Source organism: Haemaphysalis longicornis, unplaced genomic scaffold (genome assembly GCF_048455015.1).
Source record: "Haemaphysalis longicornis isolate Haplotype H1 unplaced genomic scaffold, Haemaphysalis longicornis Haplotype H1 scaffold_1, whole genome shotgun sequence".
NCBI lineage: Eukaryota > Metazoa > Arthropoda > Arachnida > Ixodida > Ixodidae > Haemaphysalis > Haemaphysalis longicornis.
The window spans coordinates 15741047-15812852 of record NW_027526203.1 but is presented as its reverse complement, the minus strand read 5'-3'; the positions used below and the strand labels follow the sequence as shown (position 1 = coordinate 15812852).

The 71806-nt window shown below is 47.3% G+C and overlaps 1 protein-coding gene across 2 annotated transcripts; it reads left to right on the top strand.

Annotated features, from left to right (window-relative positions):
- Positions 1-24045: 24045 nt before the first annotated feature.
- LOC144175263 (cysteine/serine-rich nuclear protein 2-like) lies at positions 24046-69174 on the top strand. Of its 2 annotated transcripts, XM_077704365.1 has the most exons (6): positions 24046-24266; positions 33067-33140; positions 33454-33695; positions 40282-40442; positions 52522-52803; positions 67034-69174. In XM_077704365.1, exons 3-6 carry the CDS (start codon positions 33464-33466, stop codon positions 67673-67675), a joined length of 1317 nt encoding a protein of 438 aa, XP_077560491.1. In that variant the 5' UTR covers positions 24046-24266; positions 33067-33140; positions 33454-33463; the 3' UTR covers positions 67676-69174. The 2 variants fall into 2 exon arrangements, with proteins under 2 accessions (XP_077560491.1, XP_077560486.1); XM_077704360.1 differs by lacking the exon at positions 33067-33140.
- Positions 69175-71806: the final 2632 nt, after the last annotated feature.

Here is a 71806-nt window from a genome sequence, read left to right as displayed (position 1 = left end):
TGCGCCTTGTGGGGTGCCTATAGAGGGAAGAGTTATGGTGTCCGAGGTGATGTCACCAATCTGGATTATTGCCGTTCGAGCCGCTAAAAAGTTTTTGATATAATTGTACGTGCGATGTCCCGGAGCTAGTGATTCCAAGTTGCTAAGTATAGCTAGATGGGATACTCTATCAAATGCTTTAGTGAGGTCTAGTGCGAGTATGGCCGCTGCATCGACCTTTGAAGGGGGGATGATTATGCCATGGAGCAATTGGAGATGCACATCTTGCGTAGAGAGTCCTGCCCTAAAGCCAATCATGGTGTTGGGAAGTGCACCTGTTTGATCTATGTGTTTTATTAATCGTGCGTGAATAATGTGTTCCAGCACTTTGCCCATACACGAAGTTAGAGAAATTGGCCGTAGGTGTTCTAGGCTGAGGAACTTTCCCGGTTTTGGAATAAGGGATATTTTAGCATGTTTCCACGCGGGGGGTAGGCTTCCTGAGGACCAGTAATGATTATAGTACCGGGTTAGCGTGGTAATTGAGTTGTCATCGAGGACCCGCCGCGGTGGCTCAGTGGCTAAGGCGTTGCGCTGCTGAGCACGAGGTCGCGGGTTCGATTCCCGGCCGCGGCGGTCGCTTTTCTGATGGAGGCGAAAAGCAAAAACGCCCGTGTGTACGAGATTTCGGCGCACGTTAAAGATCCCCAGGTGGTCAAAATTAATCCGGAGCAGTTATCTTTGTGATGTTCTTTTCCCCGGGGCTTCTCCTCCAAGCCGCAGCAGCGCTGAGGGTCTGACCCCGGGTATCCTCAACCGACAAACTCAGCCTCCGATACAAAACTGTACATTTATTTACAGCCCGACGGGCGACTAAAAAACAGTACTCGCGCGGAGCCCGAAGACAACGGACCGAGCTCTCCTGCGCCCGGGCCGCGTCTCCCCGTCTCCCTCCATTCCTCTTGCCGCTCAGGGCCGGGGAAGAAGGAAAAGTCAGTTGTCTTCGTCGGTGGCCATCCCATGTGGTGGCGGTTAGCGCATCCGGTGTGAGCAGGCGCGACTTCTGTCGGAATGCGCGACGTTCGAAAGCGCCGCGCAACACGTGCTTCCCATTTCCGCGCTGCTCGCCCCAGGGCCCGCGCCAGTTCGTGCGTCGAAGCGCCCGACAGGAGCCCTCCACTACGGCGCGCCTCATCGCCTGCGTTGCGTCGGCGCGTTAAACCCTACAATCAATTGAGTTGTCATCGAGGTTTCGTAGCATCTTATTGGTCACGCCATCCATACCTGGCGCAGACCCTGGACGGAGACGAGTCAGGGCTGCTCTGACTTCAGCTTCAGCTATATCGAGATCCAACGCGCTATTGTCTGGTCCTCGATAAGGAGGTAAGGGCTCAGATGAGCCCTGCGCTATGTAGATGGTTTGGATTTCTTCTGTTAGTTCTTGATTGGTGCCTGGGTAGTTTTGAATTATTTGTGTTAGGCGATGGTGATGTGCCGTTTTTGACTGCTTAGGATCGAGCATGTATCGGAGTATGGCCCATGTGCGACGCATGCCAAGATTACCCCGCATTTGGTCACAGAATTCACCCCACTGTGCTTTCGCCAGCTCTGCAGCGTGAGACTCAATCTTTTTGTGGAGCTCTGCTATTTTGAGACGAAGACGCCGATTTTGTTTCTGGCGTCGCCATCTGCGTTGCAAGCTTGTGTATGCCTCCCACAAATGGTGTAGGTGTGCGTCCACAGTTTCCGCTGGGATATCCGGGTCTAGTGGTTGGTCGTGGTGTCGCTTGGTTTCGACTATTTGGTTTACCCAGCTGTCCAGTGTTGCGGTATTGATTTCACCGGGAGTATTTTGCTCGCATGTGCATCTAAACGCATCCCAGTTGGTGATGTATTGTTGCCTTAAACGTGGTTTCAGGTTGGAAGAGAGGGAGATGTTTAGTTGGACTATGTAATGGTCGCTGCCCAAAGTGTGGGATGTGCAACTCCATTTGGCGTTTTTGATTTTGTGTGTGAATGATAAGTCCGGGGAAGTGTCTTTCTGCGCACTGTTTCCAATTCTCGAAGGGATAGACGGATCGGACTCAATCGTGAGCCGTTGGGTCTGCGCCAGCTCCCATAGGAGGCGACCTTTTCGCGTAATAGACCTTTCCGGAAAGTTGCGCGCGCCCCCAAACGGCGGCCGCTAAGCAGCCTGGGAACTGTGAGCGCCGCAGCAGCCGCCGCCGCTGCCGCCCGGGCCGCTCTTCATGTAGCTCTACCGTGCCAAACCGTGCCGTGCGCGACAGCGCCTGTGGAGGGAGCATTTGTTGACGGTGCAGCTTCGGCGTTTAACATTGTGTGATGCACGCAGAACATCTGCTGTCCTGGACAGCTGACCCGCCGCGGTGGCTCAGTGGCTAAGGCTTTGCGCTGCTGAGCACGAGGTCGCGGGTTCGATTCCCGGCCGCAGCGGCCGCTTTTCTGATGGAGGCGAGAAGCAAAAACACCCATGTGTACGAGATTTCGGCGCACGTTAAAGATCCCCAGGTGGTCAAAATTAATCCGGAGCCCTCCACTACGGCGCGCCTCGCCTGCGTTGCGTCGGCGCGTTAAACCCCACAATCAATCAATCAAGTCCTGGACAGCTGTTTTCTTCACTGGCTTCTTTTTCAAACTTCAGCATTCTTACCACCGCCCGCATTTCTTCAACAAACTGCTGCATTTTGGGGAGTTGCAGTGTGTATCCCGTCCATTCATATGTCTGCATTTGTTTCAAGTACTGGTGCCCAAGAGGTGGCGAGTCTTGTTGTGCAATCCTAAGCTCTTTTGATGTTTTCGGCTGGGTGTAAATATGAAAATAGAAATGTTTATTTCAGTCGAAAAAAAGACACGTACACTTTTAATTACTCCGTTAGAAAAACTAACCAATACCGACTAAAAGGTAAAACTGTTCAGAGGGCGCTAATACAAAACACGCATAGTTGACATTTTGCTTAATTATCAATTGAGAAGTGTGAAGTTGCTCAGGTAGCAACACATTTTCCGTATCCGGTTTGGCTTGTCAGCCATCGCATTTGGGAAAACATACCACGGTATTCTCAAGTTCTTCCCTTCTCTAATAACTCGCTCAACGTGTCTCCTTAGGTTGGCGATTTGCCGTGTGCGTGTTTCCTCCGCTACTGTCAGTTGAAGCCGACCATTTAACATGGGGGGTCTGTTCAATCTAACGCCAAGTTCACGGAGCTCATCTTCGATCAAGAATCCTGGGTCAGCTATGACGAGCTGTCTCCTTTGTTTTCTCCCAGGAAGTACACCACACCTTAAAAGTGGGAAATAATAATTCCACGATGAGCGACCGAAAAGAAATAGTCGAAATGCTGAACTCACTACAGCAGAAACCCCGTTACTCCAATGCCGCAGGAAACGGGCTGCAGGCAGTCGCTGTCGTTGGAGAAACCGCATCGTTGCCTGCTGGAATGAAAATATTGCTTTATGCCCTGTTACGCCGTTTGTGCTAAAATTCATTACAAAACGGGCGTTGATTACTCGAGCTGACAGGGGTATCTCGACAGTGCTGCATATCACTAGTTCGTCTTGGATGCCTGGAAGCGGATGCCTGGAATTTACGTTATAATGCTGGGCGTACCTGTCTTTACCGGAGGACACCTCTCGGAGAAGACCCGGTGCGGAAAAATGGTCGCATACGGTCCATGTAACATTTGCGTCTGCTCGCGTTGAAATGGGCTCCACATATCCTGTGATGTTCGGACGGCTCCCACAAAGCGAATCGGCCATCACGACCCTGGCGATTTATCTGGCGAACTTATTCTTTTTTAAGTTTCTTGTCCTTCGGAAACTTGTGCAATGAAACATGCCGGTCTCGTAGCGTATTGTTGTCCCATCCGATCATACAGCACGTTTTTCCGCCTCCTGGAGCTTCCTTGGCGCCATATCGTCAGTATCGCGTGAACTACAAACGCTAAGGCGGGTCGTAAACGAGTGTACCTTTACACACGCGGAAATGCATCACGAATAACGTGTGCACACGATATGAGCTTCTTCGTTTTCCCACTCAGCTCCCCGCGGGCTGCCGGAGGCAAGAGCTGGTTATTTGTATTTTTCTCTGGGAGCTCAAGTGCACATTTGTTTTTTATTTCCTCGTGTTGAGGAATTTCTATTTTCCCGCGGGCAGCAAGAAGCACGAAGACGCTTTTAAACTGCCAGCAGCTAGCAGACGACGTTGCTAGCAGACGACAAAAGGTTCTCATGCGGTGCAGGCGGCTTCAGAAGGATGCGGAGTTTATTTCTTGTTTTGGGTTCTATGGTTTAAAGATGATTTAATTGATGCGCAACATAACTTTGCAAGCCCATCCTTTCGCGCTACTTAAACTTGGTCCTTTGACGGACGCCGCGAACGCGGCGCGCGGCGCGACCACCCCGTCGGCGCTCGCCCCGCGCGCGCACGCAGTTCCCATGACGCCTTGCGCGCGCCCGCCAGGGGAAGGAGCGGCGCTGCAGTTTCTGGAAAGGTCTATTATGGCTAGAGGGTGGGGACCCGCTGTCTGCTTTGCTAGATTGAAGAGCTGAGAGAAATTGTGTGTATGAGCACGAGGGCTGCTGTATACGTTTAGTATGTACATTCGGGAAGCAGTGCGTTTAGGCGGATATAGCACGACAATATCGGGGGGTATTTCTATGCTGTCGAAATGCATACATTCTGCAGGCATGTTTCTATGCACAAGGGTGGCTGTGAATGGGTTATCGGGACGTTGAAATGTTTGATATCCTAAGAGTTTGACATTAAGGCCTGGTTCTTGAAGAGCAATTACTAAAGGGGTATCCAATGTGTTCGATAGGAGCATTTGTAGGTTTGGTCGTTTTCTGGTGTATCCCCTGCAGTTCCACTGCCAGATTGTAATCATTTCATTGAGCTTGACCATTGAGGAAGGCTAATGATGGGGGTGCGCCACGTCGCCTTCCCTTCACCTACGCACAGGCGGCGGCAATGCACAACGCAGTACCTACTCAGAACGAACCCCCGACTAAGAAATGCATTCGCATTTACGACGACGACGACGACGAAGGCATAACTACGAGGCGCGCGCTCACGTGCGCTCGCGCTGGAAGAATGCAGGCGCACGCCGCTCGATGGACGCACGACAACCCCCGACTAATAAATGCATTCGCATTTAAAACGCGCTTACGGCCATGTACCGTGCGCTCAGCTCGACGTGTAAACGACCGCTAGCGCCTTCTCGCGGATGCATGAAAGGCGGCGACCGGCGGTAATCACACTTCCCTATTCTAGCCACTGTAGCATGGAAAAAAACAGTAGGTTTGCCGTGCTTGCGCGTTACGTCACTTCTGGTTGTTTGCTTTTAGCCAATCAGAGCTTGCCAAAAGTGACACTTTTGAAAGGGACGCAAAAGGGAGAAAACTTGAGAATACCGCGCAAGCGCGGCAAACCCACTGCCAACGCTTACTGCTTAACCGGAAGGGACAGTTACAGAATACCGCCCCAGAGCACCTCGCTTTCCGTACACCAAGGTAATTTAAATGCGAACATATTTGACAGACTTCTGTATGGTTGGGTTAAGCCTGAGGAAGAGGACCGCTTTTAAAATAAAAAGCCCTTGGTTGGTGTTTGCTTCTTCCTCATCATGGTAATTTTCGTCCGGGTAAGGTCCCTGAAATTACTAAGGTAGCACCATCTTTAGATCTCGCCGCCTTTCGCCCTCGCCCGCGCTCCTTTCCTACTTCGTTTTTTGCCATTTTCTTTTTCGCCGGCGAACGCCGCGCGCCATTGGCCAAGGAAAAAGTCACGTGGTTTTTTTTTTTGCTCCGCCGCCGGGTCGCCTCGCCGGCTGGGACATTGCGCAATGCCGCCGCTGCGACGCCATTGCTGGCTTCCGAGCCACCGAGCTTCAGTACCGGCTTTATCGTAGGCGCCAGCTAATAGCAAAGGAAGAATTAGCTCCTCGTTTCGAAAAAACGTCGCACCGGTGTCGTTTCATGTTGCTTCTCGGTGCCGATGTGTTGTGCCTTAGGCAGCGCGAATATCGTCAGGCAGGGCACAATACTTGGCTGGCGTCTCGTAGGTGTTGTAAAATCTCCCCCCCCCCCCCCCCCCCCCCACGAATTCCGTGCAGTGCGCTTCGCAGCTATTGCGCTCGCGAGACCGGCGACCGTACGCCTCGCGGTCTTCGGGCCGCGATATGTGTGCTGTTCTCGTGAAGCTCGACAACAGCGAAATTGCCGTACTCGCTCGCCAACGCGCCCCGACAGCGTACGCGTCGACCGGGTGCTGACGGAGTTGTGCTGGAAGAAAAGCAGGCAAGAGATGAGGGCGCACGAGGTGTAGTTAAACATGAGAATTTACAAAGTGCAAGGTGGAGAAAATAGTATGCAAGGGCCGGAAACGGTGAGAGAGTTCGGGCCGCGCGCCAGCGAGTGAGTGCGGTAATTTACGTTGCCGAGCTTCACGAGTCCGGCACGAATATGACGACGCCCGTCTGAGAGTTCATAGAGGTATAGAATTCACATACGTGCAAATTGAAGGTGAAATGCGCGCATGTGGCCTCGCAGGGAGTTAGCATAGTCTCGGGGTAGTGGGGGAGATTTCACAACGCCTACGAGGCGCCTGCCCAAGACTTCGTTATTCCGTCCGGGAAACGCGACGCATAAAGGAGAAAAGTTTGGTTGCATAGATTTGAACAGGCATACTTCAGGCCGACGCTGCCATCACTCTTTAGCGAGGTAAGTTTCTGAATGTTTGTTCTTTCTCTGTTCAATTCTGCGCGAGCTTGAGCGGTCACTTACGAAGAAATGCGTATTCCCTTCGCGACCGTCGTCCACGCTTTGTTCTGAGTAGGCATTGCGCGCAGCGCCGAGTTCGTCCCGTCGTAAGCTTTGCTTTGGATAAGAGGCCGTGTATTTGTCATGTGCGCGCTTAACTTCCAGCATCAATATCAGCGGCGTAGCATGTTCAGCCAGTTGTCGTAAGGTTTATTTCCGTGACGCGAGAATTGTTCACCTGAATTCATGCTTGTTTTGGCCGAAGGCAGCTTGCGTCTGACCATGTATCGTGTGCGTTCCGAGTGCGTGTACGCTCTTTTTGGCGTGAAGTCATGTTTTGTGTGTTAGCGACCCGGGTGGTATTATAATCCCGTTATGACATTGGAGTGATTTGCTGCGTAATATGGGCTTGTTCGGTGCGGCGCAAATTGAGGCTGTTGCGAGAAAAAAAAATTGCGGCTAGGTACAACAATTTACGGCCAGCTAATATAGTGACCGCGCCGTTGACGTACGTTTGATTCGCAATTTATGTTATCGCTTTATTAAATTCGCGCACGTTTGAATGAGCACTTCAAATGCATATTCGCACCGTAACGGCTGTACGCCCTTTCTTCAGTGTATGCACAGAGGAACGTTAATTACAACTTGCGTTTGCATTACACGTGATGCCGTACTTTTGCACTGTGCGCGCTTACTTCATCTTAGTAGTCAATGGCGCAGCGTATCCAGTCATTGCGATTTGAACCAAAACACACTGGGCGACTATATTATTTTCAGCAGACGTATTTTTGTCAGGCAAAGCGCTTGCTAAACGGGTTTAGTGTAGCGAGTTGAGCGGACGCGGCACTGAGCAGATGCGCGACCATGATAACGGTCACAATTTGACCATGCTAACGGTCACTAACTCCCTTCTGCAATGCATTATTGCCTATATTTGCGGAGTGTTTGTGGCGCATCTCAAACTCGGTGGCGGCATTTTTTTCCCTTCTCAATAGGATTATTTCACGGATCAATTTGAGCAACGGTTATTTGAGAGGCTTGGCGTTAAAAAAACTAAACCCAAATGCCACTCCCAACATTTTTTTCTCATGGGAAGCCACGTCAGCAGCACAAGCCACCTGTACGACGTCATTACGGACGTTTGTTCCAATAAAATATCTATTTGGTGGCACCAATTCATTTTTGTGATTTATTGTTTTCTCTTGATAATCATCGCGACATTGGTCCTCTTCTGAATTTCTTTCGGGTGTATCTCTGTGTTAGTGCAATGTACAAATATGCCAGAATATATCCTAGCACAAAACAATTCTGTCCAGGCGCCTCCATTAATAACGGCTGTAAACGACCGCGCCCGGTGAAAAAACGTATTGCATGATTAATTAACTGCAGTAACTAGTTACATAATTTGTACCTAGAGGGACTCGATCTCTGGTTCGTACGAGAAATAAGAGGCCACAAATCTGTAATTTCAGTTTACCCGATCGATTGATCGCAGTCTTCTCTGGCGCGTATTCCCAGAATTACAAGTCTGCGTTTTTCACTCGGTTCGCACATGAACGTACGGCCGCGAGTGCAGTTTAGTGTATCCGGCTGCGAAGTCGGGGAAGCAGGGGCTTTTCACGTCGCTGTACGTGCACACATGCACAACAGCATGTGTATCTTTTTAATCTACTCACAGGAGCCTATAACGACATGAAGGTGAAGGAAACATTTCTACAAAAACGGCAAAAACTGCGCGGAATTAAGGTGGATGTAGGTCGTTAGTAAAAGCGGGCGCAGAGTGGACGCCGCTGAGGATTCACAATTATCGCAAGAAAGGCGAGTGCAAGGACGCCAGCGCAGCGCTCGAACTACGGCATTTGCGAATGAAATGCTCTGTATACTGCCGCGAACCGTGCGCAAGACCTCTGTGCAGTGATTGCACGACCACAGTCACGCGAATGCAAGAACGGAACTACCGTAACAGAGCAGTTTGAAATGTCCACGCTCGATCCTTTCGCATTCACGAGCTATCCTGAGGTGTTACAGAATGCCGCACACGTAAACAAAAACCGCGCTGTGCGTATGCGCCAGCGGCATCCGCCCCGCAAATATCCCCTTGTAGACAAAAATATAAAACCAAACACTATCACTCAGTGCGTATTGGTAAAACGGGGCTGTAGAAATCCTATAAATGCTACCAAAGAGCGATTTCGGCGCGAAAACAATAGCTAACTGCAGCGAGCGCCCTGAAGCGTAGCGAGGGCGTCTGCTCTCAAGTGGCCAACAAATATGGCGGCATCGGCACGGAGTTAAAGGAGCCATGAAGAGAAAATGCAAGTTGGTTTTATTCGAAAGATTTCGTGTTGTATAGTGCCCCCAGCGCTTGTCCGGATACAAACGGTGCTTTATTCACTGAGAAATTAAACAATTTAGGTTAAAATTTTGATTTTCCCGCTCAATCGTGCGTTTTCGTGGTCCCAAGTGACATCACGGGAACCGACCGCTCTGCAGCCTAGAGCACCTTCATTCACGCATCCGCCGTACAGGGTAGAGACACGTAACGCTGGCGCCGCCATGTTCGGTTGCTCGCTCGCCGCCGAAGCAAGTCATTGTGTCAAAACCGCGCTAAAATTATCGCCGCAACGCGGTTTACTGAAGAAGTTTGAATCATATTGTCTGTTTCGCGTTGCTAGGTCTCGTGGGAAACGAAAAGAATAACGCGTTGAGCCCGTTGGCCCAATCGCGGCGGCACGGGACCGTTCAAAGGTTGTCTCCACCCTGTACAGCGGTGTTGGTTTGTTCCCGCGTTTCTTTACGTTCCGTAACCTAGATGGCGCCACCATACCGTGGCAAGCGTTTGGTTTGTTTTTGCCCGCATTTAAACCTGGCTTGTTTTTGTTCTGGGAGAAAATATTCGTTCCCTGAAACAGTGCTCGCTCGACAAATGGGGTCACGTAAGACACCGTTGCTTGCGTCAATCGGCCAGTGTCGTCTGAGACAACCCCAAGCCCCGTAGTGCTGTGCAGCTAAACCAAAGCATGCTGTGCGCAGTACGAACAGCAGAACGCATCAGTACTTCTATGTTTACATGTGCTTTCGTAACTTCCACTGTTTGTCCCATCATTCTTATTGCTTTGTAAAGAATGTGCCCTAAATTTAAGCGCAAATCGCTCGTTCGTATAGTTTGTAAGCTCTACCTAATTTGCGTCTGCTTCTGCCAGCCTCCGCCAATCGCAGAGCTTAGCCCATGTGACATCACAGGTTCTGTTGCGGGAAATGAGCTGGTGGGTCGCATGACCATTCCCGTTTTTCCTAATTATGTAGCTTATTTGAGCGAAGTTTACGTTAAAAGTGGTGTCAGTATGATTCTAACGACACAATCTTTTGAATGAACCAAACTTGTGTTTTCTCTTCATGGCTCCTTTAAAGGGACCGCCATGGGGACCGCTAGTGTCACTATATACGGTTAGTGTCACTATATATATATATAGTGTCACTATATACCTTATTTAGTGACTAGGGACCGCGGCACCGCGGGTGAGGGGAAAGAAAAAAGAGGAGGGCAGCGGAGAAGGAGAGAGCAGTTGGCGGGGGAAGTTCATGGCGCCACACAAGTCAAGCGAGCGGATGACTCCGCCGCCGCCAGTAAGCTTTGCGGCATAAAACCTGTCATGGCTTTCACATTAATTATTTCTTCAGGAACTTATTGGCAAAAACCACAATTTTTTTACGATAGTGTAGCGAGCACGGAAGAGAAAAAGAAAAAGAGAGAGAAGACGCACTCCAGGTCAACACAGCTTGTGGTAGGCCTATTACGTCAAACAGGAAGAATATTTGAAATACTGGTCACAGCAGCGAGTTAAAAGAATAAATAAAAATAAAATAACAGATACTACTAAATGCACAACACTAAAAGAAATAGCAGAGGTGGAAATACTACAAACGTAATTTTAAGAGTGGTTGAGTCTCCTGCCACGCGCGTGGCACGAGCTGCGCCCCCCTGGTAACGGCTGCTGCCACGCAGAAGTGACGTCAAGCTAAAGTAATCACGTGACTTCCTGTGACGTAACAAACTAAACGTCATATTTACGTCATTTGATCATGCCGCTTTTTTTGTGTTAACGACGACGGAAGCCGGGTGTTCACGTCTTGTGTCCCGATGTTCTCCGCCCGTGGTCCGAATGGCAGGCCTGATGCATCGTTACGTCCTTATCTCCCTGTACAGCGGCTGCCTCGGGGCGCTTTTTTCTTGTTGGGAGGTGTGCTTGTAATTATTTAGATTGGGTATTTTTTGTGAACTTGCTGTTGCACGTCTTGGTAAGCCTAACGCATTGTTTTCTGCACGCTGCTTCGCCCCGCTTTTTACATGCTCCTAGAACTGTAGTGTTGTCGATTAATATTTTGTAAGCTTCACGTTGTCTTGCAGTTCGCGTGCTATCGGCTTTAAGCGCCTGCATTCGTTGTCTACTTGTGCCTCGCTTCTTCCATGCCAAGCCTTGTGTTGTAATTCTAGAGTGGTGGCTCAATTATAAAACGTGGGGATCAGTATTTCCCATCGCGTCGCGCCGTGTCTAACGAGGTAGCTGTCTTTGATGCTAACGCGAGCGACGTAGTGTCAACGTGTGCACGAATCGAGTGTCGTCAGGTAGCGCACGGCATCATCGAACGCAATCCGACCTCGCATGTAGCTTCTGCAATTTTTCCCCGGGGCAGTAGTACTATCGCCGAGAAATGTATATATTCCGCAGAAACGATCTGTGCACGCGGCGCTGCAGAATCCGTGCAAGGAGCGCAGCTTCACTTCCGTGGGTGGAGCCCAACTGCCCGTCCAAAGATATATCTACTCAAGATACCACTGAAACCATTCGCTGACTGGCTGGCTTCTTGTGCAAGGAGGCTCAAGCTCCAACTGTGCAAGCATGGGAGAAGTGCAGCCGATAAGATCGCCGTGTGAGCCAAGTTTGGAACTTCTGCTAATAGTCCTTTAAAAGTCTGGTGTGCATAAGGTTATCAAGTGACAGTTCAGTTATTGTTCATCTATGCTCATATTTGTTGCTTAGAGTACCATTGTGCTTTCAACTTAGGAAGTCTTAATGAAATGATAGGCAAGGCTTAAAATTGCTGCTTGGCTTTTATTTCCCTTTCCTTCGCTCCAGAACCTTTCGCCTCCTCCAACGTGGTTAGGCAACAAAACTGCCTCCTGCATCTGCTTTGAGTCCTTCGCTCCAGTACCTTTCGCCTCCTCTAACGTGGTTAGGCAACAAAACTGCCTCCTGCATCTGCTTTGAGTATGTATTTTGATAGGCTCGTTCCCTCTTTACTCTTGTGTTTGGCTTGGTTGGAATTGAACATAACCAGCCACAATACTTCCATTCACTCTAAGCAGGATGGGCTAATGATGATGAGAGCTTATCTCAGAGGCTTGCAGTCTATGCACAAATTCCAAGTGGCTGTGACATCTATATGCCCATCCCAAGCACTCTGCAGAGTTCAACTTGACACTAATTCTTGTATTCGCAACTGATGAAGCGTGCTTAAGCATCTACTGTCCAAGCCTTTGAGGTAGTGAACAGGAAGAGTTTCCAATTGTGAGGGGACGTTTCACATTCTATTGCTTTTTAACTCCGCACTGTGTAAACTGTTTTGGAAAATTGCTCAAGTGAATTTACTTAGTGGTAAGGGGCATTATAAAATGTCCCACATTTCGTTCACAATGATGCAAGTCTCGTCAGAAGCCAGCTGCTAGAAAACACATTCACGGGTTGTGTGTTGTGTGTCCATTAGCTGTTTCTTTTTCTTCCACAAAACGGGCACTTAAACAATCCTTTAAGCCAACAGGCTTAAAAGATAGTTTATCAAGTACAACTTCGGGGTAATGGTTGGTGTCGAGCGTGACATTGCCCACTACTGAGAGTACTTCTTAATACCTTGTGCAAGAACTGGAGCCAAGGCCACGTGCGTGGATGTGAATGCCTGTCGGTGTTTGTGAAAGTTGCAGTACAGCTGGAAGGTGTATGGATCATGGGTGGCTTTAACAATAAAATGACTGCTGAACGCACTTTGGCTCTGGTATCAATGAGCAGCATGTGAGCATTGATAAGTGCTTCACTGTTGACATTTTTGTTATACAAAAGCAGGCCATGTTAAGGCCCCCTGGCAAATATTCATGAAAAACACTGGCCCAAAAAGCTGCCAACACATAGAAACCATGTTGATCACGGCACCTTTCCTAGTACTTCAGTACCGTTTATCAGCGCTGCATTTTTCCCCCCAACTAGTAAACTATCCCAGCGTTGCACCTTAAGCCAGAAATCAAACACTTGCTTGTCAATGACAAGTGATCTGCCAAACTTCCGTGTCTATGCAAAAAGTGAGTAGCTGTACTTTCTGTGCACTGTTTGTGGTGTGAAGCTCCATTTCTAAACAAAATGCCAGGGTTCTTCTGGAAGATGCACAGCATTAAAACCTCAACAAAAAAGGAATAAGCAAGCGATACTCTCTTGCACTATATTAAAGTCCTGCGGGAAAGCCAAACCCGCAAGTGATCTTTTTCTACAAAGCGCTGCAGACGAGCCAAGAAAAAGATTCCTTTTTGCGGACACCAAAGCTACGCTGGAAAGCCAAAATGTGTGGTGTCTGTTACTGCAGATTAGCTGCAAGACAAGCATGTTCACGCAAAGATTTATAAACCAGGCTGGTGGGGTAACAAAATCATTGAATGAGATTACAACAAAATGTGTTATGAAAAATGATATAATACTGTTTGCTATAAATAGCAATTAAAGGTATAAAATGGTTTTGACACTAGTTAAGTGACCTGTTGGAAATCATTGGCAAAACCTAAAGAGCAACATTTCATACAGCTGCAAAAGTGAAATAGCAAAGCGTGGTTGGGGCCTGAATTCAGCAGGCATGCTCCAGCTGAGAATGTATAATTGCAGAGCAAAATAATTATAAAGGCCTAGGGTAAAGGTGAGCTTAGTTGAGTTACCACCAAGGTATTTGGTAGAGAGAATAGTTACAAAAATAAAGAAGCAACATGGGAAGCTTTATTTTCCCTGATTTAAGTTTATCAGCACTGAGCTTCATGTTCTGCATGTCCCATTGAAGAATGTTACACCTGCATGCACTCGGCACATCACATTTTAGGGTATAACACAATTTACTACGAACAAAGGTAAATAAGAGAATATTGCATGAGCAGTTCATTTATACGTGAAATAGAAACAGCAGGGTTTTTAAAACGAAGCCCGTAAGTGTGCAGAATGAAAGGGACCAATGATGAGTTTATGTTGTTACTAATAACAAATTTCAACGACCTTGTCTGAAACAAACCCCTTCTATGGAGGGACTGTGTGTAATCATAAGATGTTTTTTTATAAAAGGTTGTAAATGCCCTGTAAATGTATGTCTAAAGGTATTTTAACGCCCTAGTCGTGGCCTGTGAATCATCGGTGCTTTTTTATGGTGTTTAGATGATCAAGGGCTGTTGTACGGGATCCACCTTCTCTTCTCACTTTGGTCACCATCTTTCTTAGTCATTGCATTCATGTGCTTGGTCAGGGAGCTAGCAAGCGAGGACGACAGTCGGCACCAACTATCAGCCGAGTTCCTTCAGGCTGGGGCAATTGCTGGAGAGGCTAAACAATGTTTTTAAAATCCCTAACTGAGAGCTTTCACTTCTTGTTTTGTTAAAGAACATTTAGGCAACCCTTCAAGAACTGTCCGAAATAACAAAAATGACTATTGTGTGCCCGTTAAAATAGTTAATCTACGCACAGTGAACGATGGCATAAAATCTATCAATGCGAACCTACCCTTTGAACCTGCTTAATATTTAGCAGAGACATTCCGTTCATTAGCTGTTTTGTGGCACTGTGTGGGTGGGCTACTGGTTTCCACCTATGGAGCGTGTGGGCCGCGCTAGTTTCCAGTCGTCCTGTCAAATGTTTTTGGAGACTAGCACTACCCTGCAGTGTACGAGCCATGGATTCCTTGGGTTGGCCGTGTGAAATTCTAATGAATCGTTACAGGCCACCAAAGAAAATGAGCATTTGTTTATCGACCACTGTTTTGTGGCCACAAAAAATTTCGTTCATTAAAAAGACTAACAAATGACATCAATTTTATTGCAAACTTCAAACAAATAACTGGTATAACAGAAAATGTGTAAAGCAGCTGGAGCTCCATAGCCACTTTCCAGCTATTTCTCCATGCCATCAGAGAATCTTGTTTGTGCGACTAAGATACCGACCTATTCCACTGCAAAGAAACATAACTGGGCGATTGTAGTGGGGCCTCTAGTTCTGTTTGATCATATCACTTGAGTGTTTACGTACAGTTAACATATTGATGACTGTGTTTATAGTGCATGCACATATAACATCAATGTAGTTTGAAATTGGGATCTTTTTCACCATTTCTTTTTGTTAAATTCGCCCCATGACAGCCTTGACGTTTGCCTACCAATTACATTTGCAGCATGCTCGCTGCTTATACCTGTTTACACAAACAATCCGCAGATGCTTTCACGTTCCAGGCACATCTTAAGATTCTCTTTGACGTTGCTTATTGAGCCTCTGCAGAATATGCTGGAGTGCATGTAGGTGTATTAGACATGATGGCCGGCCAAGCGTACACCCTTCCTATTACCGTCTGTACAGCCTCTTCTCTGATCCTATCGTCTGGGTGTCCTGTATTAACTTCCTTTGCATGAGGCACTCAGCCAAGTCTGGCCAACATAGCGTACACCACGGTACAGTGAGACGTGAAAGTTATACCAGTGCAGTGGCTATGAGATGAAGCGTCTAGCTAGTCTACCTTTTGAAGGTCGCAGGTCCTAAACTGTCGTAGAATCATGTATTCTACTACGAAATCTTTGGTTTCTACTAGGAAATCTTTTTAAGCGCTGAATATCACGCAATTATGATGCTTGTGGCGCATGCTCACAAGACTTTTCTGCTCATAAAACGTATCGTGGGTGTAAAACAAATTTTAAGCTGCAATTTCGCCCACTAGAAAATAAGAACTTCCCGATTTTCGGAAGTTTTCCTTGCTAATATTTCAGAAGAGGAGATCTACTGTAGTGGTACGTACGTGGTACATGTGTGGGGACACCAAATATTACCTTTCCTATTCTTGACGCAATTGTCTGTAATTGTAATGCGCACATGTGCCTAGTAAAAAACAGTTGCCGCCACTACCCTTCGTTCTCGGCATTGTACATTCTGATTATCTTTTGGCGCTGCTAAGTTGTCTTCATTTCGAGAACACACACCGCGATTTCAGGTCGCCCATTTAAGCATTCTGAACTCGCCGTGGTGCAAACTGTTGATAGCAGATGCCGCCGCGCCGACATGCGTCGGAAGGTTCACAGAATTACGCTCGGACGATGTCTTTTCTTGTGTGGAACGTAGCTTGTTCGAACGGGGCCAGTCGGCTGTGCGATGTCGTCTCACGTACGCTGAAACTGTACGCAGGTACCATCGGCGTACACCAAGCATAACCAAGCGGTCACAGGTCAACATTACTCGAGAGCGGCTATTTTGCTGCGGTCTGGAAAGGCTGGCTGTGTCCCCACGCAATACATAATCACAAGCAACTTTCTCACGTTTTCAGATAGTGCTTACAACAATATGAACTGCGGTTTAACTACGTTGTCGGCCCGAGAAAATCGGAGCTTCGTCCCGCTTCCGGATAGGCGACTCCATGTACGCGATTGGCGGTGAGCGCGACCACGGGCGGCGCTGCGGAGCGCGCCTCCGTGACGTCGGCTTAGGGACTCTCGCATTTGTCGTCTGCTTCAATCGGGCTCGCTCTCTATGCTGTTTCTTTGCGCGCGGTTGAGATTTTGTGCTTGTCCGCAGCAGATCTCGCGAATGCGCAACTTTTTTTTCGTAACAAAAGACTTAAAATAGCGTAAACTAGCTCAAGGCGTGATTTTAAGTATAGTTTTTGATACCGCTCCGGAAAAAAACATTGCCGGCGTCGCCCATGCATTGCTGCGAAGCTGGTCCTGTGGGGAGCGCGAAGAGTCGGAGCTGGCGTCAGCCTCTGTGTTCAGCAGTCTTTCTAACAAAGGTAACAGCCGCAGGCTGGGAACCGACAACAGCGAAAATGGAAGACCAAAACAAATTCCAGGCCTTCGGGGCTGTCGGCTTTGCCAGAAGGCATTACGATTCCAGCTAATCGCATGTAAGGTAAAACAGATTTGGCAACCTTGCCTAACACTCGAAACTATTGTAGCAAGTCACTTTACGTTGTCACGGCATGAAAGTGTGCCGACATGCACTATGGGGCACAAATAATGTAGTTTGATTTCCAAATAACCTGCTGTGTGCACAGGCGCGTGCTGGTTTTCTACCTGGCTTCTAACCAGTATGCAGGCTTATTGTAAGGCAAACCTACAGGCAAACCTGTAAGGCAAACCTACAGTAAGACTATGTTTTTTTTTATATTTGGGGGATATTTCGGTACATTTGCCACAACCATATCATCCCAATATTCAGACAGGCATTATAGTAAAACTGCACTGAAGAGGGGGAGTTCCAGGAGGAGGAGAAAACAGTGAAATCGAGCTGGTTAGTGGGCAGGCTCCTCAGTCCAAGAGGAGAGAGTAAGATTCATTCTTCAATTCACCGAACGTCATCCCGAGTAGGCCAGGACTTGTTCTTTGCGACTGAAGGGGTTTGAAAACAATATAGAGCTGTCTAGACATATTCATTGGTTTCGAATTGTGTTATACTGAAAATTGGCATGTATACTATTTATTGCGTTAGTTAGCAAGTATATCAAGTTTTCAACACCGTAATCATGTCAGAACTTTTCGGGTTGAGATTAAATTCGTTACGATATCGATGGTTGGATAGAAATTAGGTGCACAAAAGCCGCCTTCGAGTACTGTGGACAACGTAATTATCTGCAACGTAGCACAGATCTTATTGCATTGAATATTCACACAAACTTTGTGAGCCTCGCAAACATCCCCAAACCTCCTAGGACGTTTAGGACGGTGCAGAAAATGAATGCGTTGGGCACAGAAAAAAAAAATGTTCATCTAACAACAACGAAAAAAGAGAAAACACCAGTTTTATTTCCTGCTGTGGGACCCGCTGCTTGATGCGTAGCATTAGACTCTTGAGTCTTCATAAGAGCATCTCAGAAATAGTTAAGGGAAGCCTACGCATTTTGATTACTTATCGAGGAGCTCTGAGCGCTGAAACTCGCAAATACGCTAGATAGGACGAGGGCGAGTTACGTCTGAGCGATGCTCTCTGAAAGTCGTTCTCTCTCTCCTCGTGTGTTGCAAAATTTTGCGGGACAAAGCTTGAAATTATTCAGAACCGTCAGAATCTTATTGAAAACACGTTTTTTAAAGCACCAAAACATCAAAGCGGGCGAATTCTAGCAAAGGCACTGCTGCCAGTCAGAACCGGACGACCGCGGCGCGGGTGTAGCAGCGCGGCGAATGTAGCAGACGACAGCGGAGCGGGTCCCTAAGCTGACGTCAGATCCAGGGGGCGCCACTGAAACATCTCACCGCCAATACGGCAGCTGGCAGCAGCAGCCAGAGTTACTCAATATAGACAGTTGCGAAACTCCGCTTCAGAATCCGGGCGGCGCTAGCCCCCCCACTCCGTGGAAGCTGAGGGGCAAGTCGACGCGCGCGGCACTTAGGAGATGAAAACGGAACTTCGCTAAACTATTATTATTCAAAATTCTTCTGTAAAATAAAGATTGCTTTTTAAATTAAAACACAATAATTACGTAAAATTTACTTGTGTTTTTGCGGCTTTTCTTTTTATGACTTACGGCAGCAGCCGCAAGCACTTGAGTACTGCTTCAACGTTCTGCCGACAGACGACAGGCTAGTCAACTTGCCCCTAAAGCCCCTTTATTTGGGAAAGTAGCGACTTTCTTGGATCTTTGCCGCCGTTTCCCTTACCCGCCACTGCCCTCCTCGCACACCCTCTCAGGAGGGGAGACGACGGGGCTTCCGTGGGCCGTAATTGGCTGCGGGGAGCGGAAACGTCAACAAACGTCACCGTGACATCTCCGCCGCCCGTCAAGCGGGTGTCGAACTTGTTTGCATTTTTATTTTTTTTCCGCGGGACGCCATTTGCCGCTCTGTGGCCACGGCGACTTTCAGAGCGCTTGCGCTTCTTCGCGCTTGTTCATAATCGCAATGCCGTTCTGCTGCGCCAACCAATATAATAGTAAAAGTGAAAAAGGAATCTCGCTGTTTACCATTCTGAGTGTCAAAAGAGGTGTCCAGCGCAAGAAGCAGTGGCCGCACAACATCGGAAGGAAAGACTTTGCGCATACCAGAATGACTTCTTTGTGCGACGTAAGCTACGATTTTCGGTATTTCCGCGCGTGCACGAGGAGTTGACAGAATCTGGTGAACTCACTCTTTCACTTTCACAGCTATTCTTAATTTTTGCTAAACAAGGCTTCCCTTTTTTTATGGAGAAGCGGGTCGGGGCACCGCAAAGTGAGGTCCAGTAAAATGCGCGCCTCTGCATCGATTGAAACTCTAAAGCGGATTTACGATACTTTTATTAAAAATGTATACATTTATTGTGCCCTCTCTATTGGTCTGTAACGATGTGCTATTTCGGTAGAATTTTTCCCACGTGTCTTTAAAAATTGCTGTACAGCTGTATTTTGTTTTAGACATGGAAGTTGTTTTTGATAGTAAACAAAAAGCCGCTTACTTTAATATGTTAGTCATGTTCAGAAAAACGTATTTTTTTTTCAATATTTGAATTTCGGTATTTAAATTTGTATTTTGTATATTTACACGGGTTGTCCATTCGTGAGGTACTGGTTAGAGCTCATATATGAACTTCCACATCACAACAGGAGGACATTGAGGCTATGATTCAGTTCTTTTCTTCTTTTTCGCCGATCGGAAGGTTTTAATACCAATACCAGAGAAGTGTTGGTGATACCACAGTTTCCAATAATCGTATTATTGTTTTGCACCTCCATTTTATTGAAGATCAATTCGAACCATTCATACTGAAGAAGTATGGGAAAAAGAGGCTAAAACCAAACGCCGTTCCAACTTTGCTTTCCCACCGGCCGGCTCCAAAGAAACGAAAACCTCCCGCCAAAAGATGCGAAATTCACACACACTTGCAGCAAGGCCCTGAAAGACATTTTGCGTGTGTTGTTAAAGGTTCGAGTTCAAATGCTTGTCACGAATGAAGATGCAAAAGTAGCTACGATGAAAAGTAGCAAATGCGGCAGTAAAAGTGTTGGCATGCGTGCGGCTGTTGCGAGGTTCGGTGACAGTGCGGTGAAGTTATTTTGTGCATAATTTGTTAGAGAGATATGTTCATTCTTGTTCGTGTTCTTTTCTGATTGTCTTCTTGAACTGCATGTATATATCCTAAAATGTAATGTACGCGTCTTTCCTTCGCGTGAGCATATGTCTTCGAAAAATGTATTTATATGCGTAGTATTTTGGGGATGCAGCACGGTGTCCTAATTATATTACAGACGAAGTACAAATAAAAAGTTTTCGTAGAGTGCTCTAATCAGCGTGTATTTATTTGTTTTTATAAATAATAACGTCACGGGCGAATTGACATTACAGAGGGGAGTGGGTACAGAAACAAAAAAGTACCAAAACGCTGCTGAAGGTAGTGATTCCTAATTATGTATTGTTCGCTAAGAAACTTCATAGTAAATAAAAGCACTTTAAGCATGGTTCAGTATATAAAATGTTAGCTAGAGCGAAAAAAAAACAAACGCAACAAACGGAGTGGCAATGTACCTGGCAATAAAATAACAGGATTCTGTGTTTGTCGTCGCTTTTCTCGTCGCCACTTCTTCGTGAAGAGGTTAAAACCTGTACATCACAATCGTCTGGCCTTTGCATAGCCATCGTGACGTCTGCAAGCGACAGTTTTAATAACAACACGTAAAAACGCCGGAGCAACACGCGATCCCATTGACCCTACCGCAGCGTCTCGAGAGCGCAGGGCGACAAAGCGTGCCGTGTGCAGCGCGCCGGCCGGTGCGAGAGTGAAATCCGAGGAGGAAAGCGGCCGAAGGGAGGAGAGTGTCGCTACTTTCAAAAATAGAGGGGCTTTACTTGCCCCGTGCTTGCCTCGGCGCAGGGGGGCAACCATGGAGGAAAGAATACTCAGGAGAGGCCCCTAGCATCCCAATGCATTGCGAAAAGTGTGGAGAAAGTTACGTCATTTTTCTTGAGCCCATGGACAATGTTGCTTACTTGTTTACAACTGCGGCGGTCAAATTTGGGCAAATAGAACGGACAAATTTTTAAAGCGCTTGGTATGTCGCTGCCTCGCTACGCTTGCAAACCAGCGCAGTCGCTACGGCAAACGTTTTTAGATTAGGCCAGTTTGAAAACTCCGCCGTCGGAGGCGGCCTTAACTCGTATCCCCGCCGCAGCGGCTCTTACGTCGCGTCGAGATCGGCGGAGCGAGCCGCTGCCGCCGCCGGCGACCTGCCGGGAAAATCCCCTTCGCTCAGCGTTGGCGAGAACCACAGTTCGTTCTTTGCTCACTTTGTGTTTCTTTGTTGTGAAGTGAAGTGAAATTTATCGCTGCTGAGACGTAGCGCGCTAAGACCGCAGTGCTGTACGACCCCAAACAATGCTCCCGTCGTCTGCGTTCGCCATCCCGCGAGCCTGTTGCTATGACGACGACAAACGCTACTTTGCCAGGCTTACGAGCTGAAAAATCGTCCTTCTATCTCAAAAACGAAGGCCGTTTTTCGATTGAAACTTTGGGTGAGGGTTAGAATGGGCAAATTGAAGGCGAAATCAACAGCTTAGAACATGATATCGCACCGAGGAATTAGCGACGAAGCTGTTTTGGCTTCGAAGCGGGAGGGCAGGGCGACGCCATGTTAGTCAAATCAAACCGGAGACAGCAAAGGATGATGGGATAGAGTGCTGGGCTCCGTGGGCTCAAGTAATGGCGGCACTCGGCTTCACAAATGTGACGTCAGGGTATGGTGTCTGGAAGGGGAAGTGTGACGGACAGAAGCGAGAGGCTGCACAGATCAGCGATTACAGCTCCTAGGTGGAGCCACAATGGAGGAGGGGAGCTAGCGCTTGCGCCGATACGCTGCCACCGAAAGTGCGAAGTGCCGGCGGCTGGCATTGCGTTTCTTCCGAAATCGCCCTTGATAGGCGGAAATTTGATTTGTGTCCGTAAATATGCTACGCAAAAGGGTGCAAGCAGTTCCTCAATTGAAGAAAGGACGATGTAATTTGGAACTGGCGCTGACACATGTTGCGTGCAGACGGCTTCGTTGCTACGCTGGTTCTTTCGCGTCTTTCGGCACCTAAGCAGACGAGCTCCTTTCATTGTCCAGAGCTAGAACGGCTGTCTGTTCGATGCAGTCATTCAATAACAATGCTGCGCCTAGATATTGTCCAGGTGAATTGGTAACTTCCGCCAGTATTTTATTGCCATATCGCGGCAAAGGCAGTTTTCGTGCGCATGCGGGCGAGCTTGGAACATGAACGCATACTGAATGATGAAAATAGCGCAAAAAGAAGACGGGCCCCATAACTTAGACAAGAGCTATCTTGTCTGCGTCGTGCCAATGCCTCGGAGGCATTGGCGGAGGCCTTGGTCGTGCTGTCGGTCTTCCTTCCCCGCCATTTTTCATCGTGAACGGACACCAACTTCCCCAACTCAGTACTGCACTTTCAAACGTGAATAAGACAATAGAAATGTACACAAAGAAACGTAAACATAGTAGCTTCTGGTGGAGGAATACAAGTGATGTTGAATAACACTTTTAAAGGGCAGTCTTTGCGCCTTCAAAGCGAAATAACCTGGGATAGCATCAACCTTTCCCGGCCTATGATTGAACTTTGCTTTTCGTGTTTCAGCTCTTGATCGCGGTTCATTTGTTACTGATGTACAATTATTTAAAACGAATTGTCATGACATCCAAGAAAACTTGCAATGTTTACAATAGCAAATGTCGGGGAAATAATTGCAAGTTCGCTGGGAATCAGTATACACCTGCAAAATAAGTACACACAAGCACAATTTGAAGGGCATGTTACAGTTTATTTCTTGCATACACTTCAATAAAGCATGTAGAGTGCATAAATTTGAAAGCGCAACATCTCCGAAGCTTTAAATGATTTTTCCTCCCGGGCGCGGCGGCCGCTTTTCTGACGGAGGCGCGCAAAGCAAAAAAGCCCGTGCGTTCGAGATTTCGGCGCACGTTAAGGATCCCTAGGAGGTCAAAATTAATCCGGAGCCCTCTACTACGGCGCGCGTCATCGCCAGTGTAGCGTCGGCGTTTAAACCCCGCAATCAATCAATCAAATGCTTTTGCCGGCCGGCGGCTCAACTCTTTCCTTATTCAGGGCCTTACAGTGAGCCTGACAACAGGCTTGGTCGAATTTTAGGCAGCTTAAAGAAAGATGAAATCATGCATGCTGAACGCATGAAGTTTTATCCTATGAGAAAAACATTGTAAACGCCTCCTATAGCACCAATACAAGCTTGCCGTCCGTGGCTTCGGCGGAATGATGTGCTTGAAGGTTTCGCTACATTCCTGCCAATGTCGATCGACAAGGAAAACGCACAACGTACATTCAAAACGATAAATACGGTACGCGTACAAAACAGGCAACATCCACAGCACAACACCACAGGACAACACGCTCGGCTGAAAGGTGAACACAACGCCGGCGACGCATGCGACGACCCTTCCAAGGCCGCTCCCCTCCCTCGTGCAGCGCCCCTAGTGGACTGCAAGGTTTTCATCGCGTTTCGTGCAGCAGCCAAGCATGGCGCGCATATAGCGCCCGTCACACTTCCCCTTCCAGACACCATAGTCAGGGCCTCTCCTAACCTTTTCTTTCCTCCATGGGGGCAACCGAAGACCGGCTTTCGATACATGGAGCCTATGGGGAGTTTCGCAACTGTCTATATCCAGTAACTCTGGCAGCAGCAGCATCGCCGGCTGCTCCCGCAAGAACAAAAATTATTTGTTTAGAAAAGTTTTAGCAGTTCAATGGTGCGTTATTTTGTACTGCAAATAAAAAAAATGTGTATTTCGGACTACACTACACAAAATAATGACAATTAATAAAATTATGACGTCATTGTGACGTCACGCGTGGCAGCAGCCGTTGCCAGGGGGGCGTGGCTGGTGCCACGCGCGTGGCAGAAGACGCTGCCTTTAAGAGCAGGAAAAGGTTCTAAGGTAGCGCCGTTGTGCGGGCTCCGGAAAAATAATAGCGAGAAAGGGCAATGGGCCCGTTTCGGCCTGGTTGTGGCGGCAGGCATTGTCACAGTGTAGGATACCATGGTTTGGGGTAGTCGGAGTAGCGGTTTAACGTTCGGTGTTGGGTTCATTCGGTCGCCATTCATTCCATTGGATGCCTAGATCGAAGAAGTGTTCGTCGCGACGATTTCCGTTCTCTCCTGACCCACAGTAGTGCTCTGATATTCTGCAGCCAACGGATTAAGTTATAGTAGGGGTCCACGGAAGGCCTGCGATGCAATTTTAGGAAGGTGAGTGCTATGACGCTGGTCGCGTTTATTGATGTCTGATCTGGCCTACTGCTGAACTGCTTTGACTGGAAGGCGCCTGTTTGTTGTATTCCCTCCGCGTTACTTTTCTTTGTCGTGTAAATCAAGTTTACGAAGAAGCCTGTGGCCTGCGCCGGTGCGCCGAGATATTCTACTCGACGTGCGCGTTAGCTCATTCGAACGCACATCTGTGGGAACACTGTGTGAAGCTAACAAGAGTTGTGGGCCTTCGACTAGCTACGTACGACCACGGAGCTGAGAGCGCTCGTGGCGGCTATTTTCCTCGCCCGAGTTCGGAATCCCAGTTCGGCCGATATTATCGTCCGCCAAATCGTGCTACATAACACACAAATAAGGCTCCGCGGCGCTGATAGTAAAGAAGGCAGTTTAACAGCCGCGAAATATTCGAACTCTAATAGAGTACCCAGCCCTAGACAGCTGTGCGAAGCTTGTCGTTTTTGTCATGGCTGGGGCAGTGACGCAAAGAAAAAAAAAAGTTCAGCTGGTGCAGCCACATCAGTGTTCCCCCGTTTCAGAGGTAGAGACGCTGTGGTAGATGCGATTTGACTTGCGCCGCGCTGATCAATGCGCGTTTTGTTTCGTTTTCAACTCGCTCCACCCACGAAGGTAATTGAAATGAGTAACCGTGAATGTCGTCGGCAGGAATATGGGTGTCAAATTTTTGAACGTGACTATCCTGCCAACGGATCCCGTGAAAGGACGCGGAATGCGTGCGCGCAGCACGTGTGTTGTAAACTACCGGCGTGCTTTCAGCGTGTAATGGTGGATTTGATCGATGAGGGGCCGGCGCACGAGCCGTAGGCCAGGTTACCATACGCGGCACCTTGATGGCTGATGAGATACGGTTCTGATGAGATACGGTTCTTCTGACTACGGTTATCGTTCTCGCTAAAGCTGTATCCGTGGTAATCCTGGCGTCGCTTTCCGTCAACGACGCGGTCTTGTGGTTTCACCGTATTTCAATAAGCATTGTAGGTAGTGCTTGACCTGCGCACCTATCCCTATGATCACTTGATCATGATCTCCCTTGAGAAAACGCCTTGCGTCACTGGTAGTCTAGCCAGGTTTTTCTCGGGCAAACAACTGAGGCTGGATGTTTGAGGACATGCGCGATTCTATTTTAAGGGAACGATAGCGTCTGGTGCGTAATGCATGGTGCTGATCTGTGGCCACGGCCCCTTTTTGTATGGAAACGTCTGCCCTTCATTTCTCAATCAACACCCCGCGGGGATAGAGTGTATTAACTACATATTGGAAGCTAGGGGTCAAGGGATACTCCTGTGGGCTTCGCACTCGTGCTAGTGTTTGAAATGGGCAAACGTGGTGCCTGACATGCCTTTCAACAACACTCCTATTTGCCCTTGGAATGCTGTTGGAAAGCTTTACTCGGCACACATTTGTACCATACGGTCAGTCTAAACGGTGATGCTTGACTAGCAGCTAGGCTTTTACTGCAAAGCAGTTTGTGGTGCCCTTTCTGACAATGTTTTTGTTCGTCGTCATCGTCGTCATTGCAAAACTCTGAAAACAGCAGGCATCGTCTTTCGCACGCTTGCAGGCATGTGTCTGGGACAGGCCAAAGATGGTTGGTTGATGGGGAGGTTCGGCAACAATCTGGCGTGGTTTAGAAATACCAGGAAACGTCTGCCGATGTACACCAGAAATATTGCCCATAGTAGCCGCACAGCCTTCCCATTTGAAAACTGCGATAATACGAATGCCAATGCTGGGTGACTGTGGTGCCAATTAGGGGCACAAAGCACACTGGCGACGAGGGCCTCGTAGTGCAGTCTCATTCACAGTTTCATACTAATGTATGCCAGAGGGAAACCGATTGTGTTTGCCTCAGGAGTCGCCATAGCAGCTGATGGCATCCCGTTCTTACTTGGCTTGGCTTGCAACATGTCATCTTGTGTGGCACCTGGGAAGTGAAAAAGCCCAGGGGCCCTATTCTCGACTGCACAAATTGCCGGCATTTCACCCATGTTTTTTTGCGTAAGCACGACGTAAGCAATTAGTGACGTGCTGCACCTATAGCTATGACGACATGCAGTGTAATTTGATGAGTCACTCATAAAGATCGCTACCAAAGTATCAAATATTGTTCAAGAAAGATATAAAAACACTTGGCATGTACTATAAAAATTAAGACGGAAGCTGAGGCTGACAAGAAAAACACATTTCTGGAGGTTAAATATCGCGTCAACACCACAAGGCGATCGAGTAACGTTGATCCAAAATCGAGCGAAAGGCGGATGTCGAGCTAAAGAACATCACACAATTTTTTTACCGTATCTATTTATTTATTTCAATCGCTTTTAGTAACATAGCTGGGCTCTCTGTTTCAATGCAAGCTTTGTTGCATTATCACCTTCCCTGCCACCACCGCCGCCACGCCATTGTCTGCTGCTATGTTACAAGTTCATGGCGTGATCACAGAAAAAGACGGCCGCAACCATCGCTTCTATGACACATAAGAGCAGCGAAGCGCTACGCCTGATAACCGCGGAGCGCACCGATGTCGCCGATTCACTCATTCGTCAAGCTCGACTGCAATCAGCGCTGTAATGAACCAAATAGTCACTTTTCTTTGTTATTTTCTCTTGAGTTCGATCATGTGACCCAACAGCTTACTAGGACAAGTATGGACAAATGCCAAGCATTGGGTTCTCTTTGTCATGGAGAGGCTTGTACTGCCCTCTTATGTTGCGGTTACGCCAAACAAATAATCTTTATTTTATTGCCAAACATAAAAGCAAAATACTGCATGTTATTTGCATGTTCCATGATTTGGAAGCAGTTGAAACTAATTTATTTCGGTAGGAAACATTCTTTAAACAGTGCGCATGCGAAACTGTGCCTGCTGCAAATTGCCGCACATTTCGCGGCGCCGTAAGCCGGGGCAATTTTTTGCCCTATTTTGCTTGTATTTTGCGACAAAAACAGCCGCCATTTTCAAGCTGTTACGTAGCATTACGTCACTTTTATGCAAGCTGAAGTTGCCAATGCATGACATAATCGTTCCCGCCAACTGTTTAAATTACGTCACGCCTTCTCAGCCAATCACAGAGGGGGTGTGTATTACTAGCAGTATTGTTGTTGAATAGCAAAGACAGGCTGACGTTGTCATGTCCGCTGCATTTAGTCTGGCTTTTCATTGCCGGCCAAGAATTATGCGCCTTTAGTAAGGAGAAATAAGGCAAACTTTAGAACTGGTGTACGTAAACGACATGAAACGTCAAAATGACGACAGCACACACAACCGCTTTGTCAACCGGAAGCATGTGACCAAAATTGAAAGCCAATCAGAAAAGACTTCCGGAAAATTGCCTGAATTGCCGGCAATTTGTGCAGTCGAGAATAGGGCCCCAGAAGAGTAAAGCTGTGTGGAGTAGAAATGCAACACTTCTCAGGGGACAATGACACCCCTTTTGTTGAAGCGCAGCTCGCCTAGGCACTAGTAGCAGTTTTCTCTCTGGTATGCAGTTTATGAGGATAATTGGAGCACTTTAAAATTTTTTCCTGATTGAACCACTGCTCTGTTCGCACTCAAACTTCACAGGAAGGTCGTATTTTGTGGTATGTTTTGTTTGACACTGGCAACAACGATGGTACTTACCTGTTTATTCTGAAAATAAATAAAAGCAATGTTCGCTTATGGGAAAATGGCAACCAATTTGGATGTGCGAGCCAGTGCAAGCTGATGTTAGAACGACGGCACCACCTAGGGTATGCAGAGTGAAGCGAACAATGGAGATCCACAGTAGGATGGAGCTAAATGTTGTAGCAGACGATCAGAAAGCCTCTTTCGCCCTTAGTTAATGATGATCATGAATAGTTGCTCAACAGCTGATACCAATCATAATAAAATATTCCCACGGTTGATCGTTACCAATGAACGTTGGATTTGTTTCCTCACCTGCTTTCACATATTCTGCTCGTCTGCTACCTCATTTGGCTGCTTCCTACTGTGGTAGGAGCCAAATGAGGTAGCAGACGATCAGAAAACCCCTTTTCACATTTTCTGATCGTCTGCTACCCCATTTGGCTCCTCCCTCCTGTGGAAGGAATGTGAATCCTCCTCAGCCATTTTGCTCTGCATACCCCAGGTAACGCCGTCGTTCCAAAATCAGCTTGCAGTGGCTCGCACGGTCGAACCGGCCGCCATTTTCCCATAGGCGAAAATGGTTTTTATTTATCTTCAGAATTAACAAGTAAGTACCCTCGTTGTTCCCGGTGTCAAACAAAACAGACCACAAAATTCGACCTTCATGTGAAGTTTGAGCGCGAACCAAGCAGCGGTTCAATCGGAAAAAAAAATTAGTGTTCCAGTTATCGTCGTAACACCCTGTATGCTGCAGGGCAGGCTGCTTCCCTCACTATTCAGTCAGCCATGATGGTTTCAGTTTCGTTTTCGGAAAGCATTGGTGCGCAATTAGCAAAGTCAATAACATATGACAGTGAGCACCTGAGCTTCTGCAAGCAATATACCCGCCAGAAAGTAGCTGAAATCCCATCATTTGAAGCAACAAAAGGAATATGCACTGCAGGTGGTTAAGCGACTTGCCTGGCTTTCCGATCTTTTGTTCTCCGCGCGCGGATATTTCTAACGCTAAAGCATGCCCGCACCCATTTCGAACATAATCACCTGTGAAATTAACTTACTGCGAGCGCTTAGTTGACCGATGCACCCTTGTGCTTTTCCATCCACCTCAAGCGGCCGTTGATAATTCGTAAAGCGCGCATCGCTCTGCCCTTTGTTTTAGCCAGGAGGAGTGCTGGCACTGACGACTTATACTTGACACGGCTGCTGTGAACAGTGTTTATTTCACGCTAGGTTCGTGCTGCGTGAGAGAAGATAATATAAGGTGGCTTTGATCGCCAGATGATGGGAAATGAAGGCGCCCTCCTGAACGGCGCCAGCCGGGAGCCTGGGACGCTGAGCTTGATATTGGAATCGACAGCTGTTGCTTCTAAAGACGCTTCGCCCACGGGCGGCTGGATGGGGCCTGGGAATGCGGAGTTTGCGGGCACACTGGCCACATGAGCCATGTAAAAGTGTTTCTCATTCTGTCGGTGAAAAATCAAGAACGTTCAAGGCAGCCGCCTCGGCCAAAGAAACGTTGCTGTAGTCGGCCATGGCTCAGAGATGTAAAAGCTACCGTTGCCAGCGTTTATGCTCTAGACCGCACCTGTGCTGCCTGTGCTTCGCTTCTAGCTTGTGACGCAATGGTTACGTCACAAAAAAATGAAAGGGAAGCGGGTGAGAGAAATGTCAGCTTTGTTTGCTTATTTCTCAGCAAATAACGCATCGTTGCTCGTCGAAAAGACGAGGGAGCTACAAAAGGTATACAACCTTTCAGTTAAAGCGAAATTTCATTCAGCCTTTAGTGAAAATTTTAAGCTTATCAGCAGTGAAAATTTCATTGTAGAGAAAAAAGTACTGTCACTTATTTAGTGAAGGTTCCCTTTTTTTCCCCCAGAGTCTGAAACTTGTTTCGTGCTGAAACTGGATTGCCTCTGCGGGTTGTATTGATGCCTTAGTTTGCTGACGACATGCAGTGCACTGGCAAATGAAATGAGCTGGTGGGGAAAATGTGGTAGGGTGCGAGTTGTCAGTCCTCAAAGAATCGCCTACATCCTCATGTTAAGTAGGCACTGACTGGTGTACTCGTCTCCCTGGGGGTAGATGCACTGCTGTCATGGCTAGGGGCAATCGCTTTTGAACATTCGGTAACTGTGGGCTCTTTGCTTGTATGCTGTTAAAGGGGTCATGAAGACAATATGCAAGTTTTGTTCGTTGAAATGGGGTTTTTATGTGTGTGAAAGATAAGTGGGCACTACAAGAGGTAGCAGTTTTTTTTTCCAGATGGCACTAGTAGCAAGCCTACTGGTGTCTTTGAATGGCCACACCACTTTGTCCCGCGGTGCAGCCATCGTCTTTGTAGACTGCACGGGACCACCCGCCACAGCAGCATCCGGTCATTGTGTCCACTGGTATTCTGCCACAGCTTGAGGCTGAGAATGTGTGTACGCACTAAATTACCACTGCCTAAAGTAGGTCTGGTATTTTTTCTCTTCAAAGTAATATTTTGCGTTTTTTGTAGTTCCCTAGGCAGTTGCAGACCTGAGGAATTTCTTTGACACCCCCTATTGTGAGCATTACAGACATTGCACAATGCATTACCAATGCATCGAGTAAGGCTCAGTGGAAAAGCGACCAAGCCACGGATGTGTCAGCAGAAAGTGGGCATATGTGATGCAAGTTAACAGTGTCCCAGGATGGAACCTCACTTGCTGGAGTAAGCTTGGGCTGGAGCTGTGTCTTGGAATGTTGCGTGATTCAAAATGCTGGGCACACACAGCATGCAGCATTTCAAGACCACGGTGACCTCACCCAGCCATGCAATACACAAGCCAAGACAGCTGGCTTCAGGCTACCTAAGCACCTTGTTTAAGAGATCCAGAGAAATGATTAGGGCCCAACGCCTCTTCTAGGTGCATACTGCAGGGGCATAAAAGTGAGCACCTTCGAAGATAACAGCTCAGAATAGGAACCTCTTAATTCGTCGCACCAACTGTAATGAATGTTCCCTTAACCTATTCCTTTGACAGGTAAAGGCATCGGAGTATGCGATTATTGGACTTGATTGGGTGCTTCAAGATATTGCCAAAGCATATTCAGACATCCGTCAACTTCCTTGTTTTACTACTTTGGCTGTCTTAGATAATGAACTTTGGAGCGTAACATGGAGCATGAATTCCCAAACAGTATAATGCAGGAAAATGCCACGAATACAGGAAGTTACACAAGTTGCATCCCTTGCTTATTCACAAAGTAAACCCACATATTTAAACTGATTTGGTTTTCCTTTCTCTTTTTAAGTAGTGTAAACCATGAAAGCTTTAGATGTATGTGTGCGTGTGTACACATAAACAGGATGTAATTTCCCTTTGGGGGCATGAATTCAGTCTGTCTGTGTTGTGTCCTCCCCCCTCATTTTTGGCGTGACGCCGACTGTGATTGCTCTCTCCCAAGTTTTTAAAGCAGAATATAAGAAGTCTCTGTCTGCACTATTTTCACTCCCGTTAAGATGGACCCCAAATGCTTCACAAGGCATTTGCGGTCCATTGTGAAGCATTTCCGGTTGGGTGTCCTACTTCTTGGTAGTGTCATCGTTTTCCTTCTGAGGTCTGGCCTTATTCTGTGCCTCACGAACCTGGAGTCGCTACCCTTGCTCTGGCTCAGCACCTCGACATCCTCTTCATCGTAATTTGTTTTTTGAATGAAGTTGATTTCATTTTTCGTTTCATTGTGGGGGATCTTCTAAAATGTCCACATCCTATTCCTTCATCTGCGAAAGAATGGATCAAGGTTAATCCTCTGGTCATTTCTCTCCCCAAATCCAACCAGCACATAATTTTCCCTCTGCATGTTCACCTGCTTGCTTGCTTGCTCCTGTCATATCAAGTACCCTGCCATTCCCTTATGCATTGCTTATTCGACATCTGCGTAGAAACCGTCAACGTCCTCACCGTCGCAACTAGACATTAACTTCCTTTAACCTTTAACTTCTACCTCCTATTTAGCTTGACCACAGCGGCTGCGACTCTTTCGATAATAGCATATAATCCTTTCACATTTGCTGCTCCTTGTAGATCAAGAATCTATCCCCAAGCTTCCTATGACTTCAGTAGTAAAGAATATACCCGCTATTCAAATCTTTTCATCCCCCTCAGTGGTTCTAACCTTGCTTGATCCTATGATATCCCTCTATCAGCACAACTGAGCTGCCGTCTTTAGAGTGAGTTCGAGTGTTGGTACCTTCTATGTTTCTTTGTGAACCTTCTGACTTCACCTGGCGTTGGCTGTTGTGCAGGATGTCGGGCTACAAGGCTCGCCGCTTGTAGCACTGGAAGTCAAGCAAAACACTGCAAAACCAGATAACTAGTTTGCTGTGTTTAGTATGGCTCGTGTGTTTGAAAGTAGTATGCGCCAATTGTGTGATTGCAACTAAACATAGCATTCGGTGTTCAGACTCTTTTAGCTTCCAAGTGTACAGGCATTTTATTGCCTCTAAACTTACTGGTGATTTCGTAGTCACTTTTTTCTTTTTCTTTTATTTCTCCCTCACTTTTGTGAGCAGCTTTGTTTTTCTCCCTTGGTCAGTACTGGCACCACTATGCCCGCCCAGCCGCAATTACAAGGCCTGTGATAAACTTATCGTTTTTTATTTATATGTTTGCAAGTTCATTGCCATTGGGTTGCTCGAACTAGGGTTATCTTTATCTATACAGATAAGATCACAACATGCGATGCAATAGCATGTGCCCCTTTTTTTATGGAAGTTTCTATGTGCAAGTGGGCAGGTATCATCTATGTGTGAATCTGGCTTGTTAATGTCACTTTATTTGTGGTTAGAGCTGCACAGGAGTAAGAGCAACACTAAAAAGCACCTACGGAATTCATAAAAAAAAAAAAAGGACACCACAAGGAGTGGTCTTCTCTAAGTTCACTTCGTATGGAAGTAGATTGGCAAACTCCCCCCATCTACGTGTTGGTTACACGTGCATGTGGTTGTTGGCTCCGGGCAGTGACAATCTGGTCGAGGCAACTTCCCAGACTGTTCCCTGCGGCTCGTGTCATTGTCGCATGCACATGTAAAAGACTGGGCGGCCGGGGATTCCCCTTTTTTTGGGGGGGGGGGGGGGGGGGTCTTTGAAAGTGACACGTGTTTCCTTCGCGATGTTCTTGACTCAGTTCCAGTGTGACACCCTGGTGTTCTTAATAACCTTCACGCCTCATGCTCAAACCTCACGAGCGACCACTAACACGTAAGCCCAATTTTGAGCAGCATTCGTGCGTAATGTCTTGTGGCTCTGGGAAAAATGTCTTGTGCCTGGGAATGATGGCAGTTTAGCGCTCAGGCATGATTAATGGGGACGGTTCTTGTGCCTGGGCCAGTCTGTGGAGCAACAGATTTTGCTGTGGTGACAGGGCTTCGGTATGCATGCCATTTTTCAAGTGCTCGAGGGCCTCTGGTGGAAGCTGTCCCTTCTGGTTTTCTAAGGTGGCCAGTGTTTCTAGTTTAAGATGTGACGAGTGTGTGTGTGTGTGTGTGTGACGAAGCAGGATTGCCTTGCCCAGGGGCGGCCCTATGTCGGAGGGCATCCTGGGTCTGGAGTTTGGCAAGCCACGGGCTCCCTCACCTCTGGCCACGAATGGGGACCAGCGGCAGGGGGCCTCCCGGCCGGATGACCCAGATGCCCCACCGCCCAACAAGCGCAGCCGGCACCGCAAGACGGTCGGCTTCGACAGCGTCACCGTCTACTACTTCCAGCGCATGCAGGGCTTCACCTGTGTGCCCAGCCAGGGGGGCTCCACCCTCGGTGAGCCCGCCACGGAAGACGGCAAAGGTCCACCTTTGCCGTTCCAGCTCTCACAGTGGTGCATTTCTGTCAGGCCTTTGTCCTCCTCCCTGGGTTGCTGCGAATGAAATTGGGGGGGGGGCGTAGTGTGTGCAAATAGGTGGGTGCCTTGTTTCTAAGGTCGTTGCACTAGCCTGTTAGCAGTAGGGGCTGATGAAGCGTGAGAATTGTGGCAGGGTGGCTCGGCAGCTGGCTGAATCTAAGAGCTCGGCTGACTAGCTTTGGCAGTAATTTCTGAGCTTCTCATTCCAGTACAAAGCAATTTAGCTGTGGCCATGGGATGTTCTGCCGAGTGCTGCTTCTATTTGAGCCGTCGGTGGCAGAATGTTGTGGGTCAAGTGACGCAGTAGTGGGTAGTTGGGGCAAATACAGCTTCAGCTGGTAGCCTGTTCAGCTTCCAAAGCATTTCATCTTAATTTATGCACTAAACAAATGCACTGTGGTGTAGTCACACTGGCACATTAGAAGGAAACAGTTCTCAAGCCTACTGCAACTGCGCCTGGTGCAGCCACTTACAGCTTCATCATTACGTTTTGGGCAGTTAAATTTGTCCGTGGTGCCATTAAGTAAAGTGGAGGGCACAGAAAGAGCCGACATGGTCTGACACTCAGCAGAGAGCCAAGCTGCAGAGCATCTTCCTGTGCCCTCAAACCTAGTATGATCCAAAAGCTCCCTTCCTCAAGACTTGCCATGCATTGATCCACTGGCGGGTGCAACTCCCAGGTTCTTTCCAGCGCCTCCAGCAGCTGTACTTTCAAGTGAAAAAGCCTAGCACCTTTGTACAGAAACTTCAGCGCTGGTGTGAGAGTCCCAGTGTGTCTAGCTAATATTGCATGAATGATTGCAGAGATAACGCCCCTTTGCAGTCATTCACGCAAGTGACTGAGGCATTGACCATTTTTCTGCTCTTGCTTCCCGCAACAAGAAATGTGTATGCGTAATGGGAGACTGGGTAGAACACCTGTACAGTTTGTCACAGGGCTACCATTTCACCGCCTCCTGCTGTGCTCTCTTGCACACTTCCGGGTTGGGGGGCGTCTGGTCCCTGTGTTTCCATGCCCTTTGTACGGGTACAGCGGCACGAACAAAGTGGGCAGCACCACCAGCCGGGCTGGAGCAGTGTGTCTGATGGTGGGCTCGCAAGAGGAGCCCTTTGCTTACCCCCGTTCTTCCTTGACTGCTCCGTTATGCTGGTAGTAGTAGCCACATGCAGGCATGGCTTGAAAGGTGCTCTCCACAGAGCGGAGAGGCTGCTTCACTGTAGATCATCGCAAACTGGGCTCTGCATGCCCATCCTCCTCGGCTTCTGGAACTGTGTGGGAACTGTGGTTTCATCACCCTTCTTCTTTTGCTTATCTCTGCAGTTTTAGCATAGTAGTACAAGGGAAAACATGGTGTGGCTTCTTGATGGTTTGGGGCGAGTCTATTCCAGTATGCGTATGTTGCACGACTGTTACCATTTCCCAAGATGATATTTGAATGTGTTGAGTTGATAGAACAGATTTTAAGTGGCAGCCTTCTAGGCTTTTTTTTTTTTTTGCTTCCTGTTAGGATTTAATGCAACTTCACAGCATTGTTCAGCTTTTTGGGCAGATGATAATTAAAAATTCTTTTGTATCATTTGCCAGCAATAGGAAAAACTGCTAACCAGAAAATTATTATTAACATATGGGTGCACTGAAGTGTATCAATAACGCAGTGCTGCAAACATGTTTTGAATCACACCATTATTATTACTGACATTAGAAGTTGAAATGAAAAACCCGCTTGCAAATTCGCATGTTTTATACATTGAGCTAGCTTCATTTTTCAAAGAAAATTCTGACTAGCTATCTCAAATCTTGAAATAGCTGTCCAAAAACATGAAAGGTAGCCGAAAACACTGTTTTGCGATAATGAGAAAAGATGTTTGTGTGTCGGTAAAAATAGTCATTCAGAGGACTTTGGGGTATGACAGTTCAGTTAATATTCAAGATAGGGCTGTGATATTTTGAGTCTGTTCTTTGTAAACTGTATATTGTAAATAAATATGGCACATAACACTGACTATTTTGGCGAATTTTCAGATCACGAGACCAGATCATGAGACTCGTTTAAACATTCAAGGAACACTTCTTTTACAGAGGCCACTCAATGCATTCATTTGTCCGAATGGGTGATTGGAAGCATTAGAACTGCATGTGAGCCCTCTATGCGTCCCGTATAGATTGAAAACGATGTTTAAAGGCACTCTTTATCAGGCAATGCCACTGCCACTACACGTGTCTTTGTTGTCACCTGGGAGTGCTGTCTCTTTGCAGCCGTGTCCTATGTAAAAGCAAATTCCTTTCAAGCGATCATTCTGGAATGGTTTGGTAGTGTACAGGAAACGCACCCTATAATGCCACCCTCCCATCTCCATTTGAGGAATATAAACCTGGATCTGACCCACCGCGGTGGCTCAGTAGCAAAGGCGTTTGTGCTGCTGAGCACGAGGATGCAGGTTCGATGTTGAGCGCGGTGGCCGCTTTTCTGATGAAGGCAAGAAGTGAAAATGCCCGCATGTCGAGGTTTTGGTGCATGTTAAATATCCCCAGGTGGTCAAAATTAATTCGTAGCCCTCCACTACAGCGCACCTCGCAGCCCAGGTGCGAGGTGCGCGTTTAGCATCCAAAAATTTGAAATTTAAACCTGGATTTGGGCTCCCAGAGCACAGGGCTGTACATTGAAATCTTCTGTTTAGCTCATTGACCTATTACAAAATAAGAGCACCGCAGATTTTTGTGCACCTCTTGACAGCTGCGATTTGAGCTTACCACTGTGCCTGTTGATGTGCTATGTGCACTCCTGCCTTGCGAACCACCCATGCTTAATTGTTGGCTGCGAAACCCACACTTGCGCTCATCCCAAGGTCAGCGTGATAGAAAGTTGGGCGAGTTGGTTTTTTACATTGTGAAAAAAGGCACAAAAAAGGACGGCGGCGCAGAATACAAAATACACAGGATGACGCGCTACTAGCAACTGGGAACTTTATTGATAAACAGAAATATATCCGACTGCCAAACTGATTGACACACACACAAAAATATCAATAAAAGTACAAATAAAAATACAAACTGTCACGAATGGTTGGGTGAGTTGGTACATAATCATAGTAACCGTGCAAACAACATGAGACGAAAAGAAGAGGGCACAAACACAGCGCTGTGTTTGTGCCCTCCTCTTTTCGTAGGAACGTCAACTCAGCAGCCTACAGACTGAGCAAAGAGTGCCTAATGTACATCAACCCACCCCTCCTGGTTGACTTCCCAAGCTTCCACAATCTTCTGGCCTTCAAAAAGCAAATGTGGCCTACCGTCTTTTCCGGTCTATAAGTCGCACCTTTGTATAAGTCGCACCCCCCTCAAAATGACATTTTTTCCAAAAAAAAAACGTATATAAGTCGCACCGTTAAATAAGACGCACCGGTATATAAGACGCACTTGTTAATTAGGTAAACTAATAGTGAATCAGATCGTTAGGAAGTGCGGCGAAAGTACATGGTTGTGGCGACCGCCGCCTAGTAACGCATCCCCCTGTAAGCAGGGCTAGACATGGGCATGTAACATCCAAAGTCTGACTTAACTAACTTCTCAAAAGTGGTTTATGGATACACACAGATGGCATGTACTTACGGACGGCGTTTAGGCAAAACCATCGAAATCTTTTTCCTCAGACTCGCTAACAAATAATTCAGTATCTTCAGTGGGAGTTCCACCGCTGCATCACTGTCGCCCTCCGACTGTCTGATGTCTTCTTCGCCAACATCATTACCATTCGCGGACCGGATTACTGCGGCCTTTATCAACCCGGCTACAACTGTTTTTGTAGAAATGGAGTCCCAAGAGTCGGAGACCCATTTGGCCACCTCTCCAAACGTCGCGCGTCTCTTGTGTGCTGTCGTAAATCAGCGCAATAAAGGTGTCATGGCGGACGGAAGTGACGCGACGGGAAGCGGCACGAAAATCAAAACTTATCTCCAAGCTGTCATTTTAAAAATTAGCAGCACGTTTACCTCCTTCAGAGTAACTGTCTGTAATAATTCATGAGCTGCATTTTGTTTTTGCAACCCAGTTTGATGTTACTTTGAGTTTATTCTGAACTGTAGTTACTGCGCATGGCCTATAGTGGCGTGTGGTTGTCGCAGGCCATTATCATTCTTTTTGACTAGAAAAAGCTGAAAATTCTTTGGTGCAATGTCCCGAAGCGACATATGGGCTATGAGAAATGCTGTACCAGTGGACTTGGGATTGATTTACACCATAGAACTGTGTCTCAACGTGCGCTGGCCACGCGCGGCTGCCGCGAATCAGATTTATTCCATACATAAGTCGCACCGGTGGATAAGATGCACCAACGAAAATTTCAGAAAACAAAATGCGACTTATACACCGGAAAATACGGTACCTTTTCTCTCAGCAGAAAATACAACGTTCACTCCATACCAGAACCCACTCTCTTGATGACATGCTACAGCCAATGAACATACAGAACCTTTTCCACTCTTTCCCTTTCCTCTGGTGCAGGCTTCGAAGCAACCGTGGCATGTCTGATTTTTTCACACGTGGCTGCGATGGCACCATCCGGAAGCTATAAGTTCCCGTAGCGCGTCGTCCTGTGTGTTTTCTATTCTGTGTTGCCATCTTTTGTCATAATCATAGCAAGCTGCCATTCTTTCAGGTGGGAATGTAGCAGTGGATGAAAGGTTGTGCAACCAAAAGACGAATACAGAGTGCGAAGGACAGGGTTCCGCTAGCACTGAGTAGCGGAAGAAAGTGTTTCGGGGTCCCTCAAGTAACGCCTTTGCCCAATGCATTAATGGTCATGTTGTCCAACAGCTCCAGCAGCTAAGAGGTGTGCTATGGAAGTTTCTTCTGAGCATGTATTTACTTTGGGCCACTCGTCGCAGTGCCAGCCACCTGTAATTGGTGCTCACCCTGAAGATTAATCCATGCCCATATTTCAGAGGCCAGCATTTCGCATAGCCGCCCCCATGGCACTCGCAGTTGGGCCAGTTGGTTGCAATTGCGAGTTCGCAGTTGAGGAGGAGAGCCGCCACACTTTCAGTTAGCTGTGGGGTAAAAACACTGAAACAGAGGTGACAGTAAAAGCTTGACAATACAGATGTGTCAGGGTAGCGGAAAATATTTCCACCACAAATCAACCGAATCACCAAACAGAAGTCAAGGAAGTTCATAACAAGTTATTTTCTGTACTTGAACTTAACAGTCAGTTACTCTTTTTGTGTGTTCATCACCTTGAGATTGTCGAGCATGGATTCTGAAAGGCATAGAAATGTGTATGGGGTCCACTTTATTATCCGCATAACGAATGCACTTTTTTTACGGTTGCAGTCAGTAAGGTGATCGACTGCAAGTCTCGAGTGCCTGTATGTGAACACCTCTGGCACACAACATTCCTATAGATTAACAAGCCAGGAAAGGAATTAAAGCTTTGAAGAACCGCGCTGTGGGCACTGTTTTTGTGATGGAGGTGGTAAATGCCTGTATTTCGATATTTTGGGGCATGTTAGAGATCCCCAGGCGGTCCAAATTAATCCGTAACTCAACTATGACATAGCTCATAGCCCAGGGGCAGCTTCGGTATAAAAATGCCAATATTAAGAAAATGAATTCAAAAATTAATTGTTTGAGTTTTGGTGCCCATTACGACCTTTTATTCAGAATCAAGTGTGGAGATACGCTTTAGTTACCCAGAGTCTTTCTGTATGTGTAGTTATGCCATCCTCATTGCAATCTCACTCTCACTATTCAAAGACCAGTTGTCTAAGGTGATCTGATAATACATCTAGCGCTGGCTGGAGTGGAAAAAGGAATGTTTGCAGCCCAGCCACCGTCTACGAGCAGATGGTGTGGCATGTGTTCCATGAAATAGAGCCTTAAGCTTCATTTTTTTTTCCCACTGAAAATGAAGTGGTGCTCTGCGGGCAGCGACATGAAATTAAGTTTGATTGTTAGGGCCATGTGTTATTTTAAATCTTTGAAGCTTCCCTCAGAATTTTAAGCTTCAAGAACAGTGCTTTCTTCTTGGCAGGACATCAGTGATGGTCATTGGTTGGCTTGTAGTGCAAGGCAGATTTCGTGTGCTGAATATGGCAGCGATAACACATACGACTGAACTGCACGTTGCTGCGTGGCCTTCTGTAGGTCAGTCATTGTTGGGTATTGTATGCCAGCATGTGTATCTACGAGGAACCAACCAGAGGACCCCTAGTGAATGACATAGGGTCCCATGGGCAACAAGCACAACTGTCGTCTGCCACTGCTAGTAGTTGCCAGTTGTCGGTTGTCTTGCAAATTAACGAGTGTTTGCAACATCTGATATTCAGCCCAGAATTTCCCGCAATGCACTTGGGTTGAGGAATTTCAAATGCATTTGTATGACAGTGAAAATGAGTGCTGCCGACTGTGATTGAAGTGTGGAGACGCTCAGCCTGCGTCGCACAAGAGTGATGGCCACGGGTGTGTGATGCGTGCGGGGCCATTTACGCATGCGTGCCATGGTGCAGGCATGAGCCCGATGCACACGGAGAAGCGCACGTTCAGCCTGCGGCAGCACGCGCACGAGCGACGGCGGCTGCATTTTGCGGACCTGGACTCCAGCAACACGTCATCGTCGTCCCTGGACGAGGGACCCAGCTGCTCCGGCGGAGGGGACCCCTACCACGAGGTGGGTGTCTCATGGGGCACACACACCTCTCTCGTGGGTGGGCCGTCTGTCAAGGTGGGGTTGAAGAGCAGGCAGCTGCTACCACCTTGAGTAGGACAGGTAGGATGGAGACATTTCCACTCTGCGTGCATAGCCGGCGACCACTACCAATGTTGGGGGAGTCGCTCCAGCAGTTGCACTTGGAGCTAGCCATGTTGTTTCTTGCTTCTACTAGAGGTACATGGTGCTAGTGTCAGTGCAACTGGTTCAAATCCGTCCGTGTCACCGTGGGAATGCATTGGCTTTGTGGTTGGCTCGGCTTGTAATGCTTTAGTGAGAGTGAAAACATGTAAGGTACAGCCTAAACGACGATAGGAAGGTTTATTTACATAGATATGGAATAAAAACATAGTGTAGCAATGACAAAAAGGAATGAGGTGCATTTTCTTCCATTTTGTGCTCTTTTTTTTTTTTTTATTGTGATGGCTACATGAAAATTTAATGTGTACAGTTTGTAATTGGATCTGGTCAAGCCAGCTGTTACACTATACTTTTAACTTCCATAGTATGCCATAAAGACGAATTTTAATCATTCCATTATTATTTTATAGCAATAAATTATCAGAACAGTTGTATACATATGTGTATACATATGTTGTATACATATGGCAGAACATTTGACTGTGTTCAATCACACTAACGCTGTTTGTCTGACCTTTGACCCTGGTGCCTATGTTTTGTTTTATGTATTGCGTACTGTTCTGATACTTTATTCAGAGGTGACACAGCTGCGCATATTGCGCAGTTTTGATACAAATTGGTTTTGCTGTGCCGGACTGCTCCAAAAGCTTGAAAATTGCAAAAATTGCGCCAAACTGCTCGAAAACAGTCTAAGAGCCGAGGCTTTTAACTCTTCTTCAGTTTCAGTGGATAAAAATGCTTACTGACGACATAATTTTCCCCAAATGGTGCTGTTCGTAAAGGTTTAATTGATTGATCATTCAATAAAAAACCCACATTGTCCCCGAGATAGTTCTTTTGAAAGTCACAATGTAGGTTTGCACATGTTATATTCTGTGCGTTTTTAAAGTTTTCCCATCGAAAAACATTGCAAAGTCCTGTAGAAAAATTATGTACTGAGGCGACAAACTACTTGTGCAAGTAGATGAAAAAACCACAATTTTTGGAGCGCCGTATCTCCGGAACGGCGTTAGTGGGCGCCGCCATCTTTGTGTGGTGAAGATTCGGAAATATGGCCACCTGGCGAAGCAGTTGGTCGTGGTTCAGGCAGAGTGCTGTTTGCCGATTTCTACTGTGGTTGTGGTTATGGGGGTGGCTGGGTCTACATTCAATCGTTCGATCTGTTGCGGAAAGTTGCGTGACTCGAAAGACGGGAGTTCATAAAAAACAACGTGGTGCCCGCGAATTCGCCGTGTTTCGGCCTTGAGTGTGAGGTGCAGTGCATGCTTGAAGTGAAATTTCGGACTCATTGCGGTGTTATAAAACGCTCAGTTATTGCTGCCTTGCGAGCGGCGGGAATGGGACGATCGGCAATGCAAAAGTGGCGGTGCAGGCTACATCGCCGCAAAATGTTCAAGCAGTGTCCGTTTGCGGGACTTCACGTCACTTTGCGTTAGCTTTGCCTTGGCTCTACACTTGTGCTTAAAGCCGAGTCTGGGATTACAAAAATAATAATTTCGGCATTTACATGATAATAAAAATGCCTTACGATTGCTTAGTTTTTCAATTTGATATTTTCAATGGAGCTCCACGCTATCTATGCATAGAGCCTAAGAATTTAAAAATGGTTTGTAAAAAGGTATTGCAGTTTGTACCTTGTGATACTTCCGTAGAAAATCGTTATTGAAAGGCTGTTCCAGTGTTATGTACGTTCAAAACCCATTACAAAGTGCACTCCCCCCCCGAGTTGCCAAAAATTTCATTTTTAGGCTCCTAAGGTGACGTAATAAATGTCATCATTCTGCTCCAAATCAAGGTCCTTCTACTCCAAAATCGAGATTTCGCTGCTCCAAAAACTGCTCCCAAATCTGATTCAGCTGTCTCACCCCTGTTTATTGCTTTAAAACAATGATGAAATGATTAAAATGTGTCTTCATGAGGTACTGCAGAAGTTAAAAGCATTTTGTAACAGCTGGCTTGGCCGTTCAGAATCGCAGACATCTGCACTTGATATTTTCACGTATGCATCCTACTACAAAAAAACAAACAAAATAAGATGCGCTTTATTTTGCTTCCTCATTGCTGCGGCCTGTTTTAATTTCCTGCCTATGTAAGTAAAAACATTTTTCGTCAACTTTGCTGCACTATGTGTTTCACATTCACCAAAATGCTACAAGTCAAACCAGTTACAAAGCAGTACTCTTCCCCTTATTTCCATGGCGACGTGTGGCTGCAGAGTCAATTGCCTGTCTAGTGCATTTTGTGAGAAACTCTTTGGAGGCAGCATCTGGTACTCTGACTGCTGGTTTTGGTACTCACGGCACACTTTGAACTGGCACCCTGTTTCTGTTTCTCACAAAGTGTATGCCCTAACAGGGGAAATGAGGAATAATCACTTTAAAGATCTACTAAGGTCTAAATCACGTGGTTGAGAAAGCTTGTACTTTGGTCTGTGAAGCACGAGTCCCCTTCGCAAGGTTTGTGCTCGGCCAGTAGGACCCAGTAAAGCGAGGTACCCTTCCTTGGGCAAACTTTGGGGCTGAGTGGGACCGCATTTTTTATTGTTCAGTAATATAGTGGAAGTAGAGATGCAGCGATGGCGTAGAGGTAGAACAGCCGCCTCGCGTGCAGAAGGACCGTGGTTCGAATCCCGGTGCCGGGCAATTCCCACCGGATTTAAAAAAAAAAAAAAAAAAAACAAATCCGCGTGTGATGGAATTGCACAAAGGGGCTTGGGGTGCGGCCTGACCCCAACGACCATTGCCGGTAATGCACTCCCTCACCAGAGCAGGATTGGCCACCCTGGTGTAGTAACGGCCACAACCTCCCATGAATACGCCAACTAACCCTCGGCCCTCAGTCCCCAGCGGCTGCGAAGCAACTGACCACGGCGGCGGTCAGACCTGTGACGCAGCAGAGGGTGCTAAGAATCCCTGGATCCGGACAGGCCGCCAATGGAATCTGACCCTGGCAACGTTTAACGCACGAACCTTATCTAGCGAAGCAAGTCTCGAGGTGTTGTTCGAGGAACTAGAGGGCATTAAATGGGATGTAATAGGGCTTAGCGAGGTTAGGAGGGCAGGCGAAGCCTTTACGGTGCTGAAAAATGGACACGTCCTATGTTACCGTGGTCTAGAGGACAGAAGAGAACTGGGAGTGGGATTTCTAGTCAATAAAAGCATAGCTGGCAACATAGACGAATACTATAGCATTAACGAACGGGCAGCAGGTCTTGTAATTAGGCTCAATAAGAGGTACAAGCTCAAGGTGGTACAGGGCTACGCGCCCACATCCAGCTACGACGACCAAGTAGTGGAACGCTTCTATGAAGATTTGGAATCGGCAATGGCTAAAGTAAAAACACAGTATACCGTAGTTATGGGGGACTTCAATGCTAAGGTAGGCAAGAATCAGGCTGGAGACAAGGCAGTTGGGAACTTTGGTCTGGGCTGTAGAAATAGCAGGGGGGACCTACTAGTTGAGTTTGCAGAACGGAATAACCTCCGCATAATGAATACCTTCTTCTGTAAACGGGAGAGTCGGAAGTGGACCTGGAGGAGCCCGAATGGGGAGCACAAAAATGAAATAGACTTCATATTATGCTATAACCCTGGCGTCGTGCAGGATGTGGAAGTGCTCGGAAGGGTAAGGTGTAGTGACCACCGTATGGTAAGATCTCGAATTAGGCTAGATTTGAGGAGGGACCGCAACAAGCTAGTACGAAAGAAGCCGATAAACGAACTAACAGTAAGACGTAAAGTAGAAGAATTCAGGATCGCGCTGCAGAACCGATATTCCGCCCTTAACGAGGAAGCCGAGCCTACGACCCAGGAAGCCAGCGACAACCTTTCACGCATCATCACGGAGTGTGCAATAGAAGTCGGGGGCACTATGGCTAGACAGGATACTGGTAAACTTTCACAGGAGACGAAAGATCTAATCAGGAAACGGCAAACCATGAGAATCTCTACCGCAGCTGACAGAATAGAACTAGCCGAGCTTTCGAAGTTAATCAATAAGCGTAAGACAGCTGACATACGGAAGTATAATATGGAGAGGATCGAATACGCTGTAAAGAACGGAGGTAGCCTGAAAGCAGTGAAGAGACGTCTTGCCGTGGGGAAAAATCAGATGTATGCACTTAAGGATAAGCAAGGCAATGTCATCACAAATAGGGATAAAATAGTCACAGTGGCTGAGGAGTTCTATAGGGATCTGTACAGTAGCCGGGACATACAGGATAATGCCGAACGAGACAGCAGTTTAGAGGATATAGGCATCCCACCAGTAACGACCGAAGAAGTAAGGAAGGCTTTGAAAGAAATGAAAGGGGGCAAAGCACCTGGTGAGGATCAGATAACAGCAGACCTCTTGAAGGATGGCGGAGAAATTGTACTTGAAAAACTGGCAAACCTGTATACGCAATGCCTAATGACCGCAATGGTACCGGAATCTTGGAAGAACGCGAACATCATCCTAATCCATAAGAAAGGCGACATGAAGGACTTGAAAAATTACAGGCCGATCAGCTTACTGTCAGTCGTCTACAAGGTATTTACCAAGGTAATCGCTAACCGAATCTCTGCAACCTTAGATTTCAGTCAACCTAAAGAACAAGCAGGGTTCCGTAAAGGTTATTCAACAATGGACCATATTCACACGATCAATCAGGTGATAGAGAAGTGCGCTGAGTATACTGAACCCCTATATATAGGCTTCATAGATTATGAGAAAGCATTTGACTCGGTCGAAACCCTAGGCATTACGAACCCCAGGTCGAAACCCAGGCATTACGGAACCAGGGAGTAGATGAGCAATATGTAAGAATACTAGAGGATATCTACAGTGGGTCTACAGCTACCATCATCCTCCATAGGGAGAGCAGTAAAATACCTATAAGGAAGGGTGTCAGACAAGGAGACACAATCTCTCCAATGTTATTCACAGCATGCTTACAAGAAGTATTCAGAACGTTGGATTGGGAACAGGTGGGAGTAAGGGTTAATGGAGAATACCTCAGTAACCTCAGATTTGCTGATGACGTTGCCTTGCTAAGTAACTCGGGGGACGAATTGCAAAGCATGCTTTCCGCACTGGGCGAACAGAGTAGAACCGTGGGCCTGAAAATTAATATGCAGAAAACTAAAGTAATGATCAATAACATCGGGACAGCACATCAGTTTGAGATTGGTGGCGAGGCAGTGGAAGTGGTAAGCGAATATATCTACTTAGGCCAAGTTGTGACCCCGGATCCCAACCATGAGGCAGAGATAATTAGAAGGATCAGAATGGGGTGGGGTGCATACGGCAGACATTCTCAGGTAATGAATAGCAGCCTACCATTGTCGCTGAAGAAGAAAGTGTATGACAGCTGCATCTTACCGGTACTCACCTACGGGGCAGAAACTTGGAGGCTCACTAAGAGGGTTCAACTTAAATTGAGAACGACTCAGCGGGCAATGGAGCGGAAAATGATAGGTGTAACATTAAGGGACAAGAAGAGAGCAGAGTGGGTCAGAGAGCAAACTGGTGTTAAAGACATATTAGTAGAAATTAAGAAGAAGAAATGGACGTGGGCAGGGCATGTAATGCGAAGGCAAGATAACCGCTGGTCATTAAGAGTAACAGAGTGGATCCCTAGAGAAGGCAAGCGTTGCAGGGGGCGGCAAAAAGTTAGATGGGCAGATGAGATCAAGAAGTTTGCGGGGATAAATTGGTCACAGTTGGCACAGGACCGAGGTAATTGGAGAATAATGGGAGAGGCCTTTGCCCTGCAGTGGGCGTAGATAGGCTGGTGATGATGAATATAGTGGAAGATGTGACATGTAAGTTTGCAAGAGACTGCAGCCTTTCATAAGCAGAGGTGTTGTGAGACCTGATGCTGCGTAATTTTAACACAAATGTGCAAGTACTGTAGGTTGTGGTGAAACAGAAGAAAAAGCTTACGATATTGTTGAGGATTGTGCTTAGCCAAGTGCTAACACAGAATCAATTTGCAAAAGCATTGTGGTGCCTATAATGCTGGATATTTGAAGCATCAATTGGGAGGTTGTGAAGTATTTTGGGCCTGTTTGATTCGTTTTCGATCCTCCAGCTTTGAGACACCTTCTTGTAATGGGGCATTACAGACAGCAAAGGTGGTGGCTTGCATTAGTGCAACAACATCATAAGCTTACGCACAATAACATAACATAGTAAGCTTACACATGCAGTTGAACCACGTTGAAACCTTATTTACAGGGCATGCAAAAAAATTTGTTAGAACTTCATTGGTGTGAATGTGACCAACAAATTACCGTATTTACTTGCATTAGGAATGCACTTTCTTAATAATAAAGTTATGCATATTTTCAGGTGTATTAATTACACTTTTTTTGTCCACTGCACTTCTAAACATGCTGGGACCAATCTTCTCACTTGATCAGCAAACGCCCTACCGTTTCATCAAAAATCGCGTAAATGCCACACCCAGTGCTCAGCTATAACTGCAGTTAGAAACCATGCCCCTTTAAAGAAAAACTGTCATAACCAGGAAGTGTACTAAATCCGGACTCCTGAAGGAACTAGGAACAGAATTTGTTTCACATGTGGGGGTTTCCTATGACCGGAGTTGTCTGCCTTGCTCCCTCTCTGCGCTATCGTTGTTCAAAGGTCAAGTGCTCTTGTAGGGGCATTGGAGCGGGGAATTAGATAGCAGGCATCATTTGGCTAGGGAGCCATGGGAGTGATGAAAAGGTAGCAGCTGTGTTGGTGGCACTCAGTAAATTGCAGCTTCTGAAAATTGGGTTCATTGTTCGAGTTAATGCGACAAAAGCTTAATTGAAAAGGGGGGTTGGGGGGGGGGGGAAGCTTTTAACGTAATTACTCTGCACAGGCTGTTTTTCATTTCTGAGATAACAGTTTCGTTAAAAGGACGCTCAAATGTGCTTGTCGAACGTTTGTGTATGGTTGTGCAGTGTGCAGTTTGAGCCAGGAAATTCTTAATGCTACCTTTCAGCCGAAATCTATACAGTCGAACCCCGCTACAACGAACGCCGCTTCAACGAAATTTCCGCTTCAACGAAATATTTCCAATTCCCCGTCAGCTAGCCATAGAAGTCAATGCAACAAAGTCCTCGCCACAACGAACCATTTGTCAGGCTTGCTTTCGCTTCAACAAAATTTTCGATGATTTGGGCTGGGTTTGAACAATTATTTTACAATAAAATAAGCATAGCGCCAGCTATCTGTAACGTTTTATACATTCAGGACGCTTAGTTTCACCGAAAATGCGCGTTGCGACCACACCGCCACCCAAAACAAAACAAAAAATAACTCATAGGCGCACGCTATTGCTTGATGGTGATAACGATGTGGCTGGCCGTCTTTACACGAGGCGCAGGCCCGCTTCGCCAAGGCGGAGCCCCAGAGCTACAGCCAATCCGTATCCAGTTGAAATTGCATGAATGTGCTCCGCTGCTGGCGCGGTGCCGTCATGTATGCGTTGTGAGCAGCTGTCCTTGCCGTTTTCCTTCTACCATTCTTCATAACCAAGAGCGAAAATCATGTTTGCGCGTTTGGTCTTGAAGCCTAGTCATCCTATCTTAGTCGCGAGCGCGCGGTCCTGTTAAATGCAAGCGCGCGCATCTTGCCTGCCAAGGTCAGTAGCTGCCGTGCCCTGTCAGAGGATAAGATAACGGCACTGCTCCTGCCACAAGCGAGAGGGGGGCTTCCCACTGCCTAGCAGCTGTCTGCAAGTAATCAGCTTGGTGGACACGCCTTGTTGTCTGCATATCTTCACCCCCCTCCCTAACGTGTTCTTTGGGTGGTGAAAAAACAGATAACCATTGGTATGTTTGTTATCCGAATAAACATGAGTTATTGCGCGTCACTCCTTTTTCTAAACATTGTATTATGCTGCCAATGTTGCGGAAACGCACGGGGCTATTTTTCTGGCCTTTCCGTGGTGTGTTGGGGCAGATTTCGCCTCAACGAATTTTCGCTTCAACGAAATTTTTCGCACGTCCCGTCAATTTCGTTGTAGCGGGATTCGACTGTATGGTAATGAGCTTTAGTCCATCTGTGATGAGCAGCAAAGGAGAAAAGGCCATGCATCCTTAGTAGCTACCATGTGTGCTGCTGTGCAGGCTGGTTTGCAATCTTTTTCAGTGCTATCCCAAAGCTAGATTTGCACCTGTTTGGTGGCAAATATCAATTTTGTTTGTTCACACATGGGTGGTCCAGGTTCAACGTACTCGCTATCCATTATGTTTCACCTTGCAAACCAGCAGATGTCAGCAAGTTGGTGAATGGGGATGGTGTAAGTGAAATATAAGCGTCAGTAGCCTGAAAAAACTGAAAAAATGTTAACTTGCAGTGTTTAAAACTCGCAATGCTGTGTTGCCCGGGAACTTTGTCACTTGACAGTTGTCTAGTTACCAGTGCACCCTTTAAGTGTACAATTGGTGCCCCTCAATGAAGGCCTTAAAACGGTCGTGTAGCACGGACATTACTCGTGTAGCAGTGTGGTTTACTCATTCTGCCTACCAACACTCCTCAGCATGCCTGGAACAGCCACGGCGAGCAGCCCAGTGCAGTGATCAGCGGCATTGGGAGCAAAACTTTCCTGCATACTTTGCTCTAGGACTTGTGACAGAGGAAACTGTCGCAAGTCCTAGAGCAAAGTATGCAGGCAAGAAAAAGTAAGAAAACAAAGAATTAGCCAACAAGGGGCTATGAAAAACAGCAGTTTAGTTTTTTAGAAAAAGATTTCAATTGCGAGTGTAGTAAATGCAGTAAGAGGAGTGCTGCAGTCGACTGCAGCACCCCCTTTGCCCCATGGCAGACACGGCTGAAAACCGCAGACCATCCAAATCTCTAGGGACCGTGGCACGGGTGTGCGAGATGCAGTTTCAGGATTGGCTCGGTTATGGCTCTGCAGTGAGCAAGCTTCTTTGCTAATTGATGTGGCTGCATTGTCATTGCTGTCAAACTGTGGCGCCCCTCATAGCAGGGGCAGGGGCAATGACTGCATGTGGGCATCAGGACCTCTTCTGGGTCAAAAAATGTGATGTTGTTATTGTGACCCTGTGCACACGTGTGTGACATTAGAAATGTGTTTTTTTTTTTTAAGTTTAAGTTCTGGGCTATACAGGGAATTTTAACTTTCCCTTCATTAAAATTTTGTTAAGAAAAATGGTCTAGAGAAGATTGTTTGCTGAGAAGGAAAGTTCTGAGTGTTAACTCTTGTGGCTGACTGATTGGGAAGAGGAAACTGCTAGTTGGGGGGAAAATTTTACCAGAAGTGGCACTGGTTACAACAGGGTGTGACTGTACGCAATGCTCAGTGGCAGCAGCTTTTTTGTAGGGTAAAAAAACAATTTGGCTGACTATTACGATACTCCCTAATGTGAAATTTGTGCCTAGGGTGAACTTCAGTCTTGTGGGTGACGGTGCATACCTGCTGCGCCTGACAAAATGGTTGCCGCATCAGCGAACGCATGAAGGCATGCGATATACCGTATTTTCGTGCGTATAACCCGTACCAAAAATGGGAAAATTTTAGGGGTGAAGTAGAGGTGCGGATTATATGCGAGGTATTTCCTTTGGTGCAGCCTCACTGCAATACGCATGGGCCGTGATGCGCCTAAAGCAGTAATAGCGACTAAGCCGCTGTTATCCCACTGACAGAGGTTATTTTGCATGCACAGCTCAACAATATACCAACCTGAAAACATGTATGCGGCAGGTCATCTAGTTACGTGGTCAGCTAGGTAAGTTCTTTTGCATAAACAAATGTGTAATGTTGCTTGAACAGTAGCTTTGGTCCATCCTTATTCTTTTATGTATAAAATATGTGGGCAATACGCGAAGATATATTTTTTATTCGTCGACGGAAAGTGGGGGTGCAGGTTATATGCAGGGGTGGGTTATACGCGCTAAAATACGGTAGTCTAGCGTGTCACCTCAGGGGACCGTGTCTCTCGCCCTTCGCCATACTTTCATCCTCCGCTTTCCTGTTTGTTCTGTCTTGTTTGTCTTCTGTGTCCCTTTCGTTCACTCGGTTACAATGAGGGCTGCCGCCGCCATGAAACTGCGGAAGCGAGTGCTTACATGCTTCGTACTAAAACGTGAGGAAAGGTGCTACTGCCACTGTCCATTTCAGGTTCTAGGATTTCTTACATTTCTTTGATGGAAAACGTCGGCGTACGTACAAAGGATACCGTTGGCTATGTAGTGCTGCCTTTTTCACCCCAAAAAGAAGGAAAGTACTCTTTGTCACTGACAAATCAATCAAGTCTGTTTCTCTTTAGGGTAAAAAGTGTCGTGTACGGTTGTTACTCTAGCAGCCTATGCATTGCGTGGCCCCAGCACTCGCAGGCCGGGAGTCGCCCCACTTGCAGCCGACTCACACCTATTAGACAGCAAAGCATATTTTACCATTCCTTTTTTCTCTTTAACTTTAGTTTTTAACAAACAAGTGCTACATGGCCACAAAGCTCGTTACCAGATAGGCTGTCTGGGCATAACGAAGACTCACATTTTAGCCCAAATATTTGACTCATGTGTAGAGCCCCTAGCTTTCCGCGATTCCGCAATTCCGCGAAAAATCGCGCAATTGAAGTGTTTTCGCGGAATTCCAAAAAAACCATAAAAGTGTGGCGCTACGTCCCCAAAACGATATATTCGGTGAAATGTGGCGGAAAAGTGGTATTTTCTTTAGCAATAGCAAAATAGTTTCTATTAATTGTCTGCAACGTTCTCACTGTTGAAAATTTAAATTTGCATCTGCGTATTCCTACCTTATCAAATAATAAAAGTGGCTAGGTGGCACAGCCTCCACTCGAATCAAGGGGCGTAGTCATAGCCACAGAAAGAGAACATTGCACACGACAAGGCCGGTCAGATTGCAAACAAATGAAGGATGCAATGAGTAAAGCGGCTAGCAAGGCGCTAGTATACTTGGAGAACTCTGACACTTGGAAGTTCTTCAAGAGTGTGAGGTGCTTGGATCCCCTGCAAGTTGGGTGTCTCTCAGAGAAGAGATCAGAGTTTGGGGCCGTTCCTGGATTTATAGCCCTAGCTGCTGAATGGCAAGTGTCCTGAAGTCTGCCCATGACCTCAAGTCTAGTGACCAGTGGCACAATTTCTAGTGGCACAATTTCTTTCTAAACAAGAAAAGCCAAGTGAAGATTTTGATGTCCTGGCTTTCTGGGCTGGGATGGAACACCTGACTCCAACACTTTCTTCCATTGCCCTTAAATACCTGTTGGTGCCAATCAACTCTGTTGACTCAGAAAAGTCATTCAATCGCTATGGTGACATCGTGCCTCACAAGCACCATTCTCTTGGTGAAGAAAGCACAAAGCATCACCAAATGCTCAGCCACAATAGCTTCCTTCAGTTGTAAATAAAATCTAGCATGTTAGGAGTCTGAAGTGTCTAATAAATGAACTGTTACATGTACCTTATGCCGTTTCAATGTTGTCGCGGAATTTTGCAGATTCCCCTATCTAGAATCGCAGAATTTGAAATGTTTCACCGCAAAAAGTGAGGGGCCCTACTCATGTGGAGGACATTCTAGGTCAAATTAAGCGAGAAAAATGGGCATGGGCGGAACATGGGCCCGTGATGTACATGAGGGACAACAGGTAGACCATCCGTTTAACGGAGTGGCTGCCAATAGACCGTAAGCGCAATTTGGGGTCAGTCAGACTCGACGGACGTTCGGGGGCAAAGGCTGGACTCAGCCAGCACTCGATAGACTTAGATGGAGATCTTTGAGAGAGGCCTTCATCCTGCAGTGGGCACAACCAGGCTGATGACGGTGATGATTTCTGCTCGGTCTATGTTAGAACTTGTTGTTCACAACCTCCGTTGGCGAGACAGAACAGCCTGCGTGTCTGAGAATTGGCGGGGGGCTTCTCGGTGTGATTGGCAGGGCCTGAGCAGCGCCGACAGCCCTCCGGGCGAGATGATGGCGGACAGCACGGACGAGGACGAGGATGATGCGGAGGAGGCTGACCCGCTGAGCTACCTGCAGCCTGTGCCAACGCGGCAGCGACGGGCGATGCTGCGCGCAAGCGGCGTGCGCAAAATTGACGCGCTCGAGAAGGAGGAGTGCCGCGACATCCGGGCCTCACGCGAGTTCTGCGGCTGTGCCTGCCGGGGCCGCTGCCTGCCCGACAACTGCTCCTGCTCCCTAGCAGGCATCGCCTGCCAGGTATGCCCGCCCTTGCCTCTCAGCGGGGGATCGCGGTTGTGAATAAACGCCTCTCTGACTGCATTTAATGTGCGATCAAATGGGGAAATCAGAACACAATCATAAAATGTACTGCCAGCAACACCTCACAAGACCCAACTTGAGCACAACTCCATAGGCCTGTTCAAATCTCCCTTACTATCCATCAGGACAAAATGGTGAATTCGCAGCTGAGCACTGTTGTGTTAGCCCACCACATCAAAGTGTTCCCTTTTTTTGAGGTCTCAGGGCACAGGAGCAACCCATTTGGAATAGAGGTGTCACACTTACTGCCATGACCAGCAGTGCAGACAGCACAAAATGGATACAGCTGCACTTACCGTCCTGATCACCTTTTGCGACACCCTCTAGGTCTCAATCTTCTTGACTGGCTGAGACTTCAGAAGGTTAACCTTTGTTGCATAAAAAGAAACTATGCGTGCGAACTGTGGTTACTTTTGGTTTTCTGTTATTGTACAGGTCCGCGCAGAAGTAAACGGAGCATGGGAGCGGTGACCGATCTGCATCGCTGCGCTGCGTATGGGCACCGACGGGAACCAAGGAGCGCCAGTCAAAGAGTGTGTTCGCACTGGCCCCGCCGCCCGATCTGATATGTTTAATCGCCGCTCTGCTGGCGTGTCATGCTCGGCGTGACAGTCTTCAAAAGGCAGCGTGGGGCTATAGAGGGGCGCTCTTTGCATTGCCGCTCGCAGGCATCAGCGGCGACCGAATCCGCTGCTCATGAGCTGGACGAAGCTGCGCGCGCCGGGAAACGTGCCTTGTTGCGCCCCGTAAAGGCCGATCCACACGACGGACCGAGTCCGCAGTCCGATCGGTCATGTGATGCCACGTCACGGCCCGCCGTGGTCCGATGCAGCGCAGAGAGCATCCACACGGCGGACCGCCGTAGCAGACGACAGAGCGGTCCAACCAGCTACACTCTCCACCACACTGCTCCCAGCCAGACGAACTCGCGAACCCATACGAACAGCTCGCGCCCACGCCGCCCGTGTTTTATGTATATTTTGTGCTTGGTTTCACGGTTCCAAATGGAAACGGAGCACAAGCGTCGTTTGGCCGCTATGGCGTTAGCTTTGTACGTTGATGAAGAAGACTACCCTGCGCCGAAAAGGTCGTGCTGGGTTAAGTAGTGGATGTGTCGAAAAGAGCTGGGACTGCAGAACCAAGTTGTGGCGTGCGGAACTCTCGCGACCGTCTGCTACTGTCCCTGGGTCGCCTCCCGAACCCCAAGAAAAAAGAGAAAGCATTCTTTATTTTATTTTCGGAGAACACAGAGCTAGGGTGCCGGAGACACTGGGTCGGGAGCCAAGTCCGACAAAGGGGAGGGGAGGTATTTCGACCGCCCGCTGTGCGTACTGTCATAAAAGCAGGGACATGTGCGCCCGCCGCAGTTTCTCGGGACTGCGCTGCAGTGGCGGCCGAGGGGCGGAAAAGCAGACAGAACGACTGGCTTTTTTTGAGCAATTTGGCTGAAAACACTGTGTTGCCAGACAACAGTCGTTGTGCAGACCAATTCCTTCGGTGCGGCTCCTTCGAGCGCTTCGAATCAACCGCGCTGCCCGCGACGTTCTCTATTGGCGCAACTGGACCCGGCTCCGCCCACGCGGCGCGGGAGCTGTCAGACCACGCTGATTGATGCCGCGGTCCGCCGTCGAGACCGCGGACCGAAAAGCCTCGGCGAATATTTGGACCGCGAAGACCGCGGTCCTGCGCGGTCCAGCGGCGGTCCGCGCGAACTGGTGACGTCCTGTCACGTGATGCGCGGACCGCGGTCCAAATAATTGTTTTGGTCCGCCGTGTGGATTGGCCTTAAAGGGCGGCATAAAATTGTAGGCCGCTGCGGTTCGGCAGAGCATGTCATTGCTACATATTTAATTGTAAGCCGGCAACAAAATTGCCATGTACAATATACAAAGCACATTCACAGACATTTTTGTTGTTCGGAAAAAAAAAAATCTCGCTTACGGGATTTCTTCTTTTATTTTGGGTTTGCCCCAAGTTATTGATGCCGGTCAGTCCAGGTCTGTTCTGAAGAAAGGGAAATAAAAAATGCCCATGCGGTGGAAATTCTGTATTAGAGAACACCGCAAAGAAATAGGTACAATCGTTGCCTGCTATTACAGCAGGCCTCATAGGGTGCATATTTTCTTGTCGCATTAACCCTTTCGCTCCCGTTAACGAGGATAGCCGTCATAAGATTTTGTACCAAGTTAACCGATTAAGAGTGCGGTCGCCATCGGTCCTGACGACTATACTCGTCATTGGTCATTTTGGGGCCTTGACGGTGCTTTTTGGAAGACATTGAGGTCATGCGGTGAAGCGATCTTTCAATTCAATGCAGAGTTTAATATAAATATGCAACACTTTCTTAGCTAATATAAGGTGCTCGTTAAAAATAACGTCTGTTTTAATGCGAGAACAAAATATGCGCCCTGTGAGGCCCGCTGTAATAGCAGGCAACGATTGTACCTATTTCTTTGCGGTGTTCTCTAATACAGAATTTCCACCGCATGGACATTTTTTATTTCCCTTTCTTCCGAACAGACCTGGACTGACCGGCATCAATAACTTGGGACAAACCCAAAATAAAAGAAGAAATCTCGTAAGCGAGATTTTTTTTTCGAACAACGAAAATGTCTGTGAATGTGCTTTGTATATTGTACATGGCAATTTTGTTGCCGGCTTACAATTAAATATGTAGCAATGACATGCTCTGCCGAATCGCAGCGGCCTACAATTTTATGCCGCCCTTTACGGGGCGCAACAAGGCACGTTTCCGGGCGCGCGCAGCTTCGTCCCGCTCATGAGCAGCGGATTCGGTCGCCGCTGATGCCTGCGAGCGGCAATGCAAACAGCGCCCCTCTATAGCCCCACACTGCCTTTTGAAGACCGTCCCGCCGAGCATGACACGCCAGCAGAGCGGCGATTAAACATATCAGATCGGGCGGCGGGGCCAGTGCAAACACACTCTTTGACCGGCGCACCATTCCCGTGCTCCGTTTACTTTTGTGCGGACCTGTGCATCTAGAAAAAGCAAAGGAAGAAGTTTCGTTTGAGTCAGACGTTTATTTTGCAAGATGCAGAATGTTTGTTACAGTGGACAAGATGAACACTAGCTTTGGTGGAAAAAAACTAATTTTTTTCAGGAGCTAAGCTTTTTCCCGCACACTTGTACGCTTGAACACAAAAATTTGGAAGCGATGCATGCTACGCAGCAGTATGGAAAAGGAACAAACAGTCACTATTGTCATCCACGCACAAGTACACCCTGCACTTTCCGCACAGGCATACGATATTGCGCTTAATTTGCTCATCTTACATCTCTACTTCATCAGTTCTGCATACTTCGCTCTGAAGGTGTTCATCATCACTGCCAAAAGGCACATATTCGTCGATCAGGACGCCACCCAAGGCCCTGGTGAAATGAGGACTGTAGGTGGGTGTGAGAAGCCCAGAACAAGGCTTGGGGTATCTATCCTTTGCCGACACCCCATGTCAGATAATGTTGTTGCTTTTTTAAAAGGACACTAGACAACACAGCCTTCCCCTGGTTAGCACAACAGGGGACACACTCGAAGACCAGGCTAACGAACTTGCACAACACTTCATGTTCCAGCTCTTCACATTACATGAACACATTCATCCAAAAAAGAATATGCTTCGAAAAGAACTCTGTACATGACAAGTCAAACATTTCTTCTGACTCAGTTTCTGCTTCAAGAGCTTAGGGTTGCTCTAAGCACAAGCATTACATACAGTATGGTACAAAACTTACACGCAGACACTCTTGAAACACTCGTACACTTAAAGGGGCCATGCAGGCAAAATGTGAGTTTGTTTTATTTGAAAGATTGCTAAGTTAGAATAACACTGATGCCACTTTTAACGCAAACTTCACTCCAATTACAGTGTAGACCGCTTATAACGTATGTCGCGGGAGCCGCAAAAATCCGCACTATAAGCGGTACCGCACTATAACCAAAACACGCGCGAATTCAACCACATCGCCACCTATCTCTCAAGTCAACCTATATTTATCATCACTCAAACGCACAGCACTTAAAAACGAAGGCACGGTCTATATTTCGTGTTATTTTTAACATCAGCCGCTGCTGCAGGGCAAAAGCGCAGTCTCACAAACGGCGAGCGCGGCTTTAACTTCCGTTGTGTTTGTTTTGAGACCATGGCTGCGTTTTTAGCATATATGAACAGATGCCGCAAGACGTGATAAGAACGCCAGCGGGATTTTTTTTTTTTTTACCCCACCTTGTGTTCACGATGCCGAAGGCGGCTGCTTATCAGCGCAACGTACTGGTGGTGGAAATCTTCGGCTTCGCGCGGCTCGAATGTTCGGAAAGGGAAAGAGCGGTGGCTTATCAGCAACAACGTTCTAAAGCGTGAACCGCGTGGTAGATTTGGTATCGCGAAAACGTGCAGTGCACGCCAGCGCGGATACAACTGGCGTGGTGTGAGCGGCGCGGTTAAAGGCGGCAACATGGCGTCGGCACTGGCCGTGAAGCGGTGCAGGCAGTTCCAGTAAGTTCCAGCGACCGCTTCTAACCGCTCGCTGAAATGCCGCACGGGGCGCAAGCGAAGACGCTCATGCAAAAAAGGAGCTAATAATGTGGGCGAAAAGTGGAATATAAACTGCCATCCACGCTGCTTGTGAAAGCGCCCATCAAAAAATACCGCGGTGGTAAGCCTAAACATCTCTGGCGCGGCTAGCCGGCTCGGAGCGCTTCGAATCTCCCGCCATTACGTAGCGTCTCCCCATTGGTGCAAGTTGTCAGGCTCCTCCCACTGCCACGCGAAGAAGCCACCGCGAGCGCGGAATCGTCGACACGAGCACGAAAAAAAAAAAAAAAAACGCGCAACGCTGATGTGCACGATTCGAGCGCGAAAACGGGCCATGCGGTTCACGATTAATAAAATCAACTTGCCGCGCGCGGATGGGGATACTGTCGCTATCTTCCGAGAAGCATCAAGCAAGGTCAGTTGTGGTTATCAGGTACGCACGAACTAAAGGGTGCCTATTTTTTTTTCTTTGGGTGTCTACGTTAGAGGAGGGCAAGGGGTGCACGCTGCGTCAGATGGCCGATTTCACCCTTTTTTTTTTTTTCTTTTGCTACCCTAAAACGATGCCTCAGCTGCGCCGGTCGATCAGCAGACCCGCCGAAAAACCGCACTATAAACGGTATTGTGCTTCGGCGAACCGCATCTTAAGCGGTATGCTTATGCATTGAGTTCTATGGGAGGCAAACCGGTGGTCGCAAAAACCCGCGTTATATCCGGTCCCGCACTATAAGCGGTTACGTTATAAATGGTCTACACTGTAGTTATATATAATCACGAAAAAAGAGAATGGCCACGTGACCCACTAGCTCATTTCCTGCACTGGTACCTATGACGTATTATAGGCAGCTGTGTGATTGGCTGAGGCTGGCAAAAGCCAGTGCAAGGTAGGCAGGGCTTATAAGCTGGCAGAACGAGCTATTTGCGCCTAAATTTAATGCATATTCTTTATATAGGAGTACACTGGGGAGGTAAACAAAGGAAGTTACGAACGCACCCGTAAACATAGAAGCACCAGTGCGTACTGCTGTTGGTACTGCAAGCACTATGCCTGTTGAAGCTGCACAGCAGTCCAGCGCTTAGGGGCTGTCTTACACGACACTGGCCAATTGGCATAACAGACATTGTTTCAAGTGACCCTGTTTGTCGAGCATACCCAATGTTTCATGAAACGATTGCTTTCAACCGTTTTTAAACTGGGAAACAGCGCTTTAAACGAAGTCAGCGAAGAAGAAGACACAGACACTAGCGTCTTCTTCTTCGCTGCCCTCGTTTAAAGCGCTGTTTCCCAGTTTAAATATGAACCAACTAGCCCAAACCCAAACTTTAGTTACTTTCAACCGTAACAAAAACAAGTCAGGTACAAACACAGTCAAACGAAGCGAGGGCAAACAGGGGTTTTGTGCATTATGGTGGCGCCATCTAGGAGGACTAACAGTAAACAAGGCGTTCCATAGTTCACTGCAGACTAAACAGCGTACTAACGTTCGCTTGAAGACCTGTCCTGGTTACATCATCGCAGATGTCATGGAATGCGATTTTTTTTTTGAAGTTTGAAGTTTGAAGTTTATTAGGAAGATTGCATATAATACAGTACATACATTGGTAAAGAATACAGAAAGGTGGGAGAATCAAAATTTCGCAGATGTCATGGAATGCGATTTGGTGGGAGAATCAAAATTTTAACTTAAATTGATTTTTTTGGTGAATAAAGCATCATTTGCTGCTGGACAAGTACTCGGGGCACTATAAAACACCAAATCTCCTAATAAAACAAACGTATTTCGTCTGGATGGCTCCTTTACACAATAAAATAATCGGGGCGCCTTCCCAGTTCTCTGAGGGAGGCCATTGTAGATGATGTTCTCAAGGACGGTAAGTACGCATCTTCCCCTGCAAGTTATCGTCCCATCACTGTGACAAGTTGCCTGTGCAAGCTTTTTGAGAAGACGATAAATAACATACCATGGTTTTCTCGATAGCAGCCAGGCAGGATTTCAAGCAGGATGACTCGCAAACGATCTACTTGTTCCGTGGGAATCGTATGTAAAAGATAGTATTCTTTGACCTCAAAAAGGCTGATGACACCACTTGATGCTACAACGTCCTCGGCGACCCTAGGCTATTCAGTTTATCGAGCAACGTGCTGACACGCTTGCAAGCTGACACGCTTGCAAGCAAAGAGCATTTTGGGTGAGAATATGTTCCGCACTCTGTAAGGTTCATGTGCAAGGAGATGGTGTGCCTCGTGGAGGAGTTCTGAGCTGTGCATTGTAAAAATGTAACTTGCATGGGCAAGCAAGCAAATGTAGTTTATTGTAAAAATGAACTTGCATGGGCAAGCACTGCTGCCAACTACCTTTTTTTCTATGTATGGGGACAATGTGCAAATATTTTTGAAATCCTGTAATCTGTCCATTTGTGAACGTCAAATCCAGAAAAAAGTAGGCGTGGAATCCGGCAAGATCCAGACATAAAACTAAACAGTGTCTCATCTGGTCAACAGGGAACACAAGCTTTTAGGCCTAGTTCTTAACGAAAAACTGGCATTCATCCCTTACATAAAACAACTTACCAAAGTGCAGTGAAGGTTCTGTCACATCACTCCTATTGTGCGGACAAACTTCTGCGTGTTTTTACCAGCTTGGCAGGCCCACGGTTGGACTACATAAGTGTCGTGTATGGATCAGCAAAGGAAGCGGCTCTAAAAATGCTTGACCCAGTGCTGCATTTGGGGCTGCACCTTTCGTCTGGCGCTTTCCGCGCTAGCCCGGTGGCCAGCCTGTATGTCGAGTGTAACAAATGGTGCCTAGGGTACCAGCGAAAGTACGACTTGTTATATGCTTTTAAACTTCCGAACTTGCTGTCTCCTATAGATGCCTTCGAAACATCTATCATCAATTTTTATCACCTTGGTATCTTTGCCCTGTATCATGTGACTTATGTTTTACCGATTCGAGAAAAACGGTACCAAGGACTACAATTTGGCAGCTTTTTTCGTCTTTGCAGGTAAATACAGGTGTTTATAATTTTGTGCTTCTTATTGACCCAACCTTCATGCACGCAGAACTATGAATGTGCATACCTGTATTTTCTCGGCAGAGGCCTGTGTGTTCTTCAGGCGTTATCATCAAAAAAGCCTAGTAAAATCCACGTCATCAATCTTCTTTTTAATGTGATTATGTCTGCATACACTCGAAAACTCGAATGAGCAGTTTTCTGGGTTTCTGGCCACGCGGAGATTGCCGGAAACAAGGTGGCTGATGAAAGGGCCGTTGCTTTTGCACTTAGCAATGCAGTCGACATAACACTACGTACACCGACCTCTGGCCACACATCGGGCAGCAACTTCGTAAAACATGGCAAGCAGACTGGAGTGAACAGACAGACAACAAACTACACATAAAACTACACTTGCGACTATGCACAACTGACACCCAGAACAGATACATGGAAGTCGCCGTTATGCGTAGGTTATGCGTAGCCCACACTCACGCACACACTTGCACCTACCTGCCCACGGGACCTTTGACCCCTTGTATAGCAGGTGGAGAGGGCCACCCAGTTATTCACGCACTAATTAGCTGCAAGGCTCTCCACACAACACAACACAAACACTTTCCAAAGTTGTACAGGCACAATATTCCACTACATCCATCCTTCTTTTTTTTGGCTGCCGATGCCGTGATTTTCTTCATGTCTTTAGGTGTGTATCAGAGATTAAATTCTTGCAGTTCTTTTTTACTGCACATACTCACAGCCTCACACCAGCCATTTTATTTCTCATTTACGTCATTTCACACTTACTCTGTTTTAGCTATACTTTCATTAAGCACTAATTTTTATTTGTTGCTCTTTGCCCTGTGGTGGCCTTGCGCCATTAAACGGACAGCTACCATCAAAGGCTGTCATGATTTGAAGCGCAACAAAAAAACGCGGATGATGAAACAGAGTAGACAAGACGCACTATCTTGTCTACTCTGTTTCATTTGTGTTTTTTTTTTCTTTCGTTGCGCTTCAAATCATGGCAGCTATTCACCAACTAGCCCAGCAAGAAGTTCTTCTCAGTTACCATCAAAGGCCTGTACTTCAAAGCTCCATTTTCTTTCTTTCTTCCTTTATTTTTTTAAATTTCGTTTCTTGTTCTGTATGTATGGCCCCTAATTTGTTACTGTGCATAAGATCGACACCTTCCTTTTCCCTCTGACCACAGCTTTCCAGAAAAGTCAGGGGTAGATCTCCTGTGTGCCTGGCCATCGTATGCCATAGTAAAAGTGTGATTTTTATATTTAATAGCCGCATTATGCATGATTATAATGCACTGAGGACATCTGCAAGTTTTGGTGTAAAAGCAGGGACGTGAAAGCAGGTTTTTTTCTGTTTGCACCCTCTCCTTGCATCAACAAGGCACAGCACACTGTGGCACCCCCTGGTCAGTTTGAGGGGGTCACTCGTCGGGAATCCGCTGTACTAAGGCAAATTCAGACAAACACGCTACCTACTGTGCACCTAACACACCGATTCCAACGATTACCGGGTACCCCCAAGTGTCCTAACTGCGGGGACTACCCTAGCATCTATCACACTCTCTGGACATGCACACAGAACCCTAACCTGCCCCCATACCCAATCCTACCCCCACTTCATGGGAAAGAAGGCTGGCCGACTCTAGCGCGGAAGTGCAAAGAACACTCATTGAACGCGCAGAGAAGGCCCTGTCGGCTATCCCGGAAGCTCCGGACTAGGGGATCCTTGCAAAAATAAAGTTTTCTTCTTCTTCTTGAGGGGGTCAGCAGGCCTATTTTGATTTCGCCACGCACACAAGGGGTTGCAAAGGGTAGTACGAAAGTGCTGGCACTTTTTTTTATTGAATAAACGGTAAAGAAAGCACCAACTACCATATTCACTCACATAATAAAATGCGCATGCATGATGACCTCGAACTTCCATTCAAAGATCGTACAATTTGATTGATTGATTGATATTTGATGGGTTTAACGCAACGCAGGCGCGCCATGCTGGAGGGCTGGCCACCTGGGGATCTTTAACATGCGCCGAAATCTCGTACACACGGGCGACCTAGAAGATACGAGAACATTTTTATTTGCAAAAAATATGCTCAGAATGGAGCTGAGGGAACATTTTATGGTGAAAATATCACGGGTATTGGAAAAAATATTGGCACTGCTGGGTGGGGCTCAAACTTAGGATTTTGCCCTGTAGCCTTCTAAGGCAGAATAGCGCCACTCTTTTAGCAGTTGCATAAAAGATAGGAGGAGTGCTTTAAGTGTAGTAGTATATGGCACTGGGTGCGCACAGGAAGTTAGTGCTAGACTTGTTACACACAAAGAAACAGAATCTCACATAATGACCCAGCCACCTGGTTCAGGTATAAAAGTTTTGAATTTTTTGCGCACTTGTGATAGAACACTGGAACAAGTACTCTGCTATTTCACATTGTAATTGGTGAATATCCGGGATATTTCACAAACAGTTGTGTAATGCAACTTGGGGTTTTTCTGAAGAAATGGAAAAACTAACGTCCGCCTCTTTAGGGCTGGTTTAAAGGTGAACCAATTTAAAGGTTATGAATGATCATGAATGAATAGAATCATTCATGCCCTCCGGGGTCAGCAGTAATATTTCAAAAAGAAAAACTGCGTAAGATGGGACAGTGAAAAAGACTACGGGCACAGCCCTGTCTTGTTCGCTGTCCCATCTTTTACATGGAGTTTTTCTTTTTGAAATGCAGCTCCAAGCTAGCCCCAGCAGTGTGCTGTTTTCACATTAATAGTTCTAATTGTTCAGAACAAAACTTAAGTTCCTTGTTTGACGCTAACTCTGGCCCTTGTATAGCGTTTGCAGTCTTTTTTTTTTTTTTTTTCTCAGGAAAACTTGCTTTGTTTGCATACGTATTGACTCTCTTGATTGTTCTGTGGTGGAGAGAGTAAGGTGCACAAATGGCGAGGGGTGGCCCTAAGCGCCAGTCGGGAAAGCCATCTACGGGGATTTGCTGGATGCATTTTTTGTGCACACACAGCAGTGGTGGTTCCCCATCAACTACTTCTTCTCCAAATGCCTTGTGAACTAGCACAGCTAAGGCTGCGGCACTTGTCACGGAACATTCTGAAACGTACCTGCTCCTCCGCCCAAAGGGGATCTGCCCCATGTTGTTATAGGTGCCTCATGTAAGTAGGACTAACTGTTTAAAATGGCAGAGGTTGAATTGCCAAGAAGCACAGTAGTTAAAAACCACTCTCAGTGGTGTAGACCACCTCACCTTTTTTTTGTTTGTTTGTTTTTTGCATTTTGATGAACAGTGAATATGAATTAGCCATCACCAGTGTCACTGTGCGCGTGCATGGCAGCAATTGCAGGCCGCTCCCGTACTTCCTGCCATGTTCTACCGCACTGTGGTGGCTCCTTGGCTGTCTTGTTGTGCTACTGGACACAGAGTCACTGTTTTGATTCCTAGATGCAGCAGTTGTTTTTCTGGTGGAAGCAGTGAGCAAAAATGCCTGCGTGTGCAACATTTTGGTGCACATTTAAGGCCAACTGCACTCAAATTTCATTTCGGACAAGTTTACTTTCAACGTACAGTGCGTACCATGAAACCAACTGGGGCATAACTGGTAGCTCGTGAAATGCATAATAAATTAGTTACTAACGTTCAAAATAGCTTTATCGCTAGCGGTGCTGCATCTGCTGGCGGATCGCGTAAACAGCCATGAAGCGGAAGTGACATTGCAGCCAGCCCTGTGCTGTTTCTTACCCCCAGCCAGGAGAACCGGTCGAGCTCCACTGGGCATGCTTCTCCTAGGGCTGCGGTGAGGGTAAAGTGTTGTGCGCAGGTTTGCTGCGGCCGGCCAGCCACGTGGGGCCACTCGTTTGCCGGCTTAGCCGGCTGGAACATCACTTCAGCCTGGCTGTAACGGCTGTGCTCTTCTCAATTTCAGTTTCAAAATCTCCAATATTTGATGGTCGCTTGCACCGCAGATGCGCGCATTTCAGCTGTCGTATTTTGTAACTGGCATTATTTTTAGGCAGACTATACGGAAATAACGTTTTCAAGAGGTTGAAATTTTGAGCGCAATTGGCCTTCGAAGAGCCCCAGGTGGTGTTAATTTATCTACCATTACTTCGTGCTTTGTGGCCCAGGCGTAGCTTTGGCACGTGAAGCACTGCTTGCTACATTTCTATTTAGGACATCATAAATCATCTCAAGTGCGAGGGCTTTCGCTAAAATTCTATCGGGCATATTTTTGGACTCTAAAAGTTTGTAAGGGAACAATTTGGGCTGGGTTCGTTGAAGGGGCAACTGTTGCACCTTAAAATCACCAGAATGTAAGAATATCATGGAGATGGAGCATTGTCAATGATTGACTACTCATTTTTTCTCATGCTGATGCTTAGTGGTAACTAAAATTATTTTTTGAGCATGTATTAGTTTTTAGGTCACCCGTGCATATCATGGCACATTATAGAACCATGGGGTGGTCTGAATTGCGCTGTAATCTGCCACGACAGTGCGTAAAGTGCCAAGTTTGAACGTTTGTTCCTGTCACATGCACATAGGCTTACCACATTGAAGGAGGGTAGTGCAATCACTTACCAGGGTTGCCACTTGGCTGGTTTTTTGTGTATGCTGTTACTTTACAGTTCAACCAGAAAACCTGGAGGTACTTGCCAGTTTTTTTTGCCAGTGCCCTGCCAAAACTTACAACGTTCTACAATTGTAGTCACCTAGAATTATGTTGACACGTTTTTTTACCTTGTCAGCTTTACCATTATTGTGAGCCACCTCCTTGCACCTTCTGCTGCTGCCATGAGTCTTGCACTGTAATAATAATATGCTAGTTTCCAACTATATACCCTTGGTGGGGGTATGCAGCTAATTCACTCGGACGACGAATTGCAAAGCGTGATTACCGCACTAGACAAGCAGAGTAGAACCGTGGGCCTCAAAATTAATATGCAGAAAACTAAAGTAATGCTCAATAACCTCGGGAGAGCACAGCGGTTTGAGATAGGTGAGGCAGTGGAAGTGGTAAGCGAATGTATCTACTTAGGCCAAGTATTGACCACGGATACCAACCATGAGGCAGAGATAATTCAAAGGATAAGAATGGGGTGGAGTGCATTCGGCAGGCATTCTCAGATACTGAATGGCAGCTACCAATGTCCCTGAAGAAGATAGTGTATGACAGCTGCATCTTACCAGTACTCACCTACGGAGCAGAAACTTGGAGGCTCACTAAAAGGGTTCAATTAAAATTGAGGACAACTTAGCGAGCAATGGAACGGAAGATGATAGGTGTAACATTAAGGGACAAGAAGAGAGCGGAGTGGGTCAGGGAACAAACGCGTGTTAAGGACATATTAGTAGGAATTAAGAAGAAGAAATGGACGTCGGCAGGGCATGTAATGGGAATGCAAGATAACCGCAGGTCATTAAGGAGTAACAGTAGGTCCCTAGAGAAGACAAGTGTGGCGGGGGGTATTGTTAGGTGGGCAGATGAGATCAAGAAGTTTGCAGGAGTAAATTGGTCACAGTTGGCACAGGACCAGGATAATTGGAGATCTATGGGAGAGGCCTTTGCCGTGCAGTGGGTGTATACAGGCTGATGATGATGATGGTGATATTGCCCCTGGTGGTTGTTGTTGTGGCCTCCCATCTGCACATCCAAGACACAGAAGAGCGAGATTGCAGCACGAGTTCCCCAGGTTTGGGTGCCAAAAAAAGGTGGCTCGGATTATGCATCAGTACCCTGTTTCTCAGCACCCAGTTGCAAAGCTTTTTCCCCCACTCATGCGTGCGTCCCCTCTGAAAGGTTGAGGGACAATTCGTCAGGGCTTTGCATCCCTTTGAGCAATGTGGCCATGCAATGCTGCAAGTGTTCCACGGGTTGTACAATGGACAGCACCTCTACGTGTAGGCGTCATCACACTCCCTGCTGTCTGGGGGAGCCAGGTGCAGAGGGAAATCACCATCACATTACTCATCTAAGGCCTGATGCACACTCTTGTTTCGACACGTGCCATAGCGATGCTTCGACCATTGGCCGGGTTTTGCTGGGCTTGGAGCCTGGGCCAAGAATTGGTGAGGAAAACCAAATTTTCACCTTGGCCCATGATGCACTGCAGTAAGGTGGAAACAGAGAGTGAGTCCTCGCAAAACAAGTGTTCTACAGATGCTGCGCAAAAGTGAAGTGTTACATGTCCTTGGTGGACCTCAGTTTTCTGAGCTTGGACTCAAAATTGCGTTTGATGATCCTTAGTAGTTAAACGATGGCAGCTGCTTGGTTTCTGTGGGATGTAATAGAGGGCTGTGGTTATTTCTGCTCGTGTGTATACTTTTATATTCAGTCTTCTTTGACGCTCATCAACCGGGCTCCTTAGCAAGGGGGGATGTAGACGTTGATGGAAAATGTCGCCAGAGACCACCATGGGCATTCATTGCACTGTGTCTCAAGTGGGCAGTAAATTGCAGAGGCCCAGAGCTGAACCCACTGCTGATGATGTAGGCTCAGAAGCCTGGCCGGTTTCCAGTGCTGAGCCCTGGGCGGTTAGGGGTATCGACGGTTGGGTGCGTGCAAACACCCATACCCCTCTCCGGCAGGTGGACCGGCTGTCCTTCCCGTGCGGCTGCACCCAGGAGGGGTGTGGCAACACGTCGGGCCGCACCGAGTTCAATCCCGTGCGGGTGCGTGCCCACTTCCTGCACACGCTGATGCGGCTGGAGCTGGAGCAGCAGCAGGCGGCGGGCAGCCTGGCTGCCTACCGGCACGTCGACCCCCGCCGCCTGCTCTACTACGGTGCTGCCAATGGGGTGGCGGCCGGCACCCAGCCACCGCCCACTGCTGTGGCCACCCGCTACAGCTCGGAGGAGGATGAGGAGGGCACCTCGTACTCGGAGAACTCTGACTACTCCACCGAGGAGGAGGAAGAGGACGGGGGGCGGCCCACCGAGGTGGCGGCGGCCGACCTGAGCCCGCCCCGGCGGGACTACACCGACCTGAGCTGTGCGGTGGCCAGGGGTGGGCGGAGCAGTGCCGCGCTAGCCTCGCGGGGCCTGGTGCCAGTGGACCCCGTGTTTGTGGGCTGCGGGGACTGCGCCACCGACGGACTGCTGCCGGCCTCCCCCGGGGGGCGCACTTCCCCCGTCGCCACCACCGAGGACGGCTCCTCGTCCACGGCCACCACTGACAGCACCTTCGGCGAGATCATCAAGGCCTCCTTGGGCGAGGTGGCCACCCTGTGAGCTGGCCCCTCCCGTGGACCGTGGGGGGCCCACCGTGTGGTCCCCTTTCCTTCTGCTGTTGTTACTTTCTTTGAGACTGGCTGCCTAGCTGCTGGCCTGTCCATTCTGCCATCCCCCGAGTGCAGTGCATGGCACCTCTTCTTTACCCCGCTGGTTGCTAACAGCTGTCCAGGGTTTATTCTGCGATGCGAAGCAGAGGTTGTCTCCTGTGTCCCCTTTTTCTGTCCCCCTCCCACACGGACAGCACCGCCCCGTTAAGCACTGCCAGTGCTAACACTTGAACACTTTCTCTCAGGGGGCAAGTCATGAGCCTCGTCGTGGGGTTGTTCAAGGTTTGTGAGTACTCTGAAAACGGCAGGAGCCCAGTGAAAGTAATGCCAGGAGGGCATTGCTCTCACCGGGGCCAACTGTGTCCTGTGCTCGTGGTCTGAAGGAAGCTGAATAAAGGCTGATTCTTAGCTCTTATTGAGGATTGATTGAGCGGAGGTGGAGAACTGTAAGGCAGATTCTTGCCAACGCATTCACAGGGAGATTCGAATTGTGGACATTGCTGCTTGACAGAATCATGCCACTCGCGTTCTTGGCTCACATGGCTTCCCAAAGAGAATCGTGTGCACATTTGCTTTTTCTCCTTCTCTTTCTTTCTTTTACCCTCCTGGTCATGAGTGAGACTTCTAGGCTTGCTGTTGAGCTTGCTTATCGTTGCTGGTGAGTACAACCACTGGCATTGCTGCAAAGAGCACTTGCGTGACGTAGGCTAAGGGACTCCCTCTGCATCTGTCGTCTGCTGTTCGTGCGGAATTTTAGCTGCTATCCTATTTTTATCCTGTTGTAAGGCGTCAAAATTGTGTGAAGATCTAAGCAGGCGTTCAACATGAATGCTCTCGTCAACACTCCGTGTTAGAATTGCCCATTTCGCTCTCTTTTGTGCAGTGCGAGAAACCAGCACTGCACAGTGTTATGTCTCTGTGTTCTTCTTTATTTAGCAAGGTTCCTAGAAAAGGGAATAAGCCAGCTGCTGTTACTTGCTTGTTTACTTAAGAGCGTCCAGTTCCAAGTTTTAAAAAAAATGCTGAAATGAGTCACAGGCATTGTTCAGTTGTCCTTACCGTGTTAAGGTTTTAAGGAACAATTTTTAAAGTTATTTTGGTTGATTTACACACATCCTACTGAGAAAAGTGCGTTTCTTACGTTTCTTACAACAAAGTATGTTTCCTACCACCTGTTAGTTTGCCGACGTCAGTTACGATGGCACACTGGCACCTCCTTGGGGCTTTATCTAGCAGATTGCTGGCAAGGTTAATCTGTCTAATTTGGGCATGAATAAACGTTTTAGGGAATGTCCACAAAAACACGTTGCAAGCCAGGGAAACATCATGCTTCTTTTTTTCCTTTGAGATGTGCTTTTTTACATGTGGGATCAAACAAAATTTGCTAATCACTGGTATGTTTGTTACCTCTATAAACGCAACATAATTGCACGATATACCACCCCCCTCCTCCCCGCCCCCACCCCCCCCCCCCCACCCCCCATGCTTTTTTTTTTTTTTTAACTCCAGTGCTTTTTTGCAGTGCCACTCACTAGTGCGGCACTTTTTGTGAACACGAGGCTTCACACATGAGTGGAATCAGTAATGTTTGTAAAAATTTCACTGGAAATTGTCTTAGCTGTATGTGACCAAAGTGCTCGATGCTAAGCCTAGAGTGTGCAGCGGGACACTTTGCTGCTTTCAGTCATTCAAAATTGCCACCGGCAGGTGCTCCTTCGTTGTTGTAGCATGCAGCCAGGCTCTGCTGTGGGTGGAATTTTGCGATTATTGGGCCCTCCCTCCACAAGCTTGTCCTTTCTGAGATCACCACACACCCAAAGCTGGTCACAGGTGTGTGTGTGTGTGTGTGTGCGCAAGTTAGTGTTGCAGCATCTTGTCAGAGGGGACTGAAGAACAAAATGGCGGCAGGAGGGAACGAAGGTACTTGGTGCCGCCAATGGAGTCGCAGTACATGCAGGCACCCTGGCTTTAATAGATTTTTTATTCACACCTGTTCTTTCTTTATTACACGTTTTTCAAAATGTTTAGATCTTCATTGTCACTTATTTTCGTTTGCCAGGGGCAGTTCATGAAAGCTGTAGGTTTTCAGTCAATTTTTTTTTTTTGTTATGTTTTGGTCTTATATGAATCCATTACCTTCTCATCATCAGGCCTCGAAAACATGGTAGTGCTAGTACACAAGGATTTGGTGAGCGACGACAGCACGGTGCGCCGACTTTCCCTGGTCAAGTGCAGAAATATGTGAAAGGCTGTATCCTAAGTCTCCAGCCCAGTCATTTTTTGTTTTTTTTTCCTTCCCCTCCATGCTGTAAAAACAGACTCCAACGACTCCCAGAAAATGGTTATATGAAATCGAGGCCATGTTCACTTCAGCAGTGGTTTTATGGAACCCCTTCTGCTGGGGCCCCTTTTTTGCAGCACAGAGAGAGGAGGGGAAAAGGGGCTGTGGCCAACACAAGTCCTTATTTCTACCACTGCTGCTGCTGCCAAAGCATTGGTGTCCTTGATTAACATGTCGGAGGAGTCATATTCGGTTCCCACGAAGGCACAAGCCCGGCACTTCATGCCGGACACAGGCTGTCGGCATCAGATGCACGAGTCCAAACGGCGAGCTTGTTTTAGCAGTTCCTCCAGAAAGTAGCGGGAGTGTTCAAAGCTAACCAGTCGATGGTGCTAGGTTATGCAGGAAGTGCCCGGCTTGTTCCCATTGGAAAAGGAAATGTTGCGCCAGTGAGAGGCACCGGTAATACACATGGCGCTGGCTTTTCTAATCATGTAAGCTTTGATTATTTCTCCTACAATCTTACTCACCCTTATAACGAGTGAAAGAAATGGTGTATTGAGCAAACGGTGGCATGCAGCTGCACTGACCTTTGCTTTTGCTAACCCTCCAGATCGCAGAACCCTTTGATCAGAGCTGCTCTTCATTCACATCTGCTTTTGCCTACGAGACATTTTTCAAATGTCTGGTAGGCAAAAGCCTTAAAGGAGTCCTGAAACACATTTTCAATGTAGCATGTAAGCTTGTGCAGTTGTTGGGTTGCACATTCAAGGACATCCGAGCCCAGCGTTGCCCTCTTATGAAAATCAGAAAGCCCACAGTTGTACTGCAAGGTTGGTAGCTGTTTTCCTGTGTATTTTAATTGCCAACCCTGCATACCACATTTGTGTCCCAACTATATTTGTGTCACAAACAGGAAGGTCTCCGCCATTGGTCCGACTCAATGGTAGTAAGGGGGGTGGTCTCCCAGGGGTGCGATGTTTATAATGTGAGAGTACTTTGAGGCCCGAGTCTGTCTCAAGTGTTTGGGCCTTTAATCTGTACTGCAGGGCAACATTCATTGGTGGAGCAACATAGCAGCCACAGCTTTTAGTGGATTGATAAGGACACGGGATGGAAGGGACGAAATAGGGGTTTGTTCAATATATAGTAACTCCTTTTAATACTCATTGCCATAACAAAGTTCTTGCAGGAGGGGATTACTCTAGCCATGTTTCAGCCGACCCCATCTGCTCCGTATTGTTGGCACGTGGTGTTTCAGGACCTCTTTTCATCCACATCTTGGCTTCAATCAGAACTGTTTTTCGCCTGGCAGACTGTTTGCAAAACCTTTCTTTTTTTTTTTTTTTTTTTCTTTCTGGGGCACTAGAAATGGGGTATGCTGGTCATTGAAATTTGTCTTTGCCTATTCCTGGCAGTTTGCAAAATGTCTAGCCGTGTGTTCAAATATGCTTTGCCTGTAAGGCTGCTTCTGCAAAGCCCTTAGGCTTTCATCAGTGTTACTTTCTTCGAGGATATCTCTATATTTTACACGACGCAAGATGAAGCTAGTGTGAAAGTGCCGACTCGGGTATATAGAGAGATTTTGACCGGGGTGCCCATTGAATGGCTCGAAGCATCAGATGGGCGCTGTGGGGGGTGTGTAGAAAGAACTGGTGCGAGTGTGAGTGGTGTGTTTCCATACTGCCTCGGTTGAGATTGTGTAAGGTTTGTGTTTTGTGCTCAATCGAATGTTCTTCGTTTCAAACCCAACAGCCAAGTCTTGCTAAACTGCCGAATTGTAGAGTCTGTACTTGTGAA

Bases quoted from the DNA above. Each gene is read 5' to 3' on its own strand.
- LOC144175263 (XM_077704360.1), top strand. From the start codon at position 33,464: ATGTCGGAGGGCATCCTGGGTCTGGAGTTTGGCAAGCCACGGGCTCCC. The intron at 40,443-52,521 runs GTGGGTGTCTCA...TGTGATTGGCAG, and splicing joins GAGGGGACCCCTACCACGAG to GGCCTGAGCAGCGCCGACAG. The intron at 52,804-67,033 runs GTATGCCCGCCC...CCTCTCCGGCAG, and splicing joins TAGCAGGCATCGCCTGCCAG to GTGGACCGGCTGTCCTTCCC.